Here is a 71084-nt window from a genome sequence, read left to right as displayed (position 1 = left end):
CAGGCCAAATGTTGGGGTTTTTTAACTAATGCAAGGGGACTTTTTGATATTTCGGTGGGCTGGATGAAACTCCATGAGAACTGGTGTCCATGACTGTCACCCTTAGTTTACAAAGATCTTAAAAGGAAAAGGAAAGTAAACTCTGTTCTATATTGAAAGGAATGGGAAAGTATTATGAACTCAGGGTGCTGGAACACAAAGAGGCTCCATGCAAAACTAAGGTACATTCAAGGCCAGAGCAGAACATGTGGCTCAAAGAAAAAGTCTACAGAGCTTTGATTAAGTATTGGGTGAGTGGGGAGGAGGTGTCGACCAGTGAGAAGATACTGTCCTTTGCTGTTCTGGGAAGCAGGACTTTGTACAGTCTTTGGGAATACGCAGGAGTATCCTGTGTATTCAGTACTGCATTAGAAAGAATTCTTGACTCCGACATGAAGTTATCATTGCTAATTACCCAGGTTAAAAGATGCTAACAAACTCTCTTCCTACCAGTTCCCAACCAAGTGGAGAACTGGTCCTGCAATCCAGTGTTTCAGTTACTCTTCGTGCTGTTCTGGTGATACAATTCTGGTCAATAAAGGTTTCATGTTTCTTAACAGAGTATGGGGTCAAACTCTGCCGTTTTTCTCCGTTCATCTTGGAAATGGCTGCGTGTCAATGACAGATCGTTGCTAGGCTGCTCATACTATATTAAAAAATTAAAATCTTCAAGAGGAAATATGCTATATTAAGTCCTAGGTATTTATTTCCTTGCATATCATTTTCCCTTATTTTTTCTTAGACCGCAGTTATAATTCACACAACTTTATTTAAATAATTATTCTAAACTCTAAATGGACTTTTATTGTATTTTTTCTATTTTTTTGTCTCAATCGTGTGCCTTTGGTACTACAATTTCATACTTTTGAGTATTTGCATTCCTCGATGTTCCCCCCCAAAAAAACCCACAAGACGCAGGTCAAGTGAACTTTCCTGGCCTAGGAGTGTGTATGTGCCAGAGCTGAGATGGAAATACAGCCCTCTCCTGTAACTGCTCATCCCCTGGAAAATCATGCTGTTGGTGCGTGGATATCAACAGTAATCAACGAGCAGCCTATCCATCCAACTCTATGCTTTTGTAAAATAATGCACTGAAGGCTGATCATATTTTATAAATACTGAATCACTAGTGATCTTTTTAAGAGGAAGAAAGGAGTTCAAGAGAAGGGAAGGCATCAATTCTTACCAAGATTTCTTAGTACAGTGTGGGACACCTGCCTTGCTGCTCCCCAGAGCACGTTCCACTGAGGTATGTCATTTGTATAGGGAAGAGTATGAGGCAGAAAGCCAAAAAATCTGAAAGATCCATTATACTGTACTTCCAAAAACTAATCCCAATCAGTTTCAAAGTGGCTTTTGTCAGGTGTCAAACAGAGAAACAATAACATTGAATAAATTAACAAAAGAGTCATCTTTATTAGTGTTTGCAGCAAAAAAAGTCTCACCCTAATGTTACGTCAGGCAAGTGTTACCCAACAGGCTGTACCACCTTCCAGCGATAAATGTACATTTCTTGGCACAGCTTTGGTACAACCCCTCGCTGATCTTTCGGTTGGGCTATGTGGCCTGTATTAAGGGTCTTCACTTTTAATGCACAGCACAAAAATTAACTCATTACACATCAGTACATTTAAGTTAAAATGAAAGCAGACATACAGTACCAACAACATAGTACCTTCTAAAAGCTTCCAACAGTCATTTTTGTCCCCACAGGCTTCTATCTCTGGCTGCATTCTTTATGGGATTTTCTTAATCCTTTCCTGGCCTCTCATTTAATTCCCTTAAGTATTATTTTTGTTGCCACTATTGATATTGCTCTTCTTAATATACAGTACCTGATTTGGTTTTGGTAAGCTTCCTGTAGGTATCCTGACAGCAGACCGTATAAACTGAACTGACTATGGAAAAATTTATTAGGTCTTATCTGAGATGGCACTTCATAACTTGTCAATCACATACATCTCTTTTGGTTAAGAGACTTCTTCCTTCCCCTCTGTTTTGGTCTCTTCTGGATGTTACACAAAAGGGGAAGAGGCACACTTCTTTTTTCGCTGGAAGTTGCCAGTGTGGAGGAGGAAACTACCGAGCACACAGACCCTGGATGGCATCACATCTGCCAGGGAAGCTCACTTACTCCAGTTAGGACACCTATTGCCATACATCTGCCACACTTAACAACTCAGACGAGCTGGTCTGGGTCAAATAAACTATGCAACAGGCAAGATTTCACACTTGCTCTCTCTGCGGCAGCAATACCTGGCTTAGTTCCTAGAAAATGGAGCAGCTCGAACCGCTGTCTCCTCAACTGCATCAAAAATGGGAAGCCATGGGAGAGCTGGATCCTCTTTTTCAGCACAAAAATCTTTGGCAATCACCAGCTTTTAGTTTTTACCGGGGAAATCATTGACTGTCTGACCAGCCTCGGGGAACTGATGCTGTGGAAAACATGGCGTTTTGTTTCTAAGCGCTCTTAACTGCAAAAAAAGTTGAAATGGGTGCAGACAGGTCAGCAAACAGGGCTGCCCTCGCAGCAGGAGGAAAGGCCGGGGGCCAGCCCCACTATCGGCCCACACCGAGCCGAGGGGGGCAGCCCTGGCTCGGGCAGATAAATGTCTGTGGCAGACAAATAAAAACCCCGACCCCTGCTGAAGTCGAGGGCTGTGTTTTATCTCACATCTGCGAGCGGTGCCTCAACCCCGTGGGGAGGCAGCGCCTCGCCGCCAGACCGGGGCCTGATCTGAGGGCAGGTGGCGGCACGGAGCTCGGTCTGCCCCGGGGGGAGAAGCCGGAGGCGGCAGGGGCTTGTTCGGCTCCCCAAAGGAAGGCGGCTCCCCGCCGCGGGAGAAGCCCTCGGGGTAAAGGCGGCGGCGAGGACAGGCCGCAGGCGAGCCGCCCGCTTCACCCGGTGGCTGAGGGGCCCGGCCGCCGCCATCTTGCGGCTGATCCCTCCCACCCGCCGCGCAGCCCTGCGCCCCCGCGGGCCCTGCACGGCGCTGCTGGGCCCCGGGCGAGCGGCAGCGGCGGCGGGGGGCGGTGCGCGTCCGCAGGGCTTCCCCCCGGGGCCGGCCCCGCCGGGTGCTCAGGCGGCCGCCAGCGCTGAGCCGCCGCCGGCGGGGCGGGCCGGGGCGGGCCAGGCCGGGCCGGCCCTGCCCCTCCTGGGCCTCGGTACCGGCGGCCTCGGCCTTGGAGAGGTTCTCACCTTGGCAGGGTACAAGTCCTCTATACGTACCCGTGTGCGGAGGCGCCTACCGAAAGCGAAGTAGGTAAGCTGCCCGCTCCTTCCCCCGACTCGTAGCGTTATTTTCTAGTGAGGCAGCTGTCGCACGGGACAGTGCTGTTATTTTTTGTATCATCTCTCGGGTGTTTCTGAGGGAAAATGCTGTGTGCTCGTAGCAGGGGTGACCACGGAAAGGAGAGCCGTGGTGGGCACGGAGAGGCGGGCGAGAGGCGTTTGTGGCTTTCTCGCTGTGATTCACAGGGTGTTTCATCTCTGCTTGGCAAGTGGGGCAAGTGAGGCGCTTCTTAAGGGGTGCTGACAATAAAATATAATCTGTCCTTTGACAATTGTTTTGCTGTTTGCTTCGAAAGTATGTATCTGTCTGTTGACCAGTTCCAAGATGAGCCTAACTGAAAATTAAGGGGAGGTATGTTTTCCATTTGGTTTTGTGGCTTGGTATTTTGTGTTGTTGGCAGCTGTTGCTTCAGTTGGTCTTGTCCGAACACCTGCACTGACAAATTTTGGTGTAGCTCTAAGTGTTGCTGTCGTGAGCCCTGACAGTGGCGAGCTCGGGGCAGGCCTCGGCTTCGCCGGGCACCCCACACAGGCGGCTTCCCCAATTCTCAGCTCTCCAGGTGCTTTCCTGTGATGACAGAGAAGAAAACAAACTGGAAAAGAACTGTGATCTTGGAAAAACAATGTTTGAGGTCTGATACTTGTTGTGGCACCATCTGTATTTCAAGCTAGGGGCGACCCACTTCTTGGGTTAATTGCTTTTACGATATTGCATGGCAGGGGGGTTGAAACTGGATGATCTTTGAGGTCCCTTCTAACCTGAACCGTTCTATGATTCTTAGCTCAGTAAAGAGAAGCGTAAAAATTGTGGTTAACTTGCAAGAATGGGAACTGCGGTAATCACTTCTTCTCACTTAATTTTATCATTGTAATTCTCGAAAGTTGCTTTCTCTTAGACTTATTATGAAAACTTTTACATGAAAATGCATATGCTACACTCTTAGCTGAGGGTTGAGATGCTAGAGCTGACACAGATGGTAACTCTCGCTGCCCCGATTCCACTTTCAGCCTCCTGAATAAAATAATGTGTCATCCTTGGGATGTTTCTACATTGTATTAAAGTAGGAAATGAGGTCACGTTGTGGGACATAATTTATGAACAATGTGCATAGCCTTGCCAGTGTCACCAGAATTATTCTAATTGTGGTTATCAGCCGAAAGCTTGAGAGTGAGAGGCCAGAGGGAAGATGCACGTTGAGGTATCTCTTCTATTCTCTCATACCATCTTTGACTTTCATTAAAAAAAGAAGATGAAAGGGATTTTCCTGCTGGAAAAGGAGACAACTTCTCTATTTCGGTACTCAGAGAGGAACCTGACATTGCCTAACCCACAGCTGCTGGAGAATTGAGTTTCTGGTCTGGTGAATTTTAACACTTTACAAATATTGACAGCCTACGAGGGAAGTGGGCAAATATCAGTGCTCCAGTTTGTTTCAAGGGAATTGTAAACTGCATTTATTCCTTGCTCTCTGTCTATTGTTGGTCTTCATACAAGGTTTCCTCTTGTGCTGGCTGTATAAATGCAAGCTGACAGTCTGGCTGCAAGCAGGTATGCTTGACACAGTCGACAGCAGATAAGGCAGCATTATTCCTAAAAGCTTTGTCTTTATTGGCCTGCAGTTCCCGACAATGCAGTTGTGGCTGAGTTTCCAAGGATTCAAATCTTAGTCCTCAATCCCTGAAAGGATAACCACAAATCATACGTCTTATGCAGTCAAAGCTAAGTGCTTTCCTTTGGGGTTGTGTTATATTTCCTTGTTTTAGTGTCGTTTGACTAGTTAATTTGTTATATCTGCTGTAAGAACAGATTAGTTTCTGTGTAGCATAATAAGGTTTTGGTCGTGCATCAGATCAGTATCTTTGATTTTATTAAGAACTGTGAATTGAAGAGATTTTTGCTCATGTGAGATGCTAGTTTGAGTTAAGCTCCAGGTGTGATGAGGCTCTATGTTAAATCTGCGATTAGTAATTACCTAATCTCACAACAGTTATGTAAATGCATGTATCCTATAGAGCAAAAGGGGCTGAGAGATGTATTCACTGTGTTAAGCAGCATGCTGTGCAAGACCTTGCATTTCTGGAAAATACCTATTGTTCTGCAACAGATAATCTGTGTTAAATGTGAATGTTTTGGGATGTGCGCATCTCTGGAGCTGAAGAGATGATTCACACTCAAAGCCCTCTGAGGGGTGCCAATAGCAGCTTTTACTGTGATGCAGTTTCTCTCTCTGAAACTCGTGTGGTTCACCAAAAATTGCCTCTGACTGACTTTGTAGAGTCCCTTGTAACGAAGTTCAAAGTAAAGATAGCCTGAAAGAAGGCTGCAGGAATATTTGTGGCACTTTACAAAAGATGGTTGTAGGATGTGTGGGTGTGTATCCATGTCAGTTTTGATATAGTGAGGAAGATACAGGATTATCATTTGCTACTGACTGATACAACTAGAGAGTCGGTCTTCTGCATATTTATTTAAATCCTGAGTTATAAAATGGGGACAAGGGCACTTCTATATTTTACAGCAATTTTATGAGGAGAAATAATAATTTTAATAGAGAGGGAAGAGAGGTGTTTAATTTAGGCACAATTTTTGTTTAAAAGTATGGGCTTGTGTAGCTATATTGATACACTCGCCTGTGAAGGCTTAGCCTGTGCAAGCAAAAAGCCTGGGTAGCTCAAACCACTTTTCAGGGGAGAGAGGAAGGACACGTTATAGTGGTAAAAGTCCTTCCCACTATGTAACTGTATATAGACTGTGGCATTTCTGAGTAAGAATATCAGAAAACAAATTTAGTATTGACACGGTGGTAAAAGGTACAGCCTGGGATTGGAAGGGACAGGCGATGAGAAGGAATGGTAGAATTTAGGGATAGATAGAGCCAGGGTACACTTCCGCTACAGATCAAATGTTGTATTTGGTTAAAAAAGTTTCACATTTATCTTATTGCTGAAAAAAAAATATCAACAGAGCAGAGAGTAGTCTGAACATGTTGCGTTGCCAGGAGCCTTACCTTTATACAGTGCTGCAAGCTTGAAGAATTTGAGGTGCGGCTGTGCCAAAAACCCGCTTTTCACCTTGCAGCTGGTGTAAAATGTGGCTGGCTTCTTTCAAGAATTCAGTGCTGCAAATCTGTCCCTGATACTCTTTTGGACATTTTGCAAATCTCAACAACATCCTGAAGTTTTGCTAGTAGAAGAAATGGTTTGTTGTCTGCTTCATTTATTGCAAGTTTTTCCATTGTTCTATAGTAGATAATGCTTTGAGCTCCTAGTTCAAATGCATCTAGGTGAATGTATCATCTATAACATAAGAAAAAATACAACCTTTAAAATAAGCCCTATTTGGAGTGAGAGTCATTTTCCTTGGGAGAAGAGGTAGCCAAGGCTACTGGACAGATTTAGATGATGCAGCTGCTCAGTCCAGATAAATTACAACAGCATTGTAGGATTGCTTACCAAAAGCCTCAGGCATAAATAAAAGTCATGAGTCAAAGAGTTTATGCTACATGTGAATAAGTGCATGCTGGATGCCAGGGTGTGAAATAGAGGGTACAAGATCTCACCTTTGCTCTGACTTGATTTACTTGCTTATTTATCTGGCTGTTATGAGCTCTCTGTTCCCTGAGGATAGGATACAAAGAGGCTGGGAAGTCTTTTAAACTAGTCGTTAATTTGCACAGATCTAGCCATTGTGCTGTACAAAACGCTGGTTTGGGAATTGAGAATCTCAGCTTTACCACTGATCTGTTAAATGGTTTATGGCAAGTCGGCCTGCCTTTGCCTTAGTTTCTACCTCTACAAAATGGGGTGAGTTATTTTGACTTCCTTTCCAGAGTAGTTTAGGATTTAGTCCTGTCAAAATTTTATGTGTAGAGTTAGCTGATGGACTGCATATTTCAGAGCTGTATCACCAAACCCATACCTGTTTCTGGCAAGACCTTGCTATTAACCACTGAATATTGGTGTTTGTCCTCTCGTTTCATCCAATTTGCAGAATTTACATGTCTACTTGCTGTGTTATTGCCAGCCTTCTCAAAGGGGATCGCTGGTAACAAGTGAAGATCAGGAGTCACAGTACATATCTGATGTACATAAATTAAATGCATACTTAAACGTCTGTTACGGGCTTAAAGAATTGTATGTATGCGTAAGCAATAGCGTGATGAATTAGATCATTGGTCACTGTGTCATATATGGATCCCTTGCTAACCGGAAAGTGTATCATTAGCACACGATACCGAAACATTGGGAGAGGTCTCAAAGTTGCACAAAGCAAGGTACAAGCTTGAAGGGTGATAATGTGATTTGATCTCTAAATCTTTCTCAAAGGTAGCGAGGGCCTTGCCAAATGTTTTTTTGTGCCGGTGTGGAGAACCTACAATCCTGGGTCGAATTTATCTTCCTTGTCTGGTATTCATGTTCTTGTAAGGGCTTTTCCTTTGGATTTTCCATGATAGGTTAAGAGGACATAAGCTTAGACTGTAAAATAATATGAAAGCAAGTTTTTTTTTGTTTTTTTTTTTTTTTTTACTGTGTGGAGAATAAGTCTGTAAAAGGATGTACAAAAAAAGAACTGATACTAATAGACTATGAAGATTTCCTTGCAACAGAGTTATAAATGAATATGAGTTCAGTAAATTTGCATTTCCCTTAAATTAGAGGATTTCGTAACCTCTGTTACTCACCTCTAGCAAAATAGATACACAGCACAGAGTAACTGAGGGAGCATCTTTTTGGGAGAATAGGAGGAGAACAGTTTCAGGCTCACGGACTTGAATTGACAGTAGGATGTTCACAAATGAGATCTTGGAGACAGGCTGAAATTATAGTTTTATCAGAAGAAGATAGGTCTGGATTAGAACGAGAGATCTATTTATAATTAAATAAGTGCTTATAAAAATACACAGGCAGAAGATCTAGGGAGACAAAAGAGGAACAAGGAGGGAGCACTATGAGCACCCACAGAAATTTAGAGGGATCCAAATGTTATAGGAACAAGAAGAAGTAGGAGGAGAATTAGGAGGAGCTGTAATTACAAAAGATATGGGTCGGGCAAAATTTCAAGAAGACGATGATTATTATGATAAAGGTGTATGATGGTGTCACAAAGGATGAAAATGGAACACCACTTCCGAGAGTTTAAGAAGATATTGGCCTCTCAGGATTTTGGTAAGAGCTGTTTCAGGGGCAGAACGTGGATGAAATAGTCCTCCTTCACCTCCATCTTTAGATCCTCATGACCGTGCGTAAAGCTGAGCACATGGAAGCAGAGATGAACAGCAGTAGTTAAAGGGAGGTCAAGGATGGGATTTTAATATTGGGAGTTTGAAATGTATTTTTATTGTGAAGGAAAAAGAAACAAGTAGCACATGATTTTGAGAGGACCTGAGATAAGATATCCTGGGGCAAAGAAGAGGAGTTAGAAAACTAACAATTTGATAGTTGAAAGCAAAGACTATGTGTAGTTGAGAGTTGACAGTGAGACGAGGAGGTAAGAAAAGTTGCCTTTGTTTAGGTAAAAAAACGAGTATGTAAAGAGTCTTGTGCTTTCCTGTTAGAGAGTTAACTAGGCTTATAATGGTAGCCTAAGAAAACAGGGGATGTACACTGAGAATTTAGCAATTACTGTTTTCTGAAACAATGACTGGAAAGTAGTGAAGAGCTGTAATTTATTCTAAATGATGTTTAGATCCTAGAATAATAACAAAAAAAGTCCTTGTTTTATCTCCTTTCCTTTGTTGTGGTTTGAGGTAAAACAGAACCAATTTTCTGTTGCCTTTTAGAATGCCCAATCTACATCTAGTTTTAATATTTCAATGTTACCCTCAAATTCTTTAGGAATTTTTAGCCTCTATGAATTGTCTTGTTGAATTGTGTGAAGATGATGTGCATACGGAATGATTTTTCAACATTCTTCTTTCTCAGAGTTGTCTCTCTGTAGCTACTTATTATTTGTCTCGTTATTTATTTGTAATGCACTTGTAAGTGTAAACTCTTCTGTCAGCAAGCCGGATACAATAAATACTTACAAACACAGTTTTGGAAGTTAATGAATAAATAATTTTGTTTCTTTTACAGATGAGATCATTTCAAGCTCTTTTTTTGGAAGAGGTGATCAAAGGAAATGGATAACTATCTAGACTTCAATACAAGTAACCTCTCATATTCAGCTAATATGTCTGTTTCTTTGCCTGGAGAAGTTGGACTCAATACCACTGGCGGTACTCCTTCTATGTCAATAAGCAGACTTTTTCCAGCCTTGTTAGAATGCTTTGGAATAATTCTTTGTGGCTACATAGCTGGAAGAGCCAACATTATCACAACAACTCAGGCCAAAGGACTGGGAAATTTTGTGTCCCGTTTTGCACTCCCAGCTCTACTGTTCAAAAACATGGTGGTACTTAACTTTTCTAATGTGAATTGGTCCTTCCTGTACAGTATTTTAGTTGCCAAAGCTGCTGTGTTTTTCTTGGTCTGCGTTTTAACGTTGTTGGTAGCCAGTCCTGAGAACAGATTTAGCAAAGCAGGTTTGTTCCCTATTTTTGCTACACAAAGCAATGATTTTGCACTGGGATATCCAATAGGTAAGTAGTTCCTTATGTTTTTTTCTTTAAAACTATTTTTCAGTGTTCCAGATGTGTTTGCTCTTATTTTTCCATAATTTGAAATTGACTTCTGAACTGAAGTTATGAGCTATCTCAGCCATTTCTCAAGTCACATTTCTTGACCTCGGACCATGCAAGGGAAGAAAACTGTGAGCTGGTATGAATGAGACAGAATTTAATACAATCTATCTACTGTTGTCTATGCGATCTTGTCATGCTAAAGTATATCAGATGGGGGGGGAAAAATTAAAATATAGTTTCAAAATTGGTATAAATTACCTTATACTTACTGCAGGTTAAGAATGCCCTAATGGGAAATTGCCAGAGATTCCCTCAAGACCAAAATTTCTTCCTTTGCAAAGTGTGAGCCTGTACCTATGGCCTCTGAAATAGCTGCAGTGGATTTTTTTCTAATTTGACATTACCTCTGTGTTTAGCTCAAAGAAAATATCTAGCCATAAAGTTGGTGCCTACTGGTTGTGGAGTGTGTGTGACACACTTTAAATCTGTTCAGAAGGAACTTTTAATTTTTGTGCTGCTGAATGTAATTTGTGTTGCCAATTGTGTTTTATCCCTTAATCTTTATTCTATTGTGGCCAGCAGACGTGCTTTAGGATATAGTCTTGGAAGAAGTCTGTCTTTTAAAAGCAAGATTGCTGCATGATTTGTGGTAACTTGCATTTGTGTATCTCAAATCGGAATTTTATGTGGCTGCGGTGCCGTTCTTGGGATGTGTAACTAACCACTAGTCCAGTGGAGCTAAAAGACAAGCAAACAAAAACCAAAGAGGCATTCAGAGTATAAATTGTATAGTTCTGTACTCTTGTTCTGGTAAGCCTATATTCTGAATTCCAACAAATATCAGCTGTTAAACTTAATTTTATCCCAATCTGCAAGACAATTATTTTTGTTCCTTTTGTTAAGGAAGATATTTTCATTTCCTTTTTATTGGTTGTCTTAATGGTATATTAATATGTTTTAGCCATACATACTATGATACTTAGGAAGTGATCTGAAGTTGTAGCAGGCTTCTCCCTTCTGCTATTACCTGAATTGTGGTGCTTTTTACCTGCTTTGGGAGGCTCTTTTGTGCCAATGTAACTTTCAGTGCTGCCTCTGCCCAGGCTGAGCCATGTGGCTGGTGTGGGAATGCACACTGCAGGTATCAGGATCTTCAAAATACACCTCGAGTGGAAGGCATTTGGAGAGGATGCCTGGACTGTGTTTTATTTGTTTGCTGCTCCCTGATGAAAAAGTACTCTCTGCCTCTCAAATTCTCTTGAGATCACCCTTATCATCCAGACAAGGCTAAGAACAAAAAAAAAAAAAAGCAAGCAAGTTTTTTATAGCAAAACAAACAAACAAAAAGATATTTGGTTACCAAATTGAAAATACAGTTACAAAAGAGAAGCTTAAACATGCAATTCCAGATTATATGTAACAAGTAGCTCCATATTTTAGATTACCTGAGGAGCTGGCAGCTTTATTCTCCCTATTCCAGGGCAGCATGCTCAGGAGAATCTTCAGTCTTTCTTACTCTCTTAAGATTTGCTGAATGTGTATAAAATATAGATAAATGCAACTGCAAACTCTTTTCTTCCCTAGATGAAAATACCTTGTTTCCCTCAGTTGCATCTCCTGAGATTTATTCCCCTTGAGATAAATCAGAAGTATATAGCAAGACGTAAGGATTACGTCTTTGTTTCTTGGTAATGGATTAAAATGCCAGTTAGGGTCTCTCTTTTTTTCTGTTTTGAGGTTGTTTGAACATATTTCCATTGTATCCTTCTGGTTAAAACATTCTTTCTACTTTGAATGACTTTCTTGTCAGATTGCATTTTTCTTCAAGTATTTAATAATTTATAAAGTATGATTCATAGTTCTTCTATGTACAGTCTAGCCAAATGCACAACATTTAGTTCATTAGGAGCTTTACTGGAATACTTAACAACCCTTAAGCACCTAAAGAGTTACTGTTGCGTTAATTTCTTAGAGCTGTTTGTTTCCTTTCCTGTCTTTTCCTTTCTCCCATCCCCAAACTTTCACCGGGGTTTGATTCATGCTGTCAGGTGTGCAGACTTTTCACTGGTAGTGGCTTCTCTGAAGCGTTTGCAGGACCAGGCAACAAAGAATGCCTTGCTTATTTCTTTTGATGTATGATGAGGATAAGTAGTGTTTTGAGCAAAACTTGATCTTTTAATGGAAATATATTTTTAAAGGCTGCTTCAGTTGAAATTTATAAAGGAAAAAGATGAGTATTGACAAATCTGTGCATTATAATAACACTATTTTAAAAGGCAGTTTGAACTCTTGAATAGATACATAACGTCCCGAGTTTTCATCCCATGTAATTCTTTAATAACCACTATGCTATTTTTTGCTGTTGAGCAAAGATTTGCACATAGGAAAATTAAAATACAGGTTATATTTTCAAAGATCACCACTCTGTTTTAATCTGATCACTGTTATGACAGTTCTACACTACAAACTGATGTTGGTTTGGAGTGAAAAACAACTGGTACAGAGGTTTGCCAGCAGATTCCCCAATATAGATAGAATTACGCTGATAGAAAGCTCTGTCTGTTTGGGTTTTATTACTAGGTGAGATGATACAACTCTGACAGAACAGCCTCACCTACTCTCCAGTACTGTATTGTACCGGTATAGCAGAAGTGTTGCATGGATGATGGCTCAGTTATCATGACTTTAATGGTGCTAATTGTATTAACCATGAACAACTAGTGTGTGATTCACATGCAATTTTGAGCAGCTGGGATGTGCAAAATCGATTAAAAAAAAAAAAAGTATTAAAATATCTTTAATTTGATTTTTTTGTTATGATCAGCAAGCAGGCAACCTTGATTTAAATAAAAAGAAAATTTTTAATTGGAGATAGTTGTGGATTATTTTCACTGTCTTAATGATTCCTTAAGAGTGATTTCATATTTTTTTCCCCACTGGCTCAGCAGTCTACATTGGTTCCACTTTATGCTACCCAGGAAAACGCATTGTAACTTCATAAATCGGTTAAATTACTTATAGAGCTTAATATATTGTATTATGTATACAGTTTAACTTTGCCAAAAAATAATGATTTATTATATTTTTCACTCAGACGTTATTTACATGTGACTTATGTTGAGTTGCATTTGATCGAAATGGGCATTCTGTATAAAGCAGCATAAAAGCTAAGGTTTGGGGTTTTGGAAAATTTTGACTTACATAAAAAGTGTCCGGCATGTTTAAAGGGGTTTTATTTATCAGAATATATTCAGTGTTTAAAATTGTCTTGTTAAGTGCAGTAACTGATCACAAACTTGGTAGTTCTGTTCAGCAGTTTATTCAGGATTTTAGGACAGGTAGCTCTTGTACTTTAATCATGACTTGTAAGAGGAAAAGACCCTTTAGTACTTTTTCTTATATATTGGAAATCAACTAATTGAGAATGTCAGTTTATTCAGTCTAAAGAAGAGGCTGTTTATAGAAAATACTGATTTAGCACTTAGTAGATTCTGTCGTTACAGATGCTTAACTAATATGAAGGTAAAAATTTGGATTTTGAAAAACAGTCACAAAGGAAAACATCTGAAAAAGAACAGGTTTAGTTAATGGGAAAGTGGAAATATCTGCAACGGTTGGCTGCTTAGTAATCTTAAACTTTATTTAGTACTGTAAAAGTGCTAAGCTATTCCATAGAAAGGTCCAGTAGGTGTATTTATGCAATAGTGCTTCCTTTTCTTTTTTTTTTAATATTCTTTGTAGTACGAATAGAATCCCACCTGCATGTTAAGATACTTCTGCCTGGGGAAGAATGTCTTTCTCTCTAACGTGGGTAGGAGAAACTAAACTGGAAAGCATCACTTTGCATATTTCTGAAAATTATTGGAAATAACATTATAAGGCAGGGGAAAGATAACATTTATCTTTCCAAAGAAGTTTGGAAAACTAACATGGCATGCTTACACAGATGAGCTCTGGATTGTTAACCAGATAAACAGCAGTTTTGGTAGATTTAATTCATCATGTAATATATATACAGGAAATACAGTAGTATAGACCTAGAAGTTCTAAAAGAAAGTAATTTTGCTTGAACTCTTTGTTTATAAAACACATTTAAAATGCAAATGCAAAGCAGTGATGGCAATTTAAACATTATTTTACTGCTTTTGTGAGGAAGTGCTTCATATGCGTAATTTTTCCTTTTCCATTTTTCAATATGAACTAATGAAATTATGATAGGGAGACCAAAACCATCTGCATTCTGCAGGATTCAAGACCTTGCAGCTTTACAAGTGCCCTTAATATAGGGTATTATAATTAAAAGAAAACAAAATCCTACTTTAAAAATATTGTTTGTTGGGATTTTTTTAATTCACCCTAGGATAGAATCTTGTATATTGCTCTAGAGTCTCTTCATGATTTTTTTTTTTAATGCACAAACTTGAAATAAGAGGCAGTTCTACCTTGCCTCACAAGTATGTAGTAGCAATGAACACAAATGCTCATGATTTAAAGTTCCTTGAAGGACCAGAACTATAGTGATAACTCCTGTCCTGAGCCCAGAAAATTAACTAATAATTATGTGCTAATGTGTTTTTATTTGAACTAATAGTTATGGCTAATGTGCTTTGCTGTATGGAATCAGTGTAGAAAGATTACACCTGACTTACCCACTGAAAACTGGTCAAATTCCAGAGATGTGAAACTGCCATAAGATGAGAAGCAACTTGTGTCCTGCAAAGGTGCACATAATTCTCCATGACTCTCTTGTTTCTGGGGAGGAAAAGCAATTCAGCAAAACCCCAGTGTTTTTTCAGCATTTGGGATGACTCAAAGGGCATGTGGGATTGTTATATTATTTCTTTTTTTTTCCTGTAAATGTTGATTATTCATAGAATTGTTAAATAGTGTTTGATAGTTAATCTTTGGTCTTTAATGTGTTCATTAGGTGACTGTGTCAGTCAATGACTGACATTGGGCATACTTCTCTTAATACATCGTCTTATATCCATTGTAAATGCAGTTACCTCTGAAAGATAACAAAATAATTTTTCTCTAGTTTTCAGACAACAGAACTAATTTCAATATTAATGTATTTTTGTACTGAAATGTTATCACTTATCACTTTTCATTTCCTGTCTTCTAGTTGAAGCTTTATATCAAACCACTTACCCAGAATATCTCCAGTACATTTACCTAGTGGCTCCAATATCTCTTATGATGCTAAACCCTCTGGGGTTTATCTTCTGTGAAATCCAGAAGTGGAGGGATAATCGCACTGTGTCACAGAGCAAAATCAAAATAGTGGGCCTAGCACTCCTCCGAGTTTTGCAGAACCCAATTGTATTCATGGTCTTCATAGGAATTGCCTCAAACTTTATTCTCGGCCAGAAAATTCCTGAATACCTTGAAAGCTTCCTTGACGGACTGGGCAGTTCATTTTCTGGCTCCGCACTTTTTTACCTTGGATTAACTATGGTGGGACAAACAAAAAAACTGACAAAGGGTATGTTTGTTGCACTGATCCTTCTCATCACAGCTAAACTGTAAGTTTGATTTATGTACTTTTATAATTTTGTTCTCTAGATGTTTTAAGCTCTGAATATGCTGGTCAGGTGGCTCAAAATCGTTATAGAGATAGTATGTTTCACTTGCAGTATTTTGGGTGAGCGCTTCCCAAACTCTGATAGTGTACAACTGTTAACGCTTAAAAGAAATCTTGCACAAACCTGGTGTCAGGCTCCGCAGAGAAAAATATTCAGGGGTGCTGTGGCTTCTTGGACTGCCCGCAGGCCATCTGTCATGAGTTGGGTGTATGGGGAATTACTCACTTAAATTAAAATTTACTATTTAAATAGTTAGACAAGAGCGAGTTTAAGTATTATTTGATTAGTAGTTGTATTTTCTTTGGATTAAACAATGCATCTCTAAATTAGTTGGGTTTGCTTGCTTTGTCTGTAAACCTATATTGGAAGAGCTTAAAAATGAAGACTCTACACTCTTAAACTGTCTGGTTTTTAAGCATGAATAAATGACAACTTGCATTTAGAACTTATGCCATCATTATATTGCCTTGAATATATCTCAGTTACTGGTGAACTAAATATTTTATTTGCTACAGAGCTACAATTAACATAATAGAATGACTGTTTGATGATTAAGTTTATACTGTAAAATTTGAAGCTACAACTAACTAGCAAACTTAAAGACCTAGTTTGCAAACCAGCTCAATGACAAATTTTGTAAAAACATGAGGAAAAAATGGTTTTTAATGTTACCACTTTGCTTTACTGGTGAGTTTATGTAATTAGCCTGTGTAAGTCTTATACAGCGAGTCTGCGTGAGATCTTGGGTATTGCTGCAGGTAAACAGAATAGCATTGATGCAGGGGGGTTTTGCTGGCCAAAACTTTCAGAATGGAATATTTAATCTTGAGCCTTTGTTATATTTCAGACAGCTTACAGAAAAGTGATCTAAGTTTCAAAGCTGCTGACTGCTTATAACTACTATTACTTTAACAATTGAAAAATGAGGGTTTTTTTTATATTTTACCTTTCTAAATCTGAGGTTTGTACAAAGAAAGTGTCTGTACAATCAGAGAATGTGCTTATATCCCAGAGATTGGTGTATTTTTACCATTATTTTTTTTTGTGTATGGGTCTTTTTTTGTTTAACTTGTGACACACAATTTTTAAGCAGCTGGTAAATGTGATGGTAAAAATAAAGGGAATCATTCAAAGTGATGTCAGTATTTTGCTTTTCATGAATGGTATTCAGTCAAGCCTTAAGTTTTCTTTTTGTTCATTTTCTGAGTAGAGAAGTCTATTGCTATAGCTTGAGTAATGGTTTTTTTATAATTTCTTTTTTCCCCTCTCTTTTCAGACTTATGATGCCATTTCTGTGTAGAGAAATGGTGGAACTCTTGGACAAGAGCGACAGCGTAGTCAACCACACCAGTTTATCAAACTATGCATTTCTTTATGGAGTTTTTCCGGCAGCACCTGGTGTCGCAATATTTGCAAGTCAATTTAATATGGAAGTAGGAATTGTACGTAGTTAGCTTTTTCCAAACATATACTAATTTTGAGCTTAACTTTGATGAAATATTTAAATAAATAGGCTTGATGAATTTGCTTTTCTGTAGTATAGCTTCCTTAGATTTACTTGTACTCCCTATGTCTCAAACATAAATTATATTTCAGATTACTAATTAAGCAAAGTAATCTTTCCTGATGTCTCAAGCGTCTTGATAGTACACATTCATAAATAAGTCCTCATATTTTTCTTATTCGTGACTCTAGTATGAAGAACTAGGATAACTTTAAATATAAAGAACTTGCATCTTTGTTGTAGGTTTGTGTGGTTTTGTTGTTTGGTTAGTTTTGGTGTTTGGTTTTTCTTTTTTTTTTCCAAAGACCTTATCTTTGAGCTACTGTTTTGTAGGAAAAAACAGAAATGATGTTACTGACTTCAGTAAGAACAGTACTAACTTAATACTGAAATCTTACAGAAGAACTTGTGCTTTAACTGATTCTGCCATGTTGCCTTTCAGTTAAATCTTGCCATAGAAATGCATTTTAATTTTTTTCATAGCAGAGGGTATTAATTATCTCTTCAACTTAAGATAAAGATTTTATAACTGTTTCCTTTCTTCCACTTGAAGTGCCATTAAAACTTTCCCGTTGACTTGCATTGTTTTTAATGTTATCTATTTTTGGTTTGTTTGTTTGTTAGTTGGCTTTTTTTAAAAGAGAAAAGGGGGAGGAAAAAGGGCACTAAAAGTAAACCTTACAAGATAGACTTTTGTACCCAAAAAGCTGAGGACATCTCTTTTAAACAGAGATCTGTAGGATGAGTAAAAATTCACACTTCCATCACTGTGCAAATTCTAGAAAGCAGAAGGACAATGAGAAGCCAAAATATACATCACTTAGACATAAATATATATGGCTTCTTCTCACGAATTGGTGGTATTAGGATTTGCATAACTACAAGTTTGCTTATTTATTTGCAGTGTTAATCTTTGCGTCCAAAAGTAAATTGTGACATTGTAAATCCACCCCTAGACTGCAGTCATCAGTATATTTGGCACCATGAAAAAGCTCTGTAAGGATTTGCAGTATGGAACTCTGTATTCCTACTATTTCAGAAGCTTGTTAAAATTTGCAGTTTAACTGTACGTATAAAATGGACACTTTCTGGCTCAAGTTCGAAGTAATTTGTCATAGAAACAACTCGGTGATTTGTTAAAGGTCTATGTATGTTTATGTCAAAGGTGCAATTTGGCCAGCAGTTGTATTCCTTAAAGCAGATTATTTAGCTTGAGATCTGACTAACTCTGTTCTTTTTTCTGTTTGACACTTTCTGCAGATTACCTCAGGCATGGTGATAAGCACTTTTGTGTCTGCACCTATTATGTATGTTTCTGCGTGGCTGTTGACCATTCCATCTATGGACCCCAACCCGCTGGCGTCTGCACTCCAAAATGTTAGCTTTGACATAAGTATTGTCAGCCTCGTTTCTCTGGTAGGTGTTGGTGAAGTAAAATACAAAAGCACGCTGTCATGTCAGGGTAGTGTTAATGCATAAGCAGCAAATTGAGTCGTGATATGATGAGACTCGCATTTCATCATCGTATCCTGTTGCAGAAGGATGAGGAAGAAGTTAAAAATCTTCTTGATTTAGCAATGGGTCAGCCGGAAAGCTGTACTGTAGAGGAAGATGGCTAAGTGAATTAGAGCACAGGTGCAGGGCTTGAGAGTTTGGGGTTTGGCTGCCTATTACATAAAATGTGTGTGTGAATGAGCTCTCAGCTACTTGTCCTTAGTCCTTCTTTGTTTTTTAAAAAATTAACAGGGTGCGGGGGAATAACAGTACTAGCTTACCTCACAAGGAATACTTACCTCAAATTTTGTGAGATGCTTGGATATGAAAATAATGGAGGCTGTGTAAAAAAATTCAGCTCTGGAAACATCAGTGAATATTTATTTAATGAAGTATTAGTGAGTATTACTGAAAATGTTTAACTTGGAAATTTTAATTTAGCTGTATCAAATTCCTTTCCTAGAAATTCTGCGTGCGCAGTTCTTAAAAAGGGGGTTGATATCCCAGAAGTCCAATGTGAATTGTGTTTTGTCTTTATAGGAATTACAGATATTTTGTTTATTTTGTTTGTTTGTTTGTTTTTTAAAATAAAACCACCCATGTTGGAGGAAGTTGGAGTTTTCTTAAGTTGGTGTCTCACTGAAGTCCTGTTGTCTTGAAACTGCTTCAAGTGAAGCCACAAGTGAACGCTACCACTTGCTGTCACAAATAGTCTCGGGAGATTCAGTGAAGATAGTGGAAGTGGAAGCTTTTAAATGCTAAATTGCCAGGCTATTCTGTAGTCATTTATGTTCTGAGGAACAACCAGGTTTCTGTGCACTAGATGCTAGCCTTTGGTACTCCGTGGAAATATTTCACCATCAAGAAAACACAAAGATGCATTGCTTTTTCTGGACATATTTTCTGAGGCGTAGGGATTGGCATGAGATCATGCACAGCTGACTACTGTAGTCATGTTGCTAAGAAACTTGTGAAGAAGATTTGTTGTATATTTAATTTCACCATAGTCTGCCAGAATACTCATCTTGTTCTTCTGGGTTTTGTCTTAAATTCAATGTTATCTTGTGTGTTCTAGATCTGGTCTCTTACTGTTGTTCTTCTGAGTAAGAAGTACAAACAGCTCCCTCATATGATTACAACAAATCTACTTGTTGCTCAGGTCAGTAGTAAGGTGAACGGTCTTGGAGAGGGGTGGGGTGGGGTTAGGTCTTATTTTTAACATTTTTACAAGTTTGGTTTACATAGTTGTATCTTTGTAGTCATCTAAGAAGGGCAAGGGAATCTAATGTGTGACATGTCTAAATAATTTCTGTGCCTTAAAATATACCCTTGAAGGAAATGAGAGTTGATGCTGGTGGCACAGTTCTCAAGCAGAACTATAAGCCATCAGAGCGTAAAGTGGCTTCTGAAATACATTTTTAGCACTATCAGTTACTGCCTTATAGCGTTGAGTGCTGTTCCATGTCAATTTATGCCAGGATCCGCAGCAGTGTGTGTTTTGACGCTGGTGACCGGATTCAGGGAGCTAAATAGGAAACTAATGCTTGTTCAGCTCCCTGGAGTGGCTCGCTGAGGGATCGGCCAGGTGCCAGCACTGATGTAAGGGAGGGGTGTGGGAATGCATGGCTAGTGGCTAGGGAAGGGCAAAGCCAAATAACTCTGGATTAATATTAATTGTTTAAACTAAGAGAAAACTGGAGAACATGTTCCTTTTTCCCTTGAAGTCAACTGCACAACTGCTGTTAAATTCAGTGAGAGCGGCGTATGCTTGTAATACATCTGTGCAGTAGTGCTCTCTGAAGTGTTTTCTACCTTTCTTTTTTTGGGGGTGAGAGGGAAGGGAGAGAGTAAACTCTCTGAGGAGAGTTTCATGGAGTCACATTTTAAAAAAGTCACCTATAAGAGTTTCAGATGCTTCTTGTCTGTAACAGCAAAGTTAGCTTTCATTTAAAAAAAAAAAAATGAGCTTTTGTATTACTGTTTCCATAATATCTCAGCCTATTTTTTCAGATTCCGTCAATACTAAAACTGTCATATATGAGGTATCTCTGGGTGAAAATTTGTATAATTCTTGACTGAACAAACATCTGTTGACCTCCAGATCATTTTAGATTAATAGTTTGTACTTAGCAAAAGCTTTACGTTTTACTTATAATAAGATATATAAAGATGGAGATTATATATTTTTTCCTGACTTGTCTTACTCCCAGTTTATCTGAGCTATATATTTGCTGTCAAAAAAAAAAACCCCTGAAAACGGGATACCCTAGTCAGTGACATCACTGTAATAATGAGTTTACTGCTGTGCTGCTTTACTGCTACGAGAACTATCCAATTCATAAAATCATACCCCAGTGAATCTGGGGCTGGAGTTTCGAAGCTTATTGTAGCAATATTTTTCTTGTCGTCCTACTGTTGCAGTTTAAATTATGGCATCTTACCTTTCTTTCCAGTTTATTGCTTGCATTGGAATGGTGGCATGGAATTTCATTGTTAAGGAGAAGGACATCACCATGCAGATCCTAGTGTTTATATTCCTCTACAGCTCACTTTACAGCACCTACCTGTGGACAGGTATGATTTTTCTAGGCAGAACCTAGGTACCGTAATAAAAGATTGATGTACTGAAATAATTTTATTATATTCTTCACAGTAATTATTCCTTTTGCTTGTACGTGATCCTACAGATATGCATACTTGTAAGCTGGCAGATTTTGTCTTTGCTAGATACAGCAGCCTTGCCAGCTTGTAACCAAAGACAAGAACGTGCTCTCAAGGCAGAAGCGATTACAAATAGAGTAAATGCGGTGGGTTACCATTCAGCTAGTCCAAAGCTTATTGACAGTTTTAAATTATTGTAGAATTTAGGATCTTAAATTATTCAGCATTAAGAAGATTTAAAAACCTTTTGCCATAGAAAAGTAGGAAATGCAGAATGAAGGGAAGTACCAAAGTGGCTTTAACATTTCTTTCCCCTGGCAATTGTAATTTCTAAAAGCAATGTGTGTGTTCTGCAGGCGTAGGTGATCAATGCCGGCATTACTCAAAGTAGGCAGAGTTGGGAGAATCTTACATGTATGATAAAAAAGAGACTTTGGGTATTCGGGAAACCTTATATACCAGTCTTGAGTCCAGAAGTTTAAGATTTTAATTCCTGTGATGTTTTTGTGGAGTAAGTTGTGTTTAGCTGAAATGGGCAGCTCATGATTAGTGTAGCCTGAAGTAAATACAAGCTTTGCTTCAGCATGGGAAATGTTGCTGAGCTTCTGCGTTGTGAATAGAATAGGCATTCCCAGAGCATACTCCTATATATAGTTATATATAAAAATATGTGAAACTTTTTTTGTGAAACTTACGTTGACTTTATAAAGGACTAGTCGGTTTTTAAAGAAAGGTCATAACAGAATACAGCATTATTTGTTGGTTATTTAAGATTGTCAGTCTAGATCAACTGCTGTTCATACCTTAACAAATAGTTACTTGTGTCTTAAATGTTCTTATGATATCTTTTAAACACCTGTGAACCTTCGTAAGCATTTGTAAGTGTATATTTAATATAAACTGTGCTGGAATTTCTTCAATGCTTCATTATTAATAATATTATTTTTTTAAGATAATAGGTGTTTCTATTTTACTTTCTAACAATACAACTAGGAAAAGAATTTTGGACTATTTGAAGGTCTGAGAAGAATATCTTAGTTATTGGGCAATGTCACATCATAGAACATTTAGATTCTGTAATTATCAGTTCCCATTTAAATAATAAACAAGGCGTTTCTTTTGGGTTTTTTGTAGGTTTTCTGTCTTTCTCTTTATTTCTCTTAAGGAAGAGAGAAACAGTAAAGATTCCGATTGGGTTTATTATCATAGCTGGATGGGGGTAAGTTAATTCAGGTTTTTCTCTCTAGAATTAGTAGGAGCATGCTAAACATGTTACTTTATTCATATTTTGCTCTTTCAGGGTCCCGACGCTTCTGGTGGGAATCTTACTGATTGTTGGTGAACATAACACCGCTAGTATTGACTCTGCCTTTTTCTATGGAAAATACCAGGTATGAACATGTTCAGTCCTCACCACTTCAGACTTCTGCCATGTCCAATACGTTATCGAGAAATTGTGTTTCTCTTTTTGCTTCTTATGTAAGTAGCTCTCAGTCAAAGTATAGGCTACCATAATAACAGTATCATTATAGAATGCTTACAGATTGATAGAAAAACGTATTTCTGTAATGAACCATTGGGAAAACTTGTTTGAACAAGGACCTTCACATTTAGGCAACTATGACTAAGAAAAAGAGGGAGTAGGCTTCCCAAAGAAAAGGCTTAGGAGTGGTAATGAGTTGCAGAGCCCTTTTCCTGGTGACTAATTTGTAGTCTCACTTGATAATTATCTCAAATTGTTACTATCCAGTAGCTAATTAATGGCTTTTGGCCTGTAATAGATAGGATCTACATAACCTGTGTAGCAGTAACTGCTTGCACTATGGGAGACTTCTCTGCACAACCATGGATTGAAAGTCCCTGAGCCTGAACTACTGTTTTTACCAATAAATAGTTCCTCATGAGAGGATGTAAAGTGCGCTAGCATAGGTATTTGTCATGTTTGCCCTCTCTCTTTCTTATGGATAGAGAAGATATGAGTCTCTCAGGATTATTCATGTGGCACTTTCACAAGTATTAAATAGCCTCAGAGTGGACGCTGGGTATTGGTAGCAGGTGATTAAAAGGAAAGGTTAATTAATAGGATGCTCCTCATTAGCAAAAGCATGGAAATTAGAGCTGTGGCAGAGGGTGACAAGAGCGCATTCCTCTTTGGAATTAAAAGGTACCTGAACAGAACTTAAACTGGAATACTAATGATCCTGAGGGGAAGGATAATGATGATGATGAGAGGATGGGTTTGGATTGCATGGGAAATAGGGGTCCCCACTTAAAAAAAAAAAAAAAAAAAAGTTAATCTCACGTACTTATTGCTCTTTCGGTGCCACAGGATGCAAGAGGAGTAAATGTAGAAAACTGTCTTATTCAAATGCGTTTCTTAGTGTATTTAGGAAAGTACAGAAGTTAGAAAGATGGATATATGCAACTGTTTTCCTTTATTTTGTATTTAAGTGTATTTTCTTTGCTCTCTTAACAGATAATTACCACAGCAGTCATCCTGTTCATCAGTATATTGATGTCAGGTATTTCACTTATGTGCATGAACAGAAATAGACAAGAGTCAAGCTATGAGGTATTGAACCCATATTCACCGCGAAGCCAAGTGGAGGAGGTTGAAGTGGAAGGGAGAGAGGGGAGTCGAGTTGCAGCAACTGTGCCTCAGTCTTCTCCAGGATCTTCTGCACAGCCTTCTCCAGGATCTTCCGAAGCACAGCCATCTGCAGAAAGAGGTAGAGAAAGTTGATTGCTAAAAGAATAAATGACTCGGGATACAATAAAATAATGTTCCAAATTTAATTTTGACCTGGGAAAGACAGTTGTTTACACCTTTAAGTGTTACACTAGGGCAGAAGAAAATCTAGATATAACTGCCTAAGGATTTGTGTTTATGTTTCTAAGGAAAGTTTGATGGTTATCACTGTAAAGGTGGGGGAAGTGGACAGGGAAAAAAGCATGTGTATGGTTTTTATGTAAGTAGTGGTATCTTGATAAGGACTTGATAAATGCAGTCCACTACGCGTCTCTAGATTGTTTACCCACTAAACGGTCTCTCTGAGAATGAGTTATATGCCAGCAGTGTTGCTACTCAATGTGTTTCTGATCCTCCTTGTTTGTACATAGCTTTTTCCTGTATGTTTTCCCTCTAGCTAAAAGTATTTGTGTTGCTTCCATGGTGGTAGTGCTATGTTTAATATTTCTATATACTAGTAGTGTAACCCATTTACCCTCTCAGCAAATTGGAAAAATTAAGTCTGCTTTCTCCTTTTGGGTTATTTTTGAACACAGTAGTTAAAGCTGTATAGAATATGTTGTTATACTTGGAAACTAAGTTATGGCAGTTAAGAAAGATAACTATCCTGTTACTTTATACTTCTAATAGGTTGCTGTTCTTGTCAAACAACAAATGGTGAATTATCCTGTACTAGAGAGAGCAAAGCAGTGTCAAATGCTGTTGAAAGCAAGGTTCCTCCAATTGAGACAGGTAAAGCAGTAGTGTCTCCTCGTTTTAACACTACAAACTCTTCCACGATGCTTATACATGCTTTTCTCACAAAGAAACTGTTTGGGCTGTTGTTCTCTCAACTCTACTGGGATAACTTACATTTCATATTCAATTAAAGTATTAGGCAATATGTTAGGTGTTTGTTCTCTTCTGCCTGATAGTTATTAGTAATCTTTCAGTGCTCAAGATGGACAGTTGTTTTGAGTTGTATTTTTACCACTAAGCTACTTTAACACATCTTTCTGAGCATTCAGACTTTACCTCTCCATCGTTGCCTTGTTTGGACGCTGTGAAGCTGAATGCATAACCCTCCTTTGCCTCAAGTTTTCAACTTAAACACACTTTTTTACATTCTCATGGTCACGTCTTGTGTCTTCTAAAAAGGCCTTTGAAGCCTTGTAATGATGTACAAGTTTTGGATAAGAAACCTGAATGAGATCTAGAAGAGCAAGCACTCACTGCAGATTAGATCAGATGTCCCTGCTGCTGTACTATTTGTGTCTAGGGGGAGAGAGACAGAGAAAAATCAGCTGAGGGGACCTTAGAAATCAATGAAATAGGAAAAAAATGGATCAAAGTGACTGTTAAGCACCTGATGGAAAACTGCATGCTCAGCCCAATCTCATCGTACATCGCTTTCAATAATCAAAGCTAGCTGCAGTCCAGCCTTTCTCTTTTTCCTATTTTCTTTTTCTTGGGTTTTTTTTTTTTCATCCTTAGCAAGGAAGTTCATATCCTTATGCTTTGTTTGGATGCAACATAACTTCCAACAAATCTAAATATTTCACGCTGAAACATACTTAGTTACGTCTCCTCTCACAAAATGCTACCTTTCTACCTATTGCCAACTATTTTATCTATTAAGTAATTCAGACAAGCATCATAAGAATGTTTTCCAATGATAGAGGAAGGCCGCTTAAATTTTTCTATCCTAAAAGATAAGGTAGAAAATGTCTTGCGATTGAGTGGAAATTTTTTCAACCTACTGAGTTAACACTTCAAAACTATAAATCAGTAAAAGCAAATTGTAATGGATACACTTGTGTAACTGGCTGCAGAAATTACTAATCCTTCTGCTATTCCATTGAACTGCTATGACAGGTATCTAGTGCAAATCCTTAGGTATGTCCTTGACGGGAAGTTTTTCACTGCCATCTAGAGGAAGATACTCAGAATTCCTCGGGACTCTGTAGCTGGAAGACAGACATCCATTCTCTGTATGTTTGGCTCTTTTGATAGAGTTGTGACAGTGTTCTGATATACAGTGTTAAAAATACAGTCACAGAACTGAAATAAATATGGTTGGTTGATCTGGAGCTCAACAATGCTGAGATACGGAGTGAAAACATTAAAGCTGACAGTATATTTGAAATGCTTATTCCATAAATTAGTTCTAAGTTTAAAAACTGTTCTGAGAAATGGCTATTTTCTTCATTATTTCTAGTGGTGTTTTCTAAATGTTAACCACAACTTAAGTTTGCGTTAAACCTTTTGAAGAAGAGTTCTGTTGCAAAACGTTTCTTTATTTTAGGAGCACACGTAAACTCTTGTTTCATTTGAGAACAGATAGCTGAACAGGTTATTGTCAAAGCCAACATCACATTTTGTGTGTGTGACTTCAGTACAGATACTTACAAGGTAATTTAACTGAGCAAGTTACACTAACAAGTTTGCTCATGGAATTCATAAGTTAGAAGCCTAATGAAACGTTCTGGTGTGTTTTTCAGCGGATCAGTGTGTGAGTCATTGCAGTGCTCAAACCTGCGTGTTGGCTCAGGAAGAGCAGCTTCTACAGACCGGAGACAAACAGCTGGCCAGACACGTGCTGCTCTGCTTACTTCTTATTGTTGGCCTGTTTGCTGTAAATATCTTTTTTTTTATCCTCATGCTGTTTAACTCATTGAGGTGGGATGATTTTTAGGAAAGCTGTGTAGGCAGTCCAGTAAAAATCTTCCAATTATTCATGTAACAATTCATTAATTGGAGGCTTTATTTTGGCCCCTTATTGGAAGAGGGATATCATAAAATTTAATTTTTCTGTGCCACGTCATAAATTAAAGGCAAGTTAAGATTGATGATGTTAATGAGCAAGCCACACTGGAGAACCCTAAAGGGAAAGAAAAAAAAAAGAATTGTATCATTTGGTAAATAATTCATCACTATTGCCCCTCTTCCCATTTTCCTCAAGAGCTAGTCTTCTTCCCTAGACAATAATTAAATAGGGAATTCAATTAAAAATATAGAAATATAAACTGAATTAAAATATAAACTGAATTCTACTTCTGAAGGAGACTGTACAAAAATTGTTCCATCTGATCGTGCTTATATTTGGAACTTGGATTTCTCTGAGGTGCTTTAGTAACGGAGAACAATGTAAGAGGCTATTTGAAATGGGAAAATGCAATTTAGTTGCTTTTAGTGGTGGTTTGGACACAAGAAAGGTAGGCTGGTGTTGCCAAGCTTGGTTACTGACTAGATCCCAGCTGCAAAGGTGGCTGCTCCTGTGTAAAAGTGTGAAATACCAGAATGTAATGCGTTAGGGATATAATTTAAATTTTTAAATATGACAAAGATGAGAAACAATTCTCTCTGAATGTAATGCTCAAAGTTGAGCTTCTTGTGGATGACAATTAGGGGGCAAGTATTTTTATTTGAAATGGAAAATATTATGGCACGAACGTGTAGTACTGAAAAGCAGGACAGCGTGGCACAAGTACGTAGTGTAATAGCTACTGCTGTTGCCTTTCAGGTTCTGTTAAATTACAAAATGGAAGTTTTCCCTCTCTCAAATTTCCCGTGTCAAATATTCCATGCTAATAACTTTTTTTTATGTCCTCTGTATTTAAGAGGTGTCACAAATGTTAGCCCCTATTTCAGTTGTGTCTGAATGATTGCGTAGATACTATGAAATGAGACCAGTTACATTAACGAATGAGCCTTCACACACAAAGAGGTTAACTTTGGGGTTTTTTTTCACCTCTGTTAGGCATCTAAAATAGCTGAAGTGGTACGTGCTTCAGCTTTGCACAATCTTAACTATGCAGAAAATATGTGGAAAGCACTGGTCTCAGCTAAACAGGCCTGAAGGCAAATACTGCAAATCTCTCTGGGCTAATATTGTCTGTGTTAGGTTGAAGACCTAAGTATGCTTAAGGCGAGTTCCTTAGGTAAACATGTAAAGGGGCAGGATCTCTACGCTGGTATGTTTTGCATTGTTTTTAAAAAAAAAAAACCAAACAAGCTCTCTCCCCCCGCCCCCCCCCCGCCCCCCCCAGCTATTAAGCCTAACGGAAATGATGTTTTAAGGTGTTTATTCCTTCTTATTTGCCTTTATCTGAATCATTTGTTAAATATAGATGGTGAAAATTGTGCCAGAATCTATTAGCATGCAAAGAATGAAAATGTTTTTGATTTTTAACAGTCAGGTTAGGTTTGTGGGATTTGTTTTGTGTTTGTTTTTTTTTCTTAACAGAATCTTTCCAGTTGTTTGTGGTGGCTGTTCAACCAAGAGCCTGGAAGACTATATGTGGAACTGCAGTTTTTCTGTGCTGTGTTTAATTTTGGTCAGGTACTTATCAATGTTTGTTCTGAACATGACTTTGTTAGCGGGTGTTGCAGCAGATGCTGTTACAAGCACTCTAAGCTGAAGTCCTCAAACAATGCTGAAGTCGCCAGCTCCTTATGTTGTTTGGCCTTTTTTTTTCCTCAAGCTTATTCTTTTGCTTTGATAGCTTTCTTACCATAATGCGTGTCTCTTATGTGCATGAACACTTTCAAAGCTACAAATGACAACTAAATGCCAGATGCCTATGGAAATTGAGTAGGATTTTAGCCTTATTTGTAGCAGAAAGCTTCACTAATGTCGATTCTGTGGAGTTACACCAGTATAACTAAATAGGTGTAAGATGGCTACATGGATGCTTCCGCTATAAGGCTTTAACTTGTTCTCTCTCCAGTTTCAGTAACAGCACCGTTAACTAATAGCTGACAGTTAGATGTGTAATTCTTCCAGCTGCACATCGCCCATTTCAGTGCAAACTGACACAAGGCGGCTTTGTGATCTATGGAGCTGAAAGCAAGGCAGTGTTCATGAACACAGAGGAATGTTGTACGGGTCCATGGACAGGTGTGCCTACAAGATGCACTGCAGTATCACGTAACGATAGTAGTTTTGATACAAAAGTGGCACGGTAAAATGAATTAACTAGGGAGCATTCTAGCATTCAAGTTACAGTAAGTCAGCTCTTTTCTTGCCATTGACAAAGACAGATTTAAATAACTGGCTATGTAAGGATAGTCAGTTATCCTTAAGTGTCAGGTGGCATGTCCCGGCATTAAGTTTACCAAACTGTTTCTTGAAGAGTTTCTTTGATGGACTGTTATGTATTAATCTGTCTTTTTAAGGCCCAAATGAAAAAGCAAAGCAGAAACAAAATGCATTTTGAATGATATCTAGAGAAGAGGGATACTTTTCACATGTGTTTTGGCAATAAGTTTTTAACATTTTATTTCTGTCCTTTAGAAACCAAAGGTTTTGCTTAATGTTGCTTTTTCTGTATTTTTACCTCCAGGGCTTCATTTGCTTTGGTATTTTTGGCTTAGATAAGCATTTAATCATTCTACCATTCAAGCGAAGGTAAATAGAATCTTTACACTTACACCTATAAACTTAATTATTAACAATAATAATTTTAAAAGGGTATTGAGTGTTCAGTGCCATTGCATTCCACTTCCTATTTGTTTGATCTTCCAAATTTTCTCCTGTGGTTGTGGAGAGCTAATTGCATTAACTATGCATGAGTTTTTACTGCTGTCCTAAAACATTCCCAATGACAAAAATCCCACAGACTCCCTACAGACAAAATCTTTGGCAAATGATGGTGAAGTATGTGATTGGATTGGTGAGGTGACGGATCTTCAAAAATAGTTTCAGCTGATAAATTAAAATTTAGATGTGAATACTGAACCGAATTCTTTCATCACTGTTTTGAAGTCCTGTATTCATAACCCCACGCAAGTACTTTGTGTGGATGGACACTTTCACTGTGGAGGCCTAAGTTGTACAAAGCCATCTTTAACTTAGAGCTAGCTGGCTGCGATGGGAATCCAGCAGCTAAAGCTAACTCCCAACTGCTGTCCGTCTTTCCTTCTGCCTGAGCCTAGAATAAAACCTCTCAGTGTTCAAAGGTCATACAAGTATATTAGGAATATTATATATAAAGTATTGGGCACAAAACCAGTAAAACAGTTGTGATAAGCTTCCTATGAGTTCCATTCTATTATTTGCAGTTTCCTTAAAAATGCCTCTGTTTGATTTGCTGTTTTTCTTTTTCTTTTTTTTAAGACTTGAATTTCTCTGGGGAGGAAGAGAAGCAGCAGGGCATACGGATCCTTCTGTACCTGAGGAAATCAGGATGACCTGTCAACAGTTTGTTCGTTATCATAGAGATCACTGCGTCAAAAGTATTGTCAGAGGCAGAAGGTAAGGTTCCTCCCTGCACATATAACCTGTTCCAAAGGTCATAGCTCACCTTTTGGAAATAATGAAATGCAGTTTAATCTGTCCGTGGGCGATTCCTGTTGTGGCATTCAAACCTCAAGGTGAGGATTAAGAATTTAGCAGTAACAGAGAAATGTTTCTAGTCTCATGCTGAAACACTGAGGTGCAAGTTATCACATTATCCAATCTAGGTTTTATATAAATGATAGCAAGTTTTGTATCATTAAGGCATTGCCCCAGTTTTTTGCATTTACCTGGAGTTTGGGAGAGAAGATCTCTCTGAAGAAATGTCTATGATAATGCCTGTAATAGAGTGCGTGTGTCTGAGTTCAGTCAAACTTGAGACGCTTCATTTGCTTTGCTTGGAGATTAAGATGTCAGTACTTACGTGACTGAATGTTTACTAATAAATAGCTTTTACAGGAGGCAAAACTGTTGGAAGCGATGCCAGTGTGTGCTCAGAGGCCACTCAATATGTGAGATTATAGTGGTTTTAGGATCTTTACACCTTTTGAGCTCATACGATTTCTCTTGCTCATTCCTCTCATGAGGCCTAAACCTCAATTTATGAGGTCAGCAAAGCTTTCAGAGGCAAATTATGATACCCAAATCAAGGATTATGTATTCAGATATGCGTAGGTGGATAAGAAGAGAACGCAGACAGAAGCAGCAGGAACAAGAAAAAGGTTTTGCCTTTATTTAAAAATTTACTGTATGAAATGGAGTCATGAAGAATTGTTCGAACCGGACACTTACACTTTTCTTGTCATATGAGCTTTTACGTAGGACTAATTTGGGGTGGTCTTTTAATGGTTGGGTAGTCTGAAGCCACATTCCAGAACTGTATTTGACAGCTTCATGATTTCATACAGTCTCCTCAGAAGTCAGTCATGTTCCATAAGAAATAAAGTTACCCATTTAGGAAAACCGAACTATGAACTATGTCAGTTCAGCAAGTCAGACTTGCTTTTTTTCATGCCAGATGGTAAAGGATGTATCAGAAAATGTTTGTTTTGAAATAGGACAGGTTTTACTGTTGTGTTTCCTGTGACTCTGCTGCTATTGTGGTTACTTGGGCCCTTTGGTTGGGTTTTGTGGTTTTTATTAATCATATATCCACCTGAGAATACATCAAAATCTGACATTTGTTGCTTCATTGTTTTAATACTGTGTTCATGCGGAACTAGTTTCATGTCTCTCTTTTAATCCTTGTGAGTTAAAAGAAAGCATTTATCTTCTCATTTTAAATATTCATCTAACTTGATGCTCTCCTCTTTGGTTTAATCACACTGTATCTGAGCCCTTGTAATCGTGGATTTTTACTTATTTTAATTTTTGCTTCCCTGCTAATATATGTTAACACTGCTCTGTGTTACTGCTGCTTTTAACTTAAAAAAAAAAAAATTGAGAAGTTTGGTTTTTGCTATCTCTGTGTAGCTGTTAATCATCTTCAGAAACTCTGCACTTGGGTTCCATAGAGCAGATTTTAGATAACCAGAAACATTTATTGCTGCAGGTAAATTTCTGAATGGTATTTTTTACTGCAGCTATAGAGATGTTAGTGGCATAGCCTCATAAATATGTAAAAGAAAATTAGGTTAGTCTTGTTGTAAACATTTTGTTTATTCTTAGTACTGCCTGCATAGTAAATATTTAACCGGATATGCAAGTTAAATGGTTTTTGTTTAGAGTATATGTAAGCGGTTAGTGTCTGTTTAAAGCTGTAGAGAAATTATAAAATGGAATTAAAGTGCAGATCGAGTCCCTGTTGCTGTGGGCGCTCTGCACTCAAATCAGATATTTTGTTGCAGAAATGATCATGCTAATGAACACATGGGAAGTAAGTATCCGAGAAATAGAATTACATTGTGTGTGTTTTTAGGAAATTTGCTACTTTTGTTCACAGAAGCTTATTTGCCCAAGCCTAAAATAACTTTGTACGTACATTTTGCTTCTCATTGAAGTGTCTGTAGGAAGAGGTAGTGTACATTGGCATGTCCCTAATATACAAAACTTGCAAATTCTCTTCTAACATGCTCTTAACTATCATGATGTCTTTCCTTGTTTCCTGCTATTTTTCCTTGCCTTTCCCCATCGTGCAGTGGTGGTACCAGATTTACAGAACATGTGGGTGAATCATTCCTTTGACATACAGGTGTGGTGCGAAGATCTCCACTGGCATCTTCTTTGGCTGTGACCTGGTGAACTGGCTCATGCAAGTTGGCCTTGCCTCTGACCGTGGGGAAGCCGTGATGTATGGAGACAGACTGATGAAAGGAGGCGTCGTCCAGCATATTACAAATGAATTTGAATTTCGGGATGAATATCTGTATTACCGCTTTATTCCTAAGAGATCAGTTGCAGTTGAGAGCCATTGACCTGAGCATACAGGCAGAGGACAGGCGGTTAGTGGTGAATGTGACCACCTCCTCTGCCTTCACCACTGAAATTGGAAGTATTTCTTTCTCAGGGCTGTCAGATAATTGCATTATTCTTTCTTGTAAAGTTAAGAGATGTGGTTCTACTTGTGTCTATTCTGAAGGAAATAGTAGCAAGTGATGTTTAGTGAGTGTTCCAACAAGAATGCAACTAGAACAAAACAAGATGCTCTGGATTTAGAGCATTTTTCTCCATTTTGAAGAAAACAAATAGTAAAATGATGTGTGTCACTGTCATATTGTAGAGGCGTTATAACAGCAGCTTTACTGACTGGTGCCACAATGGAGAAAAAAAAAAAAACAAACATGAATGAGCGGTATTTTCCACATTGCTGTATGTTTTCCATACTTTAGTGTGATGAAATATTGATTCCTGTTTGCAGTCAGGCTTCCCCCTGACTTCATAGAGGTACGATTTCTTCTATCATATCCCAGTTTTTACTACTCTACTCTTGTCTTTTTCTAGCTGTTTACACCTCAGATGAGGTGGTTTGTTTCTCCCTTAAAGAATTGTTGTGAAAACGATTCCGAAGTCAGAGGATTAAAGCTGAGGAAATATTGTGTGGAATAAATAATGGCTTTGTACAAGCTTACCAAATCTTTAAAACATAGAAAAATACCCACCGCTCCCCCAGATTAGGAAATGATATAATGGAATTTCATGCACACAATTGGTTCTGAAGTTTTGCCTTATGGTGGTAGTAACAGCTTTGTCAAGAGTAGATTTTTACTTTCTAAAATTAGCCTTTCCAGTTTAATTCAGAAGTGCCAGCCTCAAATAAAGATGCTACGGAAGCCTTGGATACCCGTGCAAGTCAAGATGAAAAATTTTATCAACTCATAAAACCTTTTAAATGTAATAGTGACTTTTAAATCTATTATTTAAAGAATACTAACTGAACATCAAAGTTATGGTTTAGAGTAGCTAAAGATCCTAAAATTTTAGTATTGGTTGTGTAACGCAGGTTTCTAATGAGCCTCAGGTATCTTCCTACAATGTTTAAACTACGATGTAGTTACTGTAGTGTCATTCGGATTCCTGTGCACTGAAGGCAGAATCTTAGAATCTGTGTGTCTTCTGCAGTATGTTGAAAAGGTTAAAGACAAACCGTAGTATCTGATAGCCGTTATGCTGCCCTTTTAAAACTGCAAGAACAGCATTTATATGTCTATATCAAAATTTTATATAGTGAGGGAAAAGAACCCGGGTATTAAAAAAAAAAAATAATTATTTGCTCAAGCATATGAATGTCATCCTTTTTTTAAAAAAAAGTCTTTTTTTTTTTTTAGTACATGGATTTTTTTATCATAACTACTTAGGCATTTACTTTGTATTAAGAATTAAAAGTGCTTTTAGCAGCATAAACCACGGTTCAAGAAACAGTTGTTTTCTGGTAGCTATAACTCCATGCAAGACTTACATTGGAAAAATAATTCCTTTTACTGTCAGTCTTATTGCACGTCTGCAGTGTGCACAGAAACATAACTGCATCCTCTGCATATGTATGCTATACAAATGGACACATTTTAATGTTTTCCAGCAACAAAATAATTGACGTTTGTATCAGGCTGTGGCCACAAAGGAAAACAATAGGCTATTTCCATTACAACTGCTGAAGATGGCTACATCAAATATTTTGGAATAATTAGATATATGTGACTTAAGAGCAGAAGCCATGAGCTTCTAAATGTTGTAACTTGTCAATAAATCTGTTACTTGATTTCAGAGTTCTGAGCTTTGATGTGATGTGAGGTGTGGGAGGGTTATGTGTGCATGTCAAGATTTACAACAAATGTGGGGTTTTTTTAGATTTGTTAAAGTGTCGTTTGGGTTTCAAATTTGGTATTTCTGAAATCCACTTGTGATGCTTTTTAAGTAGGCAGAGGACTTGCTAATGGGTGTTCACACAAAGATACCTGTTTTTGTCTAACAGCCTAAACAGATCTTTAGGAACATTTCAATTATCATCTGCTTAACAAATGCAATTTTATTTTATTTTTCGGAAAATTCTTCAAATGTTCAAGAAATTGATCTTAGGTCAGTTTTACGGTTCTATGCACAGTCATTGTTCTTGCACTCCTTTCATCATGAAGTCCTGCCCTTGCCTCCCTTTTTATAACGGCTCTGCTGTTCCCTAGATTTAAACATAACATACCTGTTTTAAGTAAGAAATTGCTCAAAATTTCTGCTTAGAGAAGGCTCCCTGCTACAAATCTAATGAAGAGAACACCTTTAACAACTGACACCAAATTCTGTTAGGTGAACTGTTACAACATTGCGACTGCTGATATCATACCCGTTAGTCTGATGAGAGTCTACAATGGCTATTAAATAGACTAAAGAAATTAGGAATGAAATACAGGATATGATAATCTATTTCTAAATCACTGGGTACTTCTGGAAGCTAAGAATAGACCTTGAATACCTTTAGAAAGGTAAGTAACTCTTTTGTTCTGATATTTGCTTCCACCAAGGCACACCGGCAAGTTTTAAAATAGTGACAATTGATGTATGTCAATAGTTCATCTACTGATGTGTGAATTTTTGGTGGTTAGGGACAGTTTTGCTTTAAAGATGTGGTCAGTGGTGCAATGAGTTATTTTATTGTGAAGGTGCGTTAGTTTGGGATAAACCTCTTTACTTGGAAGTGACAGTTCCATGAAAACATCCACTGAACAAGTCCAGAGGAGTCCCCAGTGAAACAATGGATCATTTTTCTAGCACTAATCTCAAAATAACTGTGATAGTGGACAGGGTGGATATACAACTTTTTTTTTTTTTCTAGGTAGCAATTTTAGTACTTTTTAATAATGATCCTTCATAAAACTCTAGACCTAGAATAAGCTGTAAGATGTATTTCTAGGTGAAATACGTGCAAAGATTGCCCTCTAGAGGACGTTCTGGTTTTCATTTTTTTAACGTATGGGGGAAGTGGGGGGTGACTTTTTTCCTCCTGATCTCATATTCACTTTCGGTTTTCACACTGTGTGTGTTCTAGGAGGATGAAATCCCAGGGGGAAAAAGGTACCAAAATGTCCTGTACTCTGTTGGCCATCACTTGATCTATCTCCATGCATCACATTGTTTTTACTCTGCATCCTGTAGACCAGTAAATAAAAAACAGCACAGAAACTCGAGGAACAGCTGGACTGTATCTACCTATATTACAACCAGACCGATACGCTTAACCTGGTTAATTGCCACCCCATGATTAAGTGGCCAAGAAGTTCACTTAAAGGCCTGCTCCACCACCTTCATTGCTTTCATTCCTGTGTAACTTCCCTGTGTTTGCATTGTAGCAAAAAATTGTTTCTCTTGTTTTGTTATGCTGCCTGTAAACTCGACTCATACCTTGGTTTCCAGCAGTTTTACCCAGCATTTATTGATGGTTTGAAGTTATCAAAGACATAGTGTGGAACAGCTGATGACCACAAATGGGACAAATATATACATGATGGTCACATACAGACATCCATGAGGAAAACAGGTAAGTATAGCAAAATTTTTCTAAAAATACCTTCCAGTTCACGAACATTCACAGTACTATTGAACTTCAGAGAAATATTTTTGGTAAAACAGGCAGAAAAAGTTTACAGTCAACTCAAGCTTACTTTCACAGTCTTACCTGCTGCTCAGTCTGGCTACTGCTACTTGGTACGCATAGGATCACTCGAACTAGCAAGTTCAAGAATCTTTCCTGACCCATCAGTTTCTTCCTGTGGATCTGAACACAGTATCCCAAACTAACTTCTGCTTTCACTGTAGGATCAGGAAGAACAAATTCTGCCAAGCTCTTAATTGCCATATTCATTCTGCAGACTTTACTGTATATGTATTTCTTTTGTTTGCCTATACTTTTTTTACCAGTAGGGGGATAGAACAGTTTACAAAATGAGAAAACTGTATGTATGTAGCCCCATCTTTAGCATCTGAGATGACTCTAGAAACTGACTAAATATAGAAAAGTCATCAAAGCATGATCTTTCTGTGGGGATGCTGTGTCATCTCACATACTGCTACCGCAGCTCTAATGCTCTGTTTCATGTTACATGTTCACTTACAAAGGCTTGCAAAAGTCCTGGGTTTGGTGTCGTTTTGTTGGGGATTTTTTCCTTCCAGTCATACCTTTTATCCTGCTTGATCATGTAGTAAAGCCAGAATCTTCTTTCTTTGGTGTTTGCTCAGTTTGTCCCTTGCCATGGATAATAAAAGTAGTGTCACATACTAATCATTACTTTTAAACAGGATCAGGGAGAAAGAGTTCCTGGCAGGGCAAAAAGCTTGATTAAATTAACTGTATAGTCTGGTAACTTTGGCAAGACAGGTCATGGTTAAAATGTTTTATATGAAGTGAAAAAATTTAAAAGGACTTTTAAGTGTCCTGCTGAGAACATGTATATACTTGTGTACCCCAACCTCTTCCTTTCTAGTTGCCTGATATAAAAAAGAAACAATTCAAGAAACATTAAAAAAAATCCCATATGATGTTAGAGAGCATATCGCAGAATCAATTTGACAATAATCATATTGGTATGTAAATAAGTTAATTTATTTTTCAGTAGCAGGGTGGGGAAAATAGGGAAGTGAAAATTGTGTGGTAATTTGCAGGATACCTAACATTCTTGAATTCTGTGTAATCAGATTTCACAACAAATCAGGGTAAAATTGTATCTGTGATGTGGTTTTAATACAGCTTGAACTCTTAGCCTCATCTTACATTGAAGGAGTAGAAGGTTCATATATGAAACATATCTTAGAATGGTTATCTAGCAGGGGAATATCAACCTTACTTGACTTGCATATCACTTTCCTTTTTATTCAGTGCAATATTAGAAAAGTCCTTCAGCATGGCCATTTTAATTCAGACTGTGAAATTCTGCTACAATTATCTTGACTATAGAAGCTACATGTGCGTACACTAGAACTGATTTCTCCAAATCTTAGTGTTCTTCACCCAGAGATAGGGTGGTTCTGCAATTTAGTCAAGCTATCACATTCTAACTGCATCTGTCAATATCAATCTATCTCTGCTGCCAGCTTCATGCCATGTACAGACAAAGCCACTGTCTCTTAAGAGCCTTTTCAGCATTGCTGCATACCACCAAAAGCTGTTGGGACTGAATATGAATCTCCATCTTTAAAACCATCCATACTAACTGGTACACTGAAAATAGGATGTAATCTATGTAGCCACTTCATTAGGAAAGTTAATCATAAAACTTAATTTTACCACATTCAAATAGTACTTTTAGCTATATATCTTGAGTTCTTCTTCTACACACTGTGAAAAAAGGTTAACCACTTGGTCAGCATCAAGACATCCGTTTTGCAGGATTGATTCCATTTCACTGATCTTTTGCTTCTCCAACTTCTCTATCTCTTTCAGCATCTCTTTACCTTTGCCCTGCAAAAAGAAACACATTTCACTAAAAACTATACAGAGTATGTAGTGTTCAATCTAACAAAATTCTGTTCCACTGTGCTTATTTTAACCTCTTAATAGTTTCTAGGGTGCAAGTTTGCGTTGGTAGGAGTTGGTTTACCAGGAGCTGTATATTTGCCTGTGACTGCTCAAGCATTTTCCCATTATCTGACTAGTGCCGGAGTCCGTGTGGCCTGCTTCTCTGCCAGGCGAGCAGCACCTATAAGTTGTCTGGGGCTAAACCTGGGGGTACAGCAAAGTGCTAGTTGCGGTTTTTAGTGTTTGCAACATATGCCTGCCAGATGCAAGATGATGGGCTTCTGGTGCACTACAGTGTTCTTCACAATCCATCAAAGGGCATTAAGTGGTGTCACATTAACAAAATGTGAGCAAGGAGCTTATATAAGCCACCTGCTCGCATTGAAATCTAATTTAATCAACGTACCTTGATAGTTTCCATAACTACAGCAGCACTTTCATGTTTTTTATAGAGCTCATGTCTTCGATCTGGCTTACTCTGAAAACGTGGTTGCTTCTTAACTGGATCATCATGCCCAAATGTAGGGGAGATAGTTTTTAATAACTGAGTAATATTGGGCACAAAAATGAAAGGCTTGAATACAGACCTAGAAAGAGAAAATAGAACAGATATCCTTTACTGATACGGTTCTGTTAAAATTGTTGAGTCAGTAGATTGCTGTGTTTTCCCCCATTCTTCTAATTCCTTAAGAAAGAGTATTAAAAAAATACAAACGAACAAACCCAAAACCACTCGTAAACGATGTTTAACTCGGTGTCATAGCAGTGTTTCATTAGGTAGGTTGGTAGATGGCATTTATGTACATTATGATCCTCCTACTTTTTGATTGTGTTTTTTCAGAGGGAGAAAAAAAACCCAAAGCAAAAAGGACTATAATCAGACAAATTACATATCTTTTCATTTAGGTATTTGCAACTTTTTATCCTAATTACTTGCTGCTACATCACCTCGCAGGATCGGGAGTTCCAGTGAAGTAGTGAATACAGGGGAGATTGGGCTGTTGAGGCAATACAGACACCATGCTTCCAGTTGTCATAAATCCACCTTCCATATTAATGCCACTCTCCTTGTCACGAAGAATTTCCATCATTATTTCAGAAGTGATAGATCCTATTTGAGATACAATACAATTATTTGCACGCAGCGCTAATTATAATACCTACTAAATGGCATGTTCTCTACAACTGGGTGCTTTTCCTTTAATAGGCAATGCCAATTTTAGTTTGTCCATGTTGGCAGAAAAAAAAAATCATCCTAACAGCATGCCTTAATACGTAACACACTTAAAAATATTATTGCTTTCCCCAAAGTATTTATTTCAAAGAGTATGTGATAATGAGCTGTAACATTTATGACTTAGAAAACGGGGAGGATGACAACACATGATGCTTTCCAGAAAGGTAAAATACATATGGCTAGCAAATGGTCGTTCACACAGTAACTTTTCAGATGAAAATTAGTAGCATGGATTAAAGGCTGAACTTTGTGAGCACTGTGTGGAAGTTAAGATAAATCACTATAATAGTTATTGGTATTTGTACACAGCTAATACCACTAGGTTGCTTCGGAAATGTAAAAATAACAACAACTGTGCGTGGATTTAGTGTGTAACTTTGAAAATAAAATGCCAAGACTGTCACTTTTTTTTTTTTTAAGAATCTAACCTTCCAAGCACTTAGGCTTCAAGTTGACAATTGAAAGGATGCACTGGCGTTAACAACTTGTCCTATACTAAGAATCAACAGAAACTACAATAGTACATCTGTTTGTAAAGAAGTCTTAATCAACTACCTATGTGGGGTACAGTGCCAAATGTCTCTGTGAAAATAACTCTTTCTTCTCACTTAGATGAAACAAACCCCCTTCTACATATGCCTCTGCATCTACTGTTCAAATGATCTTGCTGTTCATGTAGTGTACACTGAAGCTTAAGTACTGGCATGGTACCACTAGGCAATCCAGTATTCTAACAGGCAGCACTTGCTGTGGTTTTCTTTTCAAATTTGGTATAGCACTTAAACATATGCCCATGGCAGAAAAACATTAGTTCATTCAATTTTTTTTTTACTTGAAGGTATCTTTTACCATTTAATCTTTTAGTGTTTCCCTCACTGAAGTTCTAGCTGCATAAAGAACCTTTTTTTTTTTTTAAATGGCCTTGCTGTTTCCTCTTAAAATAATCACTCTGCTGCTAATTCAGATGTCTCCAATATTATTTTTTATACACAATTCAAATTGCATGTAGACAGGCGTGCAGCGCTACATTTCAGCAAGGAAACACTCTTAAATGTTCCCACGGGTGCCTGGGAAAGTTAGAGAGTTCAAGACATCAGCAGGCTAGATGAATAAAGAAAAGAAGCTACAGTCAGTTTGTCAACTGCAAGTTGGCAACCTGTCCAGCAGGAAAGAAGGCATTGCATATTTTCCACTAGACTTTTTCATTATTTTGTATTCCTGAAATACATTCCCTGTTTTTTGAAATATAAATAATGTTTATCTTCACATGGTAGGCAGCCTGGAAAAAAAACTGTAACGCCACTGAGTGAAAAAGGTGGGAAGGGTAGATTAAAAAACCCAGTGATTTTACTGATGCTGTAAACCAAATAGCTTTTAGTTAGGGCACCTATTTAAAGTAAGTGTAGATAAACTGAAACCATATGAGGCTGATATAACCTGAACACCTAGTGTGATTTTTAAAATGGCTCAGGTAAATGCCTGCAAATGGGGATTTAGAATGAAAACACTCATAGAATCTCGGCATTGTTATAGTACAAGTAAATACAGGTATTACGAAAATGCTTTCGGTATTCAGAACCTGCAATTCACAAAATGAATGCAGGATTTACATGATCGCTAGAGCAGGATAGCAAGAGGTAATTCATTCTGACGCATTAACTAAATGCCAAACCTGGTCTGGCAGAGCTCAGCCAAATAAATAAAAAAAAATACAGGGCTGCAATGTAATTTTGGTTCAGATTAATTACTTCAAATGAGCAAGTGAATACAGATGCAGCAAAAACCTGCCAGGTGGATGCAGTTAGAAGAGAAGTAATAGCTTCTTTCTATAGAGGTCTGAAAAATAAGTGAACAAGTTAGTGATTGGGAGCACCTGCTTAGAGTACAGAAAGTTATTTTGTTCTGCTCTCGGTGTGTTTTATTAGACTACACAAGGTTAGACCAGCAGTTATAGTGAAACTACGAAGATTTAAAAACAAATCTCAAAAAATAAATGCAAGATAAGTATCTGAATGCTGTGCTGTTGTCTTAGGTCTACATGGAGGGTACTAGAGTGAAGTTGTTCATAAGGTTCTGTCTGTGGCTGCAAACCACTGGGAGTCTGTTTTAGCCTCTGGTTTGGAGTTTGTTTTTTTCTTAGAAGTACAGTAATAATATACAGCCTACCAAAATGTTTCAGAGCTAGGTCTTATGGAGTATTTAGTGATATGATCATAACATGACCTCTCGGTGTTGTTACTGTAGCTCTGTGTGATTGATATTTGACCCTTGTTTTAATTTTTCCTTATCAACAAATTGGCAAAAATGGATAGAAGAGTTCAAGTTCAGCATTTCTCCTTCAGGCAAAAAGTTATTCTAGTAGATTCTGGTGCACCAAATCATGTGAATGACTGCCTGCATCAGATTTCTAATAATTTATGATTTAAATTAACGCAGCTCACTAAATGCTTTCCATATCTTAAAATATAAAAAATGATACCTTTATGTTTGTTCAGAAGTTTATAGCCTTCACAATATCGGCCTCTTGTTGTGGTCATTCTGGCAGTATTTACATAAGAATATGTGGCAGCAAAATCAAATTCCTTTTTCCCATCCCACCAGCCCTTGCTTTTGGCATATTCCTTCAGTTCTGGGTGTTCTCTGTCAATCTTGGTTGTGATAGAGAGCTGGTTGGAAATATTCCGTACGCCACCTGTTTGTAAGGTGAGGAAAGAATCATTTTAATGCCTGGAATGCTTTTTCTTGGTATTTTGTTTAGAATTAGCTTGCTAAAGCAAATTATGCACTGAAGAGTTTCCTACAAGATCTGTGAGTCCTGTGGTTTAGTTTTGGTTCTCTCTCACTGGCTATATGTATCCTTCTGATTGAAATTCCACTGCCACTCAGTTCTGACTCATTCACTTCTATTGCCAACATCACATTTCAGGTTCTGCCCTGATTATTCCTATATTTACATTCTCCCTCTTAGACCTCCAAAGACATAGCTTGTCCTTTTAAGTCCACTGCAAGAATCAGCCACTTCAGGGCCCAATACACGCATCCTGTCAGTACTACCCTGCCACCAAATGAAATTGCCGTCGACTGCCACTATCATTAAGACCATACATACTGCTGTCATTCTCACACTGACCTTCTTGCAGTCCTCTGTTTTACAAGTGCAGAAGTGGTCATCTCTGAGTCTGAAAAGGCCCCCTGTGACTCAGCTCCTCTGTGAAACTGCTAGCCACTGCACACTGATGCCCTAGGAAGCAACTCCTGTACATATCTAGCGGCCAGTTTGATGCCTTAATGAAATGGTAAAAGAAAAGTGGAAAACTGCTAATTTTCATTGCAATTTGAAATGTTTAAAACAAAGAGCATCATCCATACCTTCTACTTTTTCTGCTGCCCAGTATTTTCCTGATGTTTCCAGCACCCATGCTTCCTTTCGGTCGGCTATCAGAAAACTGTTATGGTATGTAAATGCCATCTGACTCTCCATACAGTTTCCTCCCTGTCCATATTTTTCTAGCAAATCAACTATGACAGTAACAGCCTTTTCAGCTGTGTCCGCTCTCTCGAGTCCCAGCCTAAAACAAAAGGAAGATGTTGACTTTGGAATTGTAAGCTTTACACACATACATTCAGCCTGGCTATTCAAATTGAATTGGGAGTGCTATTTCTGTACCTGATGCTGGTATGATCTGGTAAGAGAAAGGAGCAAGTCACTTAAAGGGCTTGTCTGAAGGGGGCCCTCTGTGTCCTTGACACAGGGAAAAACAACCAAATGGAAATACAGAAAGACAGGGAGAGGGCTCCTAGGAAAGGTCTGCGAGTTCCCGTGTGGGCACAGGACTGGGAGGAAACACTACCAAGAACTGACTGCCTTCCGTAAGTTAATGAGTTACACTGACACCCAGCAGGGCAGGCACAAGAAGGTGTTGTCATTTATGTGGAGATGTGCAGCTAAAGCTGAAACTTCAAAATAAGTGTGTGAAAGATGGCGGAAACAGGCAGTGAGAACAGACCCTAGGAAAAGGCCCAAACGCTAGGAGAGGGAAAGGTCTGATGATTTCCTCGACAGATTCTGTTCTAGCCCCTGATACCTCTCATGGGCAGAGATCTAATGCCTGTGCCAAGAAATACTTATTTTTAACCACGGCTAGAATAGCAGAAGAGACGGACGCGTCTTCCGAAGAGTGAAAGCGCCTATTTCCCACACACGCACCCCCGGCCTATTATAACTCAAAGCAGCTCCTTCAAAACCCAACTGCGAAGTCAGTACCGCCTACCGGGACGGCCCGTGCAAACCTGACGAGGTCCATGCCGAGGAGGGCCTCCTCGCCGCCCGCCTCCTCCCTGCCCCACACCGCTTCGTTCCCGATGCAGAGGCCGTGCTCGTTGGCGCCCATCTCGGCGCCCCACAGCCAGGCGGGCCGGCTCAGCACCACGCCGTGCGTCCTCTCCGCCTGGTCGATCCTCACGTAGGTACACTGCAAGAAGCCGGCCCGCGCAACACAATTACCATCTTCCCCCCGCCTCGGCTCAAAAATACACAGAAAATAGGGCGAAAGGGTGTTTTTTTTTTTAACTCGCCTCCAGCGCCGCGCCCGGCGGGTGGACGGCGGCCGGGAAATACACCACCTCCTGCACCTCATCCGCCGGCCGGTCCGAGTTCTTCCCGAAGACGACGCGACCCCCCGCCGTGGCGGGCGGCAGCGCCACGAAGGTGTCACAGGAGCTGGGGGGCGGCCGGGGGGACATTCTGGTGGCGGCTGCGGCTCCTCCGGGCCCGGTGGCGGCGGGGCAGGGCGGGGCTGAGCGGCGGCGGTGCCTCGCCCCGCAGGAAGGCCCGCCCGCCGACCCGGAAGGCCCGGCGGAGGCGGCCGGCTGAAGGACCCGGTCGGTGAGGGGAGCGCAGCAGCTCCCTCCTCGCCGCCGCCATGGGGAAGTCGTTCGCCAACTTCATGTGCAAGAAGGATTTTCACCCCGCCTCCAAGTCCAACATCAAAAAGGTGAGGGGGGGGCCGGCGGCGGGAGCCGTTGATCGGGGCTGAGGCGCCGCAGCCCCTCAGACGCCCACCCGGCCGGCCGGTCGGTCAGGGCGCGTCCGCCGCGCACCGGGGGAGCCCGGGGCTGGGACGGGGCCTAGTGACAACCCGGGGAGGGGGGAAGGTGTCGGGCTCCCGGCACCGCAGCGGCGTGCGTAAGGGCATGTCCGCCGTCCTGTGGGGCGGCCGGGGCCGGGGCAAGCCGGGGGGGACGCAGGAAAAAGGTTAAGAAATAGTTGGAGCTTCAGGTTTGATAGGTGTGTGTAACTGTTGCCTTTTCCTGGCTTCAGCTTTTTCAACACCTGGTTCTCTGGATAAACGGGCACCCTATGGTGTCCAGGAAAGCCCCCACCTGTCGTGGTGTGATTTCCCGATATCTCACACCTGCCTTGGTCTGGCTCCAGGTCTTCCTTCCCCATGCCAGCAGCTCCCGAGAGAACCCGGGGCTTGGGGTCTGGCGGGACTTGGGTGAGGAAGAGTGGTGGCGGGGAGGACAGTGGCACACCCAGGGTGTTTTCTGAGACCGCGCCTCCCTTTGCATTACTAAACTTTCCCCTGTCTTTTCAGTTCTTAAACGTTGTTGGACTTCTAGCTTATCAAAATTACTGCTTGTGTGAAGTTCATTTGTTGACATAATCTATGAAAATCATAGAATGGTTTGGGTTGGAAGGGGTCTTAAAGATCATCTAGTTCCACCCCCCCCGCCCTGGGCAGGGACACCTCCCGCTACACCAGGCTGCTCAAAGCCCCGTCCAGTCTGGCCTTGAACACCTCCAGGGATGGGGCAGCCACAGCTTCCCTGGGCAGCCTCTTCCAGTGCCTCACCACCCTCACTGTAAAGAATTTCTTCTAATATCTAATCAAAATCTCCCCTCTTTCAGTTTAAAACCATTACCCATCATCCTATTGCTCCACTCCCCAATAAAGAGTCCCTCCCCATCTTTCCTGTAGTTCCCCTGCAGGTACTGGAAGGTCTCTCTAAGGTCTCCCCGGAGCCTTCTCTTCTCCAGGCTGAACAACCCCAACTCTCTCAGCCTGTCCTCACAGCAGAGGTGCTCCAGCCCTCTGAGCATCTTCATGGCCCTCTGCTGGACCCATTCCAAGAGGTCCATGTCCTTCTTGTGTTGGGGGCCCCAGAGCTAGATGCAGTACTCCAGGTGGTCTCTCAGCAGAGCAGAGTAGAGGGGCAGAATCACCTCCCTTGACCTGCTGGCCGTACTTCATATGCTATATCTTACATGCTTAGAATGGGAATTTTCCCTTGTTAAGTATTTTCAATAGATTAAGCCAGTTAAGTATTTTTACATTTTGCGGTAGGTTTTATGTTTGTTTAAAGTAGAAACTTACTTGTTTTAACCAGGTATGGATGGCGGAGCAGAAAATATCATATGATAAGAAGAAACAAGAAGAATTAATGCAACAGTATCTTAAAGAACAGGAATCCTATGATAATAGGTGAGAATTGGCGTAAGATCCCATATTTGCTGTCTCTTATTCTCATGGCAGTGAAGGATGTCTCATTGTGAGTTATTTGAAATGTTGTCTCCCACTGACCGTAGTAGTAGGAGCGCACAGTGACTCATACGTTGATGTCTGATTAAGCAGGGGTCACAATAACTTCTTTAAAATGGCTTGTGTGTGTCACATAATTAATTTCAAAATATGTTATGTTGCACAGAACAGCAGGTAACCTTCTATAGCAATGTATCTGAATCACACAGAAATCTGTCCTCCATAATTCTGTGGACACAGAGTTATGTTTCAGTGTTGACTGAAATGTGTGATTTTTCATACACAATGGAGCACGCAAAAGTATTGACTGGTCTCTCAGGTTTTTTGACATTCAACTTCCGGTATTCAAATTAACGAATGAAAAAAATGCCAGTTATTATCACAATTTCCTGCCGCATATTTCTTTTTTTTTTTTCTTTTTAATAAGTAATACCAAAGTCAATGTTTTGTATGTAACACTCCAAACTCTGTCCTTTTTATTTAGGTTGCTTATGGGTGATGAGCGTGTGAAGAATGGTCTTAATTTCATGTATGAGGCCCCACCTGGAGCAAAGAAAGGTATTCTGTTTTCCTGATCATGAGCAGACAGTCAGGCAAAGCTGAAAACCCTCTGAAGAAATAAGCATAGTGTCTTTTATTTTAAAATAATGTGTGGTAATGCTAGAAGTACCTGGTGGATAGAAGCTAGAATAGTGAGGTAATGCTAGAAGGTATGACTTTTAGTTCTTCCTGTGCAAATATGCAGAGATTTATAGTATGTAATAATTTTGATCTCACACTATTTTAATTTCTTTCAAACTGAGAATGGTTAGGGTTGTTTGTTTGGGGTTTTTTTTAAACAATAGTTCGATGTGAAGGGAAAAACAGATAAAAGTTACTAAGTACCTGGTGGATACTCATATCAGAACTTAATTTTAGCAAAATCTGAATGTAGGTGCAGAACTAAGAAAACGTATGTCCTTTAAAAGAAAATGTGTTCCCTTTAAAATGCATCTTTCCCATATGCACGAAAACCCTTGGAAATAGTTGGATGGGCTCATTCTTGTAGAGCAAATTTTGCAATTATTTAACTTTAAAAGCTTTTAAAGTAATCTCTTAAGCTTAGAGCAAATGAAATTTTAAACTAGTGATTTTTGCTAAAAAATCCTTTTTTTTTTTTAAGCTTTTGAAATTAAGTATTGTTGCTACTTCTGCAAAAAAAGTTTAAAGTTTTTTGTGTTTGTATATCAAGTCAATGTAGTTTAAAAGATGGTTCGGGTTTTACAGGATTTGTAACTATGTACTAGAGGCTGATTATTTATATGTGCACTCTATTTAAATAAAGCTACTTTCTGAGTATTCGCAGTGTTGTATCAGTATATAGCATAAAATGTTTTGTCTCCAGCTTAGACAACAGCTGCATTTTACATGTATAATTAATGTATCATTTCTTTTCTTTCCATGGTTTCTGAAAATTCAAAGAGGAGACTAAAGAGGTATTTCATTACATCATTTCTTTATGTTTTCTTCCTACTTAAAATGTATTAAAAAAAAATTTCAAACTTGCCACGTTTTCTGTTTTATAGCAAGAAGGAGAGACTGAGTACAAATTCGAATGGCAAAAAGTCGCCCCTCGAGAAAAGTAAGATGTCTGGATTTTATCCAAATAAAATATTTTTTTCTACTTACTTCTTTCAAATCTTTTCTTTTTTTTTTTCCCCTTTTTTTTTTCCTGTTTTATTTTTGAGCAGATCACTGGTGTAATCCTGTCATGTCCTGGGAGTTAATTAGTAAAACTTGTAAACTGGAACTATTTCCTTGACCAGCTTAGTTTTTGTTTCAATTTTACATCCATATTTAAAACACTGTTAAAACTAATGTTTACCAGAAGTATAACTCTGAAATGGATGCACACTTAACAATAAAAGGTAGTTTTATATTATTATGGTTTTTAGGAAAATAGTGAATTGAGTATTTGTTTTCTTTTGTGTTTGTGTAACAGATATGCTAAGGATGATATGAATATCAGAGATCAGCCGTTTGGTATCCAGGCAAGTTACATAAATTTCACTCTGTGGATGTCTTGGGTATATTTCAAATATTATCTAACTGCAGAACATTCACATGGACTCTCTTAATTTTATCATCTGTTTCTCAGTGAGTTTAAAAGCTTCTCTTATGCCTAATAACATAGACATTTCTGTAAATGGTAAGCTGTATTGTTAACTAAATTAGGTCAATTTTTTTTTTCCTTTTAGGTGCGGAATGTGAGATGTATTAAATGCCACAAGTGGGGACATGTGAATACTGATCGAGAATGTCCCTTGTTTGGCCTTTCTGGAATTAATGCGAGTTCAGTCTCCAGTGATGGTTCAGGTAGGCAGAGAATATCTCTTAAAGGTGCTGGTTAATATTTTTGGGGAGCTCATCACATTCAATTTTAGAAGGTCTGAGTTTATCATATTTCAAAGAGTTGATGAAACAGGGAAAAAAGCTTCTGTATTCCAAATGTAGGACCCACAATTTCAATTAATTATTTCAAATTACAGGGACCTAATTTTTTAATTATTAATGAAAATTCCGTTGTGACTGTTGCTTTGATTCTGTCTGTGGCAAAAATGCAGAAGCTGCAGTGACACATCAGAATAACAATATTTGTGTCACAAAAAAAAATAATTAACATAATAGATTGTTAAAGACTGTACCAGTTCAGATTCAGGCAAACTGCTTGGAAAAGCTGGAATATATCAGTATATCCAAGTTAATCACTTGGAAAAAAGGAGAGGTTTGGGTTTTTCAAATATCTGTAATTGTGCTTCTGTAAGTGGATAAGCAATTGAAACCTAGATTTCCAAATGCCTGGTTTTCTTTCAGCTGGCTTCTTGCTGCTTCTCCAAGTACAATTATTTTCCTCTGTTAGCTTTCCTGTTACTTGAAGTCACACAGCATTTAGTGTTAGATGAGGTTTGAAGAAGTGGACATAAACATTCAAATTGAATAACTTTTTGCCTACTATACTTTGTTTTCTGTAAGTTGACCCAAGTTCGTAACGCTTAAGATTCTTGAAATTCTGGCATGTTAAAGAGGCGCCTGGTAATGTGGGTGAGTCTTCAGACTTGCCATACTGCGCTTTAAGGTCAAGTGCCATGTTGTGTATTCAGTTTTGCAGGGATACTATTAAAATTGCGTACTTGATAACATCCAGTTTTCTTCTGTCTTTCCTCAGGTTATCTATTTTATGTAGTAGCTCTTAGTTTTATTACATATTTAGCCTACCAACAACTTTCCTTTTCAGAATTAGATCACTTAGATATGTCATTTCTTTGAAATGAGGCCTGGAAGTTAAAGAAAATAGTGCCTCTTACATTCTGCTGCTTTTAGGCACTGTCTGATGGTTATACCATTGTATTAGCCATCCTGTAGTTGACATTCTCAGCCTTTCTATTCAGTAGGTTAAAACATTAAATAATTTCCTTGCCTCTTTCTTATCTTAGGAGAAATAGTGCTTGAGCGTTTGGTAGTAGTAGAATTATATTGTGCAGCTTTTACGTGTCAGGTAGGCTTTTGTGCTGAAGAACTTGCTTCCACATGCCCCCGCCCCTGTTCAAATGATGTGAGTAAATTTTAGGGGTGTTTGGCTGGGAACACGGAAAGTATTTGTACATGCTTGCACAAACTTGAAAATGGACTCCTTATTATTCGTAACAGTGTAATACGGACACTTTGCAGTGTCAATATAAGACTGCTTGTTTCAAACCTAACTGAGCTAACTATGTAGGTGTAGGCAATGTTTGACTGCTGTGGGTGTTTCCTAGTCAGAGAGATGTTCTCCGGGTAGCTTTCCAAATGATCTTTATAAGCCTAAAGAGAGAGATTTAGCACATGCTGTGAATTTTGCATGAAGGAAAGTGCTGTAAAACTACTTAGATGTTCTCAGACCGTGCCAATGCCCTCTCATTTTCAACTCTGGAATTTAGAAGACAGCATGCTATGCTGAGCATAGACTTTCTTATAGGTTGAGGAAGGATTTCAGGGAGTAGGGGTGCGTGACAGATCAGGTTTGTATATATAATTTGTATGACACTGTTCTTGGAATTGAATAGTCAGCTATAATGATATTGCTACTTTTTCTTTCAGGGAAACTATATGTAAAAACACTGTAGGTGAAGTTTAAAACAGTTTAAAGTTCTTGATTTAATAGCAGATACAAAGCTTACAGGAAGTGGTAATATCATTAATTAGATCATCGAATAAAAGGTTGTCTGCTTTTTCTAACCTCAGGAATACAATCCTTTCATCAACTTTTCTAAAACTTCATCTGATTTAATAACAAGCTACGTTACACTCCACTGACGACTTCTGGAAATTCCATATATGTAAATGAAGTGCTACAGTTAAGTGAGAACACAAGTTATTGAATTCACTGATTCTCTTAAGGCTCATAATTCATCTGCGTGGCGTGTTAAGGCTTACATCACACATTAAAAAAAAAAAAAAAGGCAAGACAAGACAAAAACACCACAACTGATTTGCTTTAGCTAAACACTGACACCAGTCATCCTGTGTTGTCTGGGATGGGAGTAAGTAATTATCTTTGTACCGCTGAGAGTTCTACCCAGTTATTACAGTGCTGCAGATCTGCAGTTAGCTCTGTAAAATTAACCTACACATGCTGAATCTGTGTCCACCTCAAAGAGCCTTCTTCTGTTGCTCTGTACAACACACCTCCTCAAGCTCTGCTTCTTCACACTTCTCTTTATCAGTAATTGCATGCACTCCTAAGCTGCTTTTATGTCTCTAGACAAATTTCGTAATTATTTTCTGATTATATTATAGTACTGCAAAAATATCTGCTGCCACACTGTTCTTATTTAGATTGGCTAGAACTGCAGAAAATACTGCTTTGTAAGGATCAGAGTTTTTTTATGAGATCATCTTTTTATGAAACCGTTCTATGGTTCATGAACTTGATTATTAGGTTTTAAAAAAATTCACAAAGCACTTGCATTGCTTCCCACACACACCCCTCCATGTATCACAAGTAAGTGTCTCCTCATGCTTAGAAAATGCATAAAAAAACATGTAAATAGTCCAGAGTTTTCATTTATTGTGATTATCAGCAACAAAAAAAAATAATACAGACCCACTTGACTTCCAAGGTCTGAACTCGAAAGTACAATTTTCAGAAGCTGTCTGTTTCTAGAATGTAGAAGAAAACATGCGCCTCTGAAGAGAACAATGAATAGTGATTTCAAGGGCAGGGAATGATTGCTTATAGTGTATAGCAAGTCTGGAGTGTGTATTTAATTTATTAAGCTTTTTTTTAATAGCTAAACGTGTAAAAACACATTTGCAACCAGCTCTTCAGAAAGATTTGAAAAATGTTGGGCTAAATTATTAATTAAAAATTAATGAGATCAAATAATACTTTTAAAGGTCAGGAAGTAATTCCATATGTGGAAAGTCATCCCTGAAAGCTTGTTCCTAGCTTGTGTGTCAGGAAATTGAAATATAAATATTGTCCCATAAATTTAAGGATACATCTGAGAAATACAGATACAATAAGGAATAAAGGTGAAACCACAATAAAATTTCAGTGCAATAGAGAATATACCAGGGCTCCAATTAGTTTATGAAACTAATGGTATTAGGAGGACCAAATTTGCGCTATAAATCACTGAAACTTTTTTTTTAAAGAGCAAATCTTTGGAATTTTTGGGTAAAGTCTTTGAAAAGAGCTCTATTGCTTTGAAGTTATTTGCTTGGTAGCACTTTATTTCCTCTGATTTATAGTCTTTTCATCCTAATAAAAGATGATCTCATATCCTTTTCTTGCAAACTGAACTGAATAATATTTTTTTTGTCTAGGCAGTGCATGGTAGTTACGCTACCTACATTTCAGTTAGGATTTTTCAAACTTTGAAAATACTCTCCCTTGTTAGAGCACACCATGCCTCAGCACAGTGTTGGAAGACACTAATCCGTGTGCTGTAGAGCGTCCTGGCTGGTAATGAATCTCTGAGCAATCAGTGCTTGGGAACCCTCAGCCTCCTGGTTGTGAATCTGATATTCTAAGGATGTTGGCATCACTAATTTCTGCAGAATTAGTTTTTAAGAAATGGTCCGGTTCCCTGCAGGAGACTTTTAACAGGCCTTGTTCTTCTGAACCTTGTTGTTCTTCTGCTTTAGAGAAGCACGCTTAACACACAGGGAAATAGATGACTTTGTTTTGGTCACTGCTGTCTTTATGCATTTACTCAAATGTGTTTCTGTCCACAGAACAGTAATGGTAGAAGCTTTGGGTGCTCTGCTGTAAAGGACTGAAACATTTTGCGCATACAAGTTGAGGAACCACAGGAGAAGTTTATTTTATATTAATTTGACTCATGGCTGAATTCCATCACTTAATAACTTTGAAGTCTTTAAAAATCCCTAGTGTAGAAGGGTAACTGCTTTCAGGAACATTACTGAACAGAGTGAATTAACCTGGAAAGGAAACAGAGTGGTTTAGCCCAGGCGGGCATCTCAGCCCGACACAGCACTTGCTCACTCCCCACCAGTGCGATGGGGGAGAGAATCAGAAGGGTGAAAGTGAGAAAAGTCGTGGGTTAAAACAGTTAAATAAGTAAAGCAAAAGCTGCACGTGCAAGCAAAGCAAAACAAGGAATTCATTCACTGCTTCCCATGGGCAGGCAGGTGTTCAGCCATCCCCAGGGCAACAGGGCTCCATCACATGTAAGGGTTACTTGGGAAGACAAACACCATAACTCCGAACATCCTCCCCTTCCTCCTTCTTCCTCCTCAGCTTTATACACTGAGCATGATGCCATATGGTCTGGGATATCCCTTTGGTCAGTTGGGGTCAGCTGTCCCAGCTGTGTCCACTCCCAGCTTCTCGTGCACCCCCAGCCCACGCGGTGGTGGGGTGGGGAGCAGAAAATGCCTTGATGTTGTGCAAGCACTGCGCAGCAATAGCTAAAATATCCCTGTGTTATCAACACTGTTTTGGTCATAAACCCAAAACATACCCCCCATAGAAGCTGCTGTGAAGAAAATTAACTCTATCCCAACCAAAACCAGTACGAATAGTGGTAGCCACAGTATTGCTAACAAATCTTTATGCATGTGTAAAGGATTGGCATTTACCTAATTTGAAGGACATTTTCGTCTTTCTCCTTGGTCAAAAGCAAAAGGTTTTGACAGAAAAAGAGGGTAAAAAATTGTTCTATTAGGATAACAGAATTATTGAGTTAAAAACAAGAGCATCCTTTCCCCATCCTTCCCTTTCTTCCTACAAAAACCGGACCTTCAAAGGTCTTAGTTGAACGGTGACTTCAATTTAATAAAAGCCGTGGGGATAATGTGGGTTTTTTTTTAAATGCCCAAGTCAGTGACTTTCAGTAGCGTTTAGACTCCTTACTTGAATGAAAAAAAAAAAAAAAGTTTAAGTAACGCAGATGCAGTTTTATCCAAACGAGTAGGTCACGTTTTCAAGAGAAATAGCACGTGAACAGAACAGTGAATTAGTACTTCATCTCGTGTTCTACCAAAAAGCAAAGGTGTTGCATTTCAGCATTTTTTGATATTTTGTTGGCAGAAATTTTCCGGAGTAGTCAGCTATTAGAAGGTGCTTAAAAAAAAAAAAAAGGCAATCCTGCTTTATTCTTCAGATGTTTGAGAACTGCACGCTTGACTTTTAATTGTCATTGTTTACTTTGACACTATATAAATGATGTCTCTCAGCACACAAAGAAAATATTCAAGATCACTTGATACAAGTTAAGTATCTCTTTTCTTCTAATTTTTTTCCTCCTTCAGAAAGAGAGCAAAACCAAATGTCTTATTTGGGCTCAGACTATTTTTTCAGCCTCAGAGGAAATGTTTGAATTAAAATGAAACTCCTATGTCTGATTTAGTTGCATTATCTAAAGTTCTTGTTCTGTTTCTCTATGAGGAAAAAGAAGAGCTATTGATTGCCTATGTACAATTTTTTTCACACCGTAAAATAACCACCAATATAGGGTTTTTTTCTTTCCTATAAATTCTATAAGCTGTGATTCTCTTATTTCAGCAGAAGGATACTGGTCTTTGAATCTTATATGAAGACTGTATTGTAATCTTCCTCTTTGCACCTAAACTGATTGATTGACAATTGCTGATTTGGATTCAGTGTTGGATATCTTGTATGCAAAGACCAGTCATGGACTTCAGCTTGTTCCGGTGGAACTGCTGCAGCACGAAAGCGTGTCTGTGGCACAGAACTGTGTTCTGTGAGAAAAGACCACTGTCTTTCAAGATCTGACACGCACTGCAGCGATCCGGCAAACAAAAATAATTACAATCAGTACCTTAACTTAGGCATGGTGGCTTGGTTATTTTACTTCTGGGACCGTTTTGCTAATCTAGCTGGTAATTCACACAAAAAAAAATAATAATCTTACCATTAAAAAAGCGCCTATTGAATAATATCTCACCAGTGAATAGAGATTATTTTTGCAATAAGGCAATTTCAGTGGATGTGGTTATCATGGGATAATCACACCCCTGGGGTACAGTCTTGTCTGTAATCTCCCAGGAGTGTAATTATTTCATGATAACTGCACCCCCTGGTGTTGCATTATTTCCATTATGAAATTCTTAGTTTTAAATATAAAGTAACTTACTTTGATCACTGAAAACTGCAAAGTAGTGTTAGAATGTTCCAGCTGTGAGGCTTACAGAGACCAACTTATAAGATTTACTTCTCCTTTACAAAGCTAAATTAGGCAATCAAAATGCTTCTTTGGGCTAAACTGATTTGCAGGGGTTTTTACTGATAAAATCCAAACTTTCAAAGTTCAAACAAGATGAAAATATCAGTTGTGGTTCTGACTTTATGGGCCACTGTGTATATATGCATGTATAAAATATGTAATATATACCAGCAAAAAACCCAGGTCACTAGCATCTAAAAGTTTGCCTGTTTTTTACAATGTTTTTTTATCATTAACTAGCAGCATCTGTTGATTTTTGTGCTTTTCTGTGCTTTTTTTTGGTGAAGCCTGAAAAGCCTTTGACTTTATTAGAACAGAGACTGGTGGGTTTTCTGTGCAAAATGTTTTGCACTAATACTGTTATTTTGCTTCAAAATTGCCTGCAACTTTCTTGGTCAGGTGAAGTTAGAACAAACTAAATACCTCTTTTTCTTTTTTTTTTTTTTCCTGCAAGCAAACTGCCTTGCTCAATGACGGTTGAAGCCGGGGACGGGGGGGATTACTAAAAAGCTATGAATGCTTACAACTTGTATCGTATGTTTTTAGAACTAATAACCTGCTAGGAATCTATTACTATCTTATGAAATAAGACTGGTGTCTCAAATGGGGAGGTAGTTTTACGAATGGTATAGTTTGACGTGGGATGTTGCGATTAAAAAAGGTTCTTGTGCTCTTGGCCTGTGAAACCCCAGCCTGGAGAGTGATGGGCATCCTTCTACTTCGAATGTTTTACAGTCAAGTAGCTCCATGTGTGATCCGTCCAGTGAAATTACCAAGAAGAGTAGTGTAAAATGATTAGCATGTTGTGGAAAATTCAGGCAAATAATGGTAAAAATGTATTGAGCAACATGTATCTAGTGTCTTATAGTCTACCAAGATAAATTCTAGGTACGTCTATGCAAATGCAGCCTTCTAAAAACGCAGTATCAGCTCCTGGAGTTTGTGCCCTCTCTTTTCATTGCTTGAGAGCCCATAAACTAATTGTGGTTGTGGTTTCCATCAGTCTGTCACGTAGTGTGTTCAACTCTTCTTTAACTTTTGGGTGAAATTCCTTTCCATAGTAATCATTGAAATTATCAGACATATGGAGGCAGCAAAGAAGGAAATCTGTATCTATGTTATATTATATCTGTATCTCACTGCATTTTTTCAGGGACAAATGTGGCACTTTTTTGTTTCCCAACGGATGAAAATCTGCATTGTATCAGGAATGCAGAAATTGATTTAAGCATTCTCCTGAATTTATAATAACAAAGAAAAGGTATTTGAATATGTTAACTGTGAATATTTGTATAAACGGTCACCTGAAGAAACATACAGTGTATGAAGCCTTCCTTTATGATCTGCAGCTGAGACCTTTGATTGTGAACAGTAGGATTCTTAACTAAATCTTCACCTAGTTTAAGAACTGTCACATTTTAGAATAATCCTCCATTTATGTTTCAGAAGCCTCTATATTTGGTGTGAATGCATAAAATACAGATTTCTATTAGAAGTCTTGTGCTTAGCATTTGAGCAATAAGTAGGGATTCCTATAGCAGTTTGATAATGTTAAATGGTTTTTACTACTCAAAAAAAAAAAAAAGTAAAAAGGAAACTCGGGTTTCTCTGAAATGCCCTATGACAAAAGCCTGGCAAATTATACTGAAATTCTGTGATAAAGTGTTAAATTCAGTTGAACTACAGACCCGCTGAAGAAGAGCTAATTAAAAGCCAGAGGTTTTTTTATTCATTGATTTCTCTCAATGCCAACTGCAGCAGTTGCTTTGAAGTGTAAATATGGTCTGAATGCAGTCGTCTCTGAAATAGATGGGAAAATTATCAGTAAAAAATGATCAATTCTGAATTAGTGGAGGCAGCATAAATTTGCTATGTTCTTCATGACCAGGATCATGATCACATAATTTTGATAATAGCTCTTTGTCCTGTAGATAAATAGGTGTCCACTCGTATCTCTGTCACAACCGCAGTAAAAGTTCACAGACGATACAGTGCGATTAGGCTCAGTCTGTAATTTTTTTCCATTTTTGTTCAATTTCCTTTGAAGCCATATTTAAAAAAAAAAATGTGAAACTCTGTGGATAGCACAAAAAAAAGTATATGAATGTATTGACAAAACTGTCTGCCAGTTTCAAAGTTAGTTTCTCTTTTAAAGCAAAACCTAAAGAACCTTGTATCATATGCTATGCCTTTGCTACCACCCAGAGAAGGCAGAGTTCTGAATTCCAAGTATATTCATCCTTCGTGTGATTGTGTGCTAAACTGAAACCCACCGGCAGAATGGTTTTCTAGAAACTAGTTAATGTGAAAGAGCTGTTTGCATGTGTATGTGTATATTTTTCACAGCGGAGCATAGCCTTAGCATCCCTGCTACTTAGAAAATCAAATTTCAGTTTGGAAGAGTTATGGCCTCATGTTGTCCAAGATGTATAGAAGGCGGAATGAAGACAACATGCTTTAGGCCTATTTTGCTAATAAAACATACGTAGTAATAAAGGATAAGCCTTGAAAGTATCTTGTCTTTGATTCATAAATTAATTTTTAAGCATGGGAGTGGAGTATACTGAGTGTGATGTATACTGACGAATTTGTAGCAGATAGGTCAGTGTGCTTTGTTTTCATTTACGTTCATGTAAATTATCTCTCTATTACCAAGTCAGGAGAAGTCTGATGGTATGATAATGGTGATATTTTTAGATTAAGAAGATCACATCTATAAACCAAAAGATGTCCCACACCAGAACACATTCTCAGGAAGGGGAAGCTCTACAAAAGCCCTATTCTGAGGAATCTGTTTTGATGATACACAAAATAAGCATTAGTTAAAATAAAGGTTAAAAAGTTGTAATTAAAATGACATCATAAAGAATCTGCTGCTTTTTTCAGTAACTTTTATATTGAGTAGTCTGTTTTGTTTCATTACAGTACATAACAGCAGCCACTATCAAAGTACAACTGGTTACTGTAATTTCTGCTGCCACAGGTGCGAATAGGGGTTACACTATTACTGCTTCTTATCTCTTTGCTTTCCCTATGTATTCCACAATAAAAACCCATTTAAAACTTAATTGATTGCAAAGAATAATTCAGTTTGCTCATCTGCACTGGTGACAGCAGTGAAAGCTTTTATCAATAAATTGAGCAGACACTGTCAAGTCTATGCATCATGAGTAGATAGAAGTAAAACTGCTATTTTTGGTGATACTGGCAATCATAACATTATGGTCTGTCCTTACTGCCGCTGAAACCGTTGCAGAAAAAGTGATATTAAATCACAGTCGTTATGAAAAGAGGTTTTAGCATACTGTTCTGTAATATTGGATAATTTGAAAAATGTGCTTTAGACATTTTAATGGAGGCCTGCTAGATGGTGTGTTACAGCGAGCATTGTTCTCCCAAGAGGAGCCCTGTGCCCGTGCCTCTTAGAGGAAGCATTCTGGCAACCACAGCGCGTTACATACACTCTGCATTTGTAGCTTCAAGAGAAGGACAAGACAAAATCAAAAATGATAGCCGCTATAGGTCTCTCTTGTTTCTGGGCGGGGAGCGGGGATAAGTAGTAAGGTGGGGTAGGAGAGCTTGCTGTAAGCTGGGCATTTAAGTGATTGAAATCCAGAATTATATTTCCCCCCCAGGTTGTTTAATAGAAGCAGAATCGATTCTGTTAAACTCATCTCAGTTAAGTGTGATAAGAAATCGGAGTGCTCTTTGTTATAAAAAAGCAATTTGACAACATGTTGTAGAAATCCTCGGATGATATATATCCTTCTGCAATCCGGTATAATTGATGCTCATGTAGGCTTCAGAAAAATTCTGTTTACCACTCTTCTGTTTATTTAATTGTACAAATATTATAAAGTAATTGTACAAATATTGTAAAGATGCACCAATAGCTGTCAAGCTATGGTCGCACTCAGGTTGTACTTTGAGAAGACTAAAATCCTTCTTTTCACGCTTCATTGAATGGTTTGAGTTTCCAGATTTTGTGCCCTAACTCTGAGTCAACTGAGCTATCTGGATTTTTTCCTTAAATAGTGTCTTAAGCAGAAGATAATGGAGAGAATTAATGCAGCAAGAACTTCTGTGGGAAGTAAGAAGCAGGAAGAAACTGTAGTCTATTTGCTTGACAACACTATTTCTTGAGAATTATAAAGACCATGAAATGAAAAAATATTTTTAAAATCCTTTAGTGGGTCTCTAACTATGGAGCCTCTTTTGTGCAAGCCCTGAATATAACTTTAAGTACCTGTAGCTGTAGAAAACTTAACAAGTTGTCAGTTGTCTTAATGCACAAAAATAAGTATGATATCAGCATGCAATTAATTCCACTATATGATAAAAAGCTTTTCCGAGACTATGAATTAATTTAAAGCAGATAAATGTTTTAGTTTAAAACAAGTGTCATCTGGAAAAGTTTTAAAGGTTTTTTTCTTTTCTTTTTTTTTTCCCTATCAAAATGTAAATTCCAGAAAATAAGCTTGACAGTCATATTCAAAAATAGCAAGGTACTGTGTTTGACTTATTTCAGAAAGAATAAGAAGCAGATGATGAAACATTGTGACTTTGAAGTTATTTTTAGTTTGCTGGTGGATGAATGCTGAGAGACTAGTTGTTAGAAGTCGTAGCAATCAGCTATTTTTACAGGATTCCTGTCTCTAATGTTCTGTCAACTCATGGCATAATGTCATCTCTAGATGGTTTCACCTGCATGAGATCACACAGGTGGCTCCTTCACAGACTGTTGCACAAGTCCGTAGGGAATGCATGTATGAGGACATCAGTTTTCACAGTACACAAAGTATTTTTCTATGCCTGATGTAGGAGTGATTTCTTGCAAGTTGACGGGTGCTGTTCAAGAGTACTTGGCTAACATCAGTTCCCAAGATTTTAGCCAACTGAGAGCCTCTCAGCTCAAACTTACCATCTGTTTTACAGTTTATGACTTAATTGGAATGTAAACAGATGAAGATATATGGCTATCAGGTATACTTGGTACCATTTTTTCTGAAGATCTTGGAGGGTGTAGTCATAACCCAAAGACAGGCGAAAAGACTTACCTCTGGCTAATTTCTTTTCAGTAATTTTACTTTTCAGTTAAGCCTCTCTAATTCTCTGAAATTAACAGCATGTTTTTAGACAGTGTCTGCTACCAGAGCAATAAGGCCTGATGCTACTAGTGAATACCAAGGAATGGTACGCAGAGAGGCTCCTGCTTATACTTATTGCTAGAAGCGGGAGAGCATCGAGAGGTCGCACCTGTGGGGAGGAGTGGACAGGACGGATGACCCAAAACTGACCAACGGGGTATTCCATCCCATCGGCATCATGCTCTGTATAAAAGCTGAGGGATCAAAGGGGTCAGGCTCTTTCTTCGGTGGCCAGTGTCCAAGGAGGACTCTGTCTGTTCATCTACCTTTGATCCCAATCCGTGCGTTCCTGAATCCAGATCCTGAGTTCAGCTCCCATCCGTTGCTGAGTCCAGTCTGGGACGTTCCCAGTGCCTGACGGTGATGTGATCCTCATCCTGGGAGCTTGATACGGGTTGTATATATTGTATATATATTTTTTCTTATTAATATTATCATCTTTTTATTATTTTATTATTAATATTTCATTAGTTTAATTTCTTTTCAACTCCTAAGTCTCTCTCTCTCTCCTCCTCTGAAGGGAGAAAGGTTAAAGAGAGCATCTGTCATTTGTTCAGCGGCTGGTCCTGCCCAAGCCACGCCATTTACCAGGCAAACCAAGTTTGATCACGCTGGGCATAGTCATGTCTCCAGCAAGCAGGACTCCGCAATCAATTCACACCAAACAAAGGAAGAGGCCCTCTACCAGCCAGTATGCTGGTGGCTTCAAGATTTAAGCTTTAGCTCCTAAATAAGGAAAACCTCTCTTCAAACCTCTCTTAAGTGAGGTTCAGTGTTTGCAGTTTCTTTTACCGTTTTTATCTCCCTCATTTGTATTACCCAGGAGAAATCCTCTACTTAATTTTATAGTGTGGAAATAGGAACGTGATTGTTTGCTCACACATTCAGGCATCTTCATCTCTTAAGACTGTGTGAAGAAGCAGCCCAAAAAAAAGTGTGTTACAACCCTCCGTGCTGTCATGTAAAATAGGTGTGCCGAGGAATCTCAGGAGACCTCAAACTGTCACTGATATTTCAAAGAAAATCAGATCTGCCTATCAAAATCATTAAAGTTAATCATGTTGAGGCATGGATGGGAAAAGAAAGTCTCCAAGCATTTGATTCCTTTGATTCCAAGCAAAGGAGTTCCATTATGATTCTAAATATTTTCTTGATTCTCGTTGTTGTGTTGCAGAAAGCAGGTAGTGATAGAGGTTTGCTATTAAGTTGTGCAGCCGTTGTCAGATATAATGTCTTGATTGAACTTCTTGTCCTGGACTTGTAACCAGAAAGAAAGTAGTCTCTTTAGGCTTCCCAGATCAGATACTGTTTTCTCCCTGTTGTGGTCTACTTGAACAAACACAGCGATGCAGCCTTGCTGTCATTGGGCAGCAGAACTTTTGAGAAGTTCAGTGGCATCAGCTGTTCAGACAAAAAGCGCGAGCAGGTTTACCTGCGTCGTCCTCAAAAATGTTGATATATTTTAAACTGCAAAGATCACACGCTGCAAGAGAGTCCTCCAGAATCAACTGTAATGGACAGTGTGCTTCTGGCGTGCCTGGCTGGGGTCTGCACACGGAAGGGTTGTGAAACAGGACTGTGTTTTGAGTGTACTTTCCTTTATGGGCTTGTTTTATTTTCTGAATCTCATTTCCTAGGGTTTTCTAAAACCTTTTATGTATAAAGCTTCATGGAGATTCTTGCATCTCCTCACAAGCTAGGATGAGCCTAAATTACTATTTCCCTCACTATTAAAGAGAGACCAAACCAGGCATCATTTATTTTATAAACCACTTTAGTCTCAAGGTTCTGTAGGTGCATTTGATGTAATTTGTATACATCCACAAAACAGGAATAACAGTGATTTGTTACCTGTCCTTGTCATGGTAATACCATGCTGCAACTAAAAAACTGTAGCTGGAACTATGAGCGTGTCCTTCATGTCATTAACAAACAGAGAAACAGAACTTATATAAATTTATTTTTAGCTTAGTTTGCTTTCCTTCTAAGCTTATCTGTGTTTTTAGTTTTTAAACCTAGTGCTGATTTTGCCTCTAAAAAGCATATGGAAGCTACTCAAAAGTTTGCGTGTGGTTTCGTGTTGGATCCCAGCTTGAGCAGCCACTACAGGTCTCTTGTTCACTTGCATCAATCTGTGAGTTACAGCACAACTGACGTCCACTGGGCACAAATGCACAAAAATCAATACTATTGTGCATTCATTATCAGCTTTTTGTGTAAAAGAGGAAATTATTTTGCCTACCTCTTTCTAGTGTAATGCACAAAGAATGCCTGAAAGGTCTGTTTCTTGAAACTAATTTTGAACTGTGCTTTTGAAGGCGGATTCGCCTTCGTGCCTCGCTGGTCTCGATTCTGCCTGTAGTCCCTGTATGGAACCACAGAGTTAGGGCTTCTGTCTTAGTTCTTTTGCTAATCTCCTGTATACATTTGGATAAGTTGTGTTCATCTATTTATCTAATCATGGTAATGAGGATAATTAGGTATCCCATACACGTCAAAATGTGTACAATGCTGAGACACTGGAGGGAGAATAGCTGGTAAGTTAGTTAGGTCACTTTGTTAGGGAGTGGTTCCTACTGCCTTTCGGTAACAAGGGGGATTCCAGGCTTCAATCTGGTCACATGTTTTGGGTGTCTTCAAGATGGTGAAATCTTCTTTCATGACTCTACACTTTGTCTCCGTTCAGCTTCCTCTTACAGGGTATTTGACTGAATCGCATGGCTGGTTTTTGTGGCCTTTTCAAATCAAGACATCACCTGGTGCCAAATTCGGTTGTTAGGTTTCTGTCTTGTGTTGGTTTCTGTTCCAGCCAGAGTAGATTTGGGCAAGCAGAGCAAGGTTTTAAGTCTGAAATATGCAAAAAATGTAAACACTGGTGCCCATATACATTTATTAACAATCAGTGAGCTTACTTTTACACTATAAGATGTAAAAAGAAAAATCACTTTTGGTAAAATATATGGGAGGGGGGAATAACCCCCTACTTAACAGAAGCGTAAACTCAAGGAAAGACTAAAAGGTATCTCATTAGAAAATTCTTTTGCCTGGCAAAAGAAGGAACTTGTGAAAGTAAAGTCAGTAAACCATATTCAAGGTTTTATCCTCTTCCTTCCTGCTTTACCCATAGGCCTGTTTGTTTCTGTAAGCAGTGTATTTATTATACAGGAAAACTGACAAAAAGTTGGAGTTGGCATTGTTTTGAGAAAGTGCTGTTTTACTTTCCATATATTTTCCGTAGTAAAAATCTCCCTTCCCATACTTCTCTGTGTTAAAAAATGTATGAGTTTTGTCCATCTCCACAACTAAGAAACTCTTAAAACCACAAAGCAGGATCGGTATGTTTCACCAGAGTAGTTAATCTTATCATTTACAGTTAGTTTACTGAAGTAATGGTAATTGTTAGTTATTTTACATCCCTTCTAATTAATATTTACCTTGTACAGTAGTGCTAATTCATTGAGAGTAAGGTTAGTGAATGAACTAGTGAGAAAATGTACTGAAAGTGACCTAACAAAAGTGTGTATGTTTAGGATGAAGGATCAGACAAGTACATGAGGTTTTGGCGATCACAGGTATTCAATTAAAGCAAAAGAGTGAGTTACTGGGTTTACAAATTATGCCGTCAAGTCTGAACGATCCAAAATACATCCTGTATTTTACTCCTTGTTAGATGTTTACAAAGAAAGATAAAATGTGCCTAAAAACACCTACTGTAATGCAATATATAGCATATTTTTTAAACTGTCGAAACAGAAATCTCTGAGGAGATAGCAGCCTAGAGACCTGGCATATCTGGTGGTCCCTAGAATAAGTACAGACGTAGACGTAGATAATTTTTGCATGTATTTATTTATTTTCCATATGTATATTGAGTTTCTACTAATGGTTACTTTTTACATTTAAGTTCCAAAATTTGTGTCATTCTGAAAAATGTGATGCGAAAAATGTCGTATGGAGAAATAAGGATTAGTGACATATTAAAAGTGCATTTTGCCATTGTTTTAAGGGAGAGGAGGCCCCTATGAGTCTTACTTAATGTGCTTTCTTTAGGTTTCCTGTGCCTTTTTACTATACTAAAAATATATTACTAGACTTACCTAAATATATTGTTTTCAACATGGCAAAGTTACATAAGAGAATCCCCTTGTACTTAAAGAAAAATGCAATTATTTTCTATTCTGAATCTCCAGACTGCTGTTTTAGAAAATCATATCTGATTATTTGCTCAGCAGAAGATTATTGAGTTGATTTAGCTGTGATTTTACTTAACAAAGCTTCAACTGAATTCCCACTGTGGAGTCCAAAAAAGGTAGAGAGATATAAATGATACATTCAAACTGTGATTTTTGTGAACAGGGCCATCAATGCACCCCTCGGAGCTAATAGCGGAGATGAGAAACAGTGGGTTTGCACTGAAACAAAATGTGCTGGGGAGAAACTTGACCGCAAATGATCCATCACAGGTAATGATCTTTTTACCAGTAAGCTGAAAATGTCTATAAATCTAAATGTGATTGCTTGTGAATTGCTACTTAATGTTTTCAAATATGCATATCCATAGGAAAGCTGAATAGCTATACCAGTAGAAAAATGTCCAAAAACTTACTGTTTTCCATCTCCCCATTTTCAGTCAGAATGGTGAATCATAAATTACTTCTTTTAAAACCACATATAATAAATTAAATCCCTCCTCTGGGTGACTAGAAATAGAATTTTTCATAAAGGGGATGGTTAGGGGATTTGCCGCATACTTCTGATGCAATGCTAGCCTTTGGATTAAGTTTGAGGAAGTATGCGCAAATAATGCACAAATAATGCACAATAATATTGACAGGAATGCTGTATCTGAAGAGTTTTTTACTTGATTGACTATTGTTACATCGGGTATTTCTGGGAGTGAAAATGTTTAATTGTTTTTACTTAGATTGCAGAAGGTACATTTCTGATTCAGGTGCTTTAATAAAAATGTAAAGTGAAAATTTCATAAACACTCCTTGGGTGAGCCGCCATGAAATACCCTTTGTTCATCTGGCAGGGTAGTCAAACCACTAGTAAACAGGGATGACGACGCTCAGCTGGTCTTGAAATCTTGAGTAAATCAACAATTCATTGTGTCTCCACAGATGGATGTACATTTAAAAAAGCTAGGTACCCCAGAAAAATGTAGCATATGGGCATTGTTAAATGAATCACAGTGATATCGGTATGTTTGGTTTATGTTAGGTATGGTGGGGTTTTTTTGGAAGAGCTTTTTAATCTTTATTTCTTCTTCGCCCTCCTGAGTGTGGCTAAAATTAAAAACATCACGGTGGAGAACTGTAGCGTACCAGATGCACGTAATTGGAAGAATTCAGGGTCTTCAAAGTAGCTATGCTTTGCTGATTGCGTTACTGTATGTAGATTATATGATTACAGTATTTTGCATTGCTAGAACACTTTATGAACGTTTAAAGACTAATAACACAACAGTGAGGTAGATGTGTGTTAATACCCATTTTCCTAATGACTAAACCGAGACAGAAAAGTAATTTGCTTAAATTACTCTGGGTTCGAGCAGGACTAGCATCTTACCTATTCATCCAAGCATGATAACAATGGAGTGACTTATCCTGGGGAATCACGTGGGCTCCAAAATTGGCTCGTTTTTATTAACTATTTCAGAAATGTTTCTTTCCCTAGCAGTGATTTTTTTTCAGATGTTACTAATAACTCCTGTTGTATAACCCCCCCAATTATAACACCTACTCAGCTTTGAGGCAGTTTGCTGCTCTTTCCAAAGAGTCTTAAGCTGACTTAGTAATACAGATGTGTTTGTGCCTGTGCAAAAATACAGTGTATAGAGGCATCGCTTTTAATACAGAAAGCTGAATGAAGAGGTTATTTTTATATATAACTACTTAATGTCTTACCACTTATTCCTAGGAATTTGTTGCAAGCGAAGGAGAGGATGATCCAGAAGTTGAATTTTTAAAATCACTGTCAACCAAACAAAAACAGAAACTTCTAAGGTAAGCGTGGTACCTAGGGAGGGGATCCGTATCGCCAGTGGTCCCCGTAGCTCTTCTAAGCCATTGAAGAATTTAGCACCGTCAGTACAGAAGAAAATCAGCTTAGTTTAACGTACAGTTGACCACAAATGGCATTCTGCAGCATAGTTTTTTAATCCAGTTGTTTTAATCTGTCTGTTCTCATCTACTTGTGATGCCTTTGCACTGGGGCTTGTTTCCAGTTTAACTGGGACGCTGAAATAATAACAACTGGCTCACTGAAGGTGCTGTCAGTAGCTATTTTAAAATATTATTTTGCACTCCAGTGTTCACAGTATCTTCTTCCAGGTTAAAAATTCTATGTGCTTATTTACTGGTTTACAATTTGGCAAAGTTTGCTATCTTCTCCTGTGCGGCTACACTGGACCTGACGTGGCACCCCAGGGCCAAGGTTGGCGTAGCTCCACGCTGCGCTCGGATCAGGGCTTAGAGTTTGCTGCGCCAGCAGAGGGAGCTCCCCGTGGCTTTGTAGTTAGAATAAAAAGTTAATGAGGTTTTCGTTCTTTCCTTCTGCCCTACTGATTTCATATTTCAGGTGGCTTTTTTTTTTTTCTATGTTAATTTGCAACGTTATTTTGAAATAACCTGAAAATGTTTAAAATTAAAAATATTAACTAGTGCCCAGTAGAATTATCACTAATTAAAACAGACTTTTAGGTTAAAAGACATTCTGTATATGGGGAGTGAGAGGAGGGGAGAAAAGTGAACGGCTGAGCAGGTACATGAGGTATTTGCATATATAATAAATAATTCTCTGAAAACAGTTGGCGTATTTTATGTTGCTTTTAAGTAAGGAATGTGTATGTAGTTTGAGTAATTTAAAACGGTATTTTATTTGAACTTCTGGTGGCCCAACACAATAAAATTATAGTTTGAAAGTTGAAGTTCAGTAAATATTTGAGTCCTTTAGATTTTACTAGTTTGAAGGGATTTTATTTTTAATACACTGAAAGTAATTTCGCTATTCAGTCACTGATTTTTTGAGAAGAATAAACACAGAAATCAAAATAAAAACTAGGTGAAATCAGTCAAATAGCAGTGAATGCGCGTGCATGATGGAATATTGTACTTGTGGCTAGAAAATTTAAATTTTTAGTTGTGATGGGTTATTGAAAATACCCGTATTATTTGCCTGGAGAATTCAGAGACGTAGGCTTTAGAGTCTCAGTTTCCATCATTAATAGAAAGTGAATGCTGATTGCATTTTTTTTCATTTTCAAAATCTCTTAAAAAAATGCACAAACAAAAGCAACAATGATTTTCCAAAGTCTCCAGAGCAGGCTGTCAAGGGAAAAAAAAAGCCCTCTGGAATGTATTTATTCCTAGTTACAAGGCCAAATTTGACATATCTTACTTACCTTTTTTAAAATTAAAGAATTAAAAAATACTATTCCGCCCATTTTGAGGGAGCAGCTGTGCATTAAAGGAGGATTCTTACTATGGTTAACATCAGGTTAGAAGTTTAAAAATAATACTTTGCTGAAAGAGGAGAGGAATTCAACATGTTTTTATGGAAAATAGTGTATTTACTGTGTAGGTCATCAAAAGTAGTGAACTTTAAAAGACAGTGACTTTGTAATTTAGAGTATCTTAACTCATCTGATTGCACTACTCTTCTATTTTGGAAATAAAAGGAAGTTGGATCGTCTGGAGAAGAAAAAGAAAAAGAAAGACAGAAAGAAGAAAAAGCAGCAAAAGAAAAAAAGCAAAAGTAAACACAAGAAGCATAAGATGAGATCCTCTTCCTCATCCTCCAGTGAGACTTCAGTAAGCAGCAGCGATAGCGAGACTGACAGCAGAGATAAAGCAGCACAAAAGAAGAGGTATTCTAAGAAAAGAAAAAAAGACAAGTTTTCAGAGGCTAGCAGCAGCAGCGATTCAGAAGGAAAGGCAAAGACTAGGAAGGAAAAACTTTATGAAGATCTCTCCAGTAGTCACGGTAACAAGGACAAAGATAGGGAGAAGTACAGACTTTTAAAGCGAGATAGTTCTGCAGAGAACAACAAATGGAGCTCCTGTGAGGGGGAAAGAAAGTCCAAAAGCAGATACCATAGCACCAGCAAGAGAGAGACTGAAAGAAAGGAGAGGGACAGTAGAAGCCAAAGCGTGGATGAGGGGAGCAGGAGAAGTCCTTGCACTAGTCACGGCCGTTCCAGGCAAAGGCAAATACGACAAAGTCCAAGTCAAAGCCCTGGTGAAGAGCGGCACAGGAGAAATGAAACCAGAAGCCCCAGCACGGATGTGCACAGAGAGAAGAAAAAATACAGGGAGAGCTATGGGGACAAGTGCAGTAAAGCGGAACACAGAGAAAGGAGCAGACGCAGTAGAAGCAGAAGCAGAGAGAGGAAAAAAAACAGATAGTGTAGGGGACAGGTGCAAACAAGAATGTCTCCGTTTTGTGATGAATACCTTTAACAAGGGCTCAATTATGTATCGCTGTTCATTTTACAGCCTCTGTAACTAGCATTTCCTGCATAAAGGCAACAGCATCATTTCTGTAATGCTGGAATATTTGTAAATTAGGTATAAATGTTATGGTATTTTTCTTACTGTATAAATATACTTGTTGGCAAATACCTCTTGTATACATGCAGTAATTCATAGACCTGATTTTAGGGTTTTAAAATACTTCGGAGCAGTATGTGATATTCTTGGTTTTGTCGATGATGATTTCTGTTTAGATGCAACCGTGAGGGGAAGCAGAGAGTAATTTGGGAAGTGACACGGGATATGTTAAATGATAACAAACGTTTGAGAGAGTTCTGGATAAAATCCATGCTTCGGATATCAAAACATTGTATTGGAGAGAGTGGTTTGTTGGTTTTTTTCATACTGAAGCATTTTTCCTAAATTTCCCTGTAAGAGATCAATTTCATGAGTTAAAACAAGAGAGAGACATAGTTCACATAAATGTATAGCCAACATTTTTTGACCTCCTGCAGTGTACAGCTTGGTCAGGGCTGTCTAAACATCTTGAACCCCCGTTGGTATGTGTCAGTACAATGTCAAGTTATTGTTCAATAATCTCTCAAGACATGAAAAGAATATTTACTGCCTCGACTGTTTCAGGTATTTCATTGTTTGTGGTAGAAGGTTAATGTAAATAGTCATGTTTTTGTTTTCATGAAACAAACTTTTTTTTTAAATGATTGTCGGTCATTTTCTGCACACACTGTTATGAAGATGAACTTCCATAATAAAATACCTTATTCTTTAAAAACAGAAAGAATTGCTGCCGTCTCTAGAGTTCTGAATCAGTACGAATGCACAAAGCAGCACTTCATGAGGTTTCTGTTGCAGAGGAAACACTTCTCTGCCCTTTCAGGGTGGCAGATGGAAGTATATTACTTAGGGGACAGGGGAAAAGGCGTCACTGTACTCGGTATCCTGGCAAGCAGCTCTCTTCCCCTCCTCACTCACAGGACAAGCAGGACTGTCGTTTATTCCCAGCCCACTTCTGCTTCTTAAAATGGTCACTCAGAAGTTTTGTTTGATATCACACAGGATAACATATGGTGTGAGGTCTGGTTTAGAGGAGACCACCGAAATGCCCGTACCAACAATCTAAACTAAACCTCTTGTGAGGAATTTATTGTCCCTCTGTGTGAGAGAGGACAGAGTGATGTGACAGGGGATAAGGCATATTCTGGTAGAACATTTTCGTGTTAAGCACAGCATGAAAGGTGCGAGAAATAACCCATAAGTACTGGCAGGTGCCTGTACTCCAAAGAATGGTGTCTCGCTCACAGGCCCGACTGATGGTTGTGTGTGCGGCACGGGAATCTGCCATCTGAAATGCCACCAACTTCTACCTGAAGAGGGAAGGACAGCTCGATGTCTACAGTTCTAAGTATTTTTGTGGGCTCTGCCTTCTATTTGTTTGCATGTAGTTAAACCATATGCCGTGTACACCTGGCCTTTGTGACAGGCGGCCTCTGCGGGTGAAAATTCAACCAGAAGACGGATGACATTCTGGATGTACCTGTCTCAAAGGCTACCTGTTGAAGAGCTTTGAGACAAAACAGTCGTCCTTGTGACACCTTCCCTGCTTTCAGAGCGGCCCTGAGGGCGGTGGGCAGGTCGGGCCGGCCCTGGCGGAAGGGCCTCGCTGCTGACGGTGCTTCCCTGGGGCCGGTTTGTGCCGCCGCGCCGGTAACGGGGACCGGCCCTTCGCCACCGGCGGGGCGGCCGTGGAAGGGCCGGGCCCCCTCGGCCGCGGGCGGTGGGCTCGGACCCCGGTCAGGAGGCGAAGGGAGCGCGTCGCCCGGCCGTGCTTCCGCGGCTCTGCCCGCACAGGCGGCGGGACCTGGCCCGGGGCCCGGCCCTCGGCGCGGCGGCAGGGCAGAGCGCGGCGGGGCCCTGTAGGAGGTGCTGTCGGTTCACAGATGACGGTAAGAGCGGCTCTTTTTTTTTTTTTTTTACTATTTTTTTAATATTTTTTTTTCCCTCAAAAGACGCGGAATAGGGTTAACCCTCTGCCGGGGCCGGCGGTGGCGTGAGGCGGCTCCCTCAGCCCGGCGGGGAGGGACGGGGCCCGGCAGCGCGGCGCCCTGAGGGGACGGTGCGGGAGAAGCCGGGGCCGGCGGCTCTACCGGCCGCTCTCCGGCGGGCTGGGTCGGGGTCCCGGCCCCGCGCTGAGGACCCGGGGATGGGCGAGCTCCCGGCTCCCGGCCCCGTCGGGCGGCCCTCGGGGCTTCACCTGGCGGTGGGCGGTGGAGAGGCCCCGTCCGCCGGTGAGGGGGGCGGTCCCGGGACGCTCTGTAGCTCTGCCGCCCCCCCCCCCCCCGCCTCCGAACCCATCGTTTAATGCCGAAATAATGACTGTTCCGAAAGTAAATAAACAGGTGACTTCCAGATCGGGTTCCTGCTTGGATCGTTACAATAAATATCCCTGAAGGAAGCTCTCTATTTATGTTGTCATTGATTAATTCTCGCTACCTCATTTGATTTCGATTTAGAACGATTTGATTCTAATTTAATTAGCATGTAATTTGGATGTACATAATTACTGTAATTATGACATTCAGGTAAGGCAGCTTTAGGCTGAAAGGCAATTTCAAATTTTCTAGCAAACCTACTTTGTACTAGGGAACGGACAAGGACTTCGCGCCCTGCCATCCAAGTAGCAATTAGCACGTCTGGGAAATAGGCACTGCCGCGGGTTTGTGTTAAAACAGCGGCGCGAAGGCGGCGGCGGCGGCGGGGCCGCGCCCGGTGCCCGCCCGGCCGCAGGTGCGGGGCCGGCCCGACGAGCCGGGCGGGGAGCGGTGACACCCCCC

General features: G+C 39.0%; 3 protein-coding genes across 7 annotated transcripts; 2 read left to right on the top strand and 1 right to left on the bottom strand.

Moving 5' to 3' along the window:
• The first annotated feature begins 2737 nt into the window (after window positions 1-2737).
• GPR155 (G protein-coupled receptor 155) lies at window positions 2738-34366 on the top strand. 5 transcript variants are annotated; one of them, XM_063342150.1, is made up of 16 exons: window positions 2738-3302; window positions 9407-9912; window positions 15080-15479; window positions 16816-16981; window positions 18304-18459; window positions 19613-19696; window positions 20991-21111; window positions 22333-22417; window positions 22499-22589; window positions 23675-23927; window positions 24578-24679; window positions 26428-26561; window positions 28173-28268; window positions 29272-29336; window positions 30045-30182; window positions 32303-32437. In XM_063342150.1, exons 2-16 carry the CDS (start codon window positions 9453-9455, stop codon window positions 32346-32348), a joined length of 2397 nt encoding a protein of 798 aa, XP_063198220.1. In that variant the 5' UTR covers window positions 2738-3302; window positions 9407-9452; the 3' UTR covers window positions 32349-32437. The 5 variants fall into 5 exon arrangements, with proteins under 5 accessions (XP_063198220.1, XP_063198222.1, XP_063198219.1 ...); XM_063342149.1 differs by having other exon boundaries at window positions 2743-3298; window positions 32356-34366; XM_063342151.1 differs by having other exon boundaries at window positions 2743-3302; window positions 15296-15479; window positions 32356-34366.
• Window positions 34367-35995: 1629 nt separating this feature from the next.
• On the bottom strand, window positions 35996-44151 carry SCRN3 (secernin 3). The gene is made up of 7 exons (XM_063342155.1): window positions 43913-44151; window positions 43628-43809; window positions 42707-42906; window positions 41817-42029; window positions 39049-39211; window positions 38507-38687; window positions 35996-38043 (listed from the first exon to the last, which is right to left on the bottom strand). The coding sequence occupies exons 1-7, from the start codon at window positions 44078-44080 to the stop codon at window positions 37888-37890; spliced, it is 1263 nt and encodes a 420-aa protein (XP_063198225.1). The 5' UTR covers window positions 44081-44151; the 3' UTR covers window positions 35996-37887.
• CIR1 (corepressor interacting with RBPJ, CIR1) lies at window positions 44150-69015 on the top strand. The gene is made up of 10 exons (XM_063342153.1): window positions 44150-44331; window positions 45728-45822; window positions 46364-46437; window positions 47341-47354; window positions 47445-47500; window positions 47861-47909; window positions 48117-48234; window positions 64115-64221; window positions 65681-65766; window positions 67440-69015. Exons 1-10 carry the CDS (start codon window positions 44260-44262, stop codon window positions 68164-68166), a joined length of 1398 nt encoding a protein of 465 aa, XP_063198223.1. The 5' UTR covers window positions 44150-44259; the 3' UTR covers window positions 68167-69015.
• The last annotated feature ends 2069 nt before the right edge of the window (window positions 69016-71084 follow it).

This window comes from Chroicocephalus ridibundus, chromosome 7 (assembly GCF_963924245.1).
Source record: "Chroicocephalus ridibundus chromosome 7, bChrRid1.1, whole genome shotgun sequence".
Lineage (NCBI taxonomy): Eukaryota > Metazoa > Chordata > Aves > Charadriiformes > Laridae > Chroicocephalus > Chroicocephalus ridibundus.
The sequence above is the reverse complement of the archived record's forward strand: the minus strand, read 5'-3'. Positions and strand labels throughout refer to the sequence as shown.

Bases quoted from the DNA above. Each gene is read 5' to 3' on its own strand.
- GPR155 (XM_063342149.1), top strand. From the start codon at position 9,453: ATGGATAACTATCTAGACTTCAATACAAGTAACCTCTCATATTCAGCT. The intron at 9,913-15,079 runs GTAAGTAGTTCC...CCTGTCTTCTAG, and splicing joins TGCACTGGGATATCCAATAG to TTGAAGCTTTATATCAAACC. The intron at 28,269-29,271 runs GTACTTATCAAT...TTTTACCTCCAG, and splicing joins CTGTGTTTAATTTTGGTCAG to GGCTTCATTTGCTTTGGTAT.
- SCRN3 (XM_063342155.1), bottom strand. From the start codon at position 44,080: ATGTCCCCCCGGCCGCCCCCCAGCTCCTGTGACACCTTCGTGGCGCTG. The intron at 42,907-43,627 runs GTTTGCACGGGC...CTTTTGTTTTAG, and splicing joins CTCGGCATGGACCTCGTCAG to GCTGGGACTCGAGAGAGCGG. The intron at 38,688-39,048 runs GTGATGTAGCAG...TTCTCTTTCTAG, and splicing joins GGAACTCCCGATCCTGCGAG to GTCTGTATTCAAGCCTTTCA.
- CIR1 (XM_063342153.1), top strand. From the start codon at position 44,260: ATGGGGAAGTCGTTCGCCAACTTCATGTGCAAGAAGGATTTTCACCCC. The intron at 47,910-48,116 runs GCAAGTTACATA...TTTTCCTTTTAG, and splicing joins ATCAGCCGTTTGGTATCCAG to GTGCGGAATGTGAGATGTAT. The intron at 48,235-64,114 runs GTAGGCAGAGAA...TTTTGTGAACAG, and splicing joins AGTCTCCAGTGATGGTTCAG to GGCCATCAATGCACCCCTCG.